This window comes from Schistocerca cancellata, chromosome 9, assembly GCF_023864275.1.
Source record: "Schistocerca cancellata isolate TAMUIC-IGC-003103 chromosome 9, iqSchCanc2.1, whole genome shotgun sequence".
Classification (NCBI taxonomy): Eukaryota; Metazoa; Arthropoda; class Insecta; order Orthoptera; family Acrididae; genus Schistocerca; species Schistocerca cancellata.
This window is the reverse complement of record NC_064634.1, coordinates 100895808-100967896: the sequence shown is the minus strand read 5'-3', so window position 1 is coordinate 100967896 and position 72089 is coordinate 100895808. Positions and strand designations below refer to the sequence as shown.

The window sequence follows — 72089 nt, the reverse complement described above, 5'->3', positions numbered from 1 at the left end:
TCATCATTGACGACGGTCATTCATCAACTGACGATGATTTTTTATCAACTGAGGAGGGCTGAAAACCTAACCTAGCCACGTCAGTCAGTACTCTATGGCATTCTGTAACCTACGACGTAGCATTCATATTTGCACCAGAAGATACAACTTAAACCAGTTATGTGTGTTTTTAAGTGACCTGAATAAACACAGCTACAGCGGACCATTGGACATTTCATTCAGATTGATTTTAGTAGTTAACACCTCTATTTCAAAAGAAAAATGTTCGCTGTATGGATTGCTAAGGAATCATGTATCCTTCCACTCCATTGACGAATTTCCACATAAAATCTGGCAGCCAGCAAATACAAAAGAAAAAAATAAGTTGCATGACTAAGACTAAAAATAGTAATGTGTTTTTTAATGTTAACACTAACACACATATCTTGTTAACTGACTCGTTCCTCATCATTTCGACAAAATACTCGTTTAAACGATCTATGGAACATATAAGTAACTAGCTCGTTCGGATTCTGCTGGTTGACGATACTTTAGTCTGTAATGTTTGGCCAGTAAGGGATATGATAGTCTTAACGTAAAGTTCCTGCATCCCCGTACACGGGTTCATATGTCCACCGTTGAGTAGCCAACTCCTGCGGTACGTCATGGAGCGAAGATACGTGTCGCTGTTGACATAATCATGCTGTCAGACGAAGATGATAATAAAATATCCTCCGTAGTACTTCACATGCGTTCCTCAACCAGAGATCTTGCAAAACGCAGCTCTCTCTGTTCCTCCAGAAACCCAAGGCGCCATAGACAGACGATCCCCGTTTGATGCCGTGTTACTGCATTTGTGGGAGGCATCCGATACCATTTCGTACTGTTGTTTTAGTGAACGATATACGAGCCTACTGAATATCGGACCAGACATGTGACTGGAACCAGGACTTCCTTGCGGGCAGAACTCAACACGTCGCTCTTAAATGGTAACACCACCGTAGTGGCCTGCAAGGAGCGTTTTCTTGACTTGACAATTTCTTTTTGGGTGGAAAGAACGGCAATAGCGAAATAATACTTGAGGTATGTACACTCCTGGAAATTGAAATAAGAACACCGTGAATTCATTGTCCCAGGAAGGGGAAACTTTATTGACACATTCCTGGGGTCAGATACATTACATGATCACACTGACAGAACCACAGGCACATAGACACAGGCAACAGAGCATGCACAATGTCGGCACTAGTACAGTGTATATCCACCTTTCGCAGCAATGCAGGCTGCTATTCTCCCATGGAGACGATCGTAGAGATGCTGGATGTAGTCCTGTGGAACGGCTTGCCATGCCATTTCCTCCTGGCGCCTCAGTTGGACCAGCGTTCGTGCTGGACGTGCAGACCGCGTGAGACGACGCTTCATCCAGTCCCAAACATGCTCAATGGGGGACAGATCCGGAGATCTTGCTGGCCAGGGTAGTTGACTTACACCTTCTAGAGCACGTTGGGTGGCACGGGATACATGCAGACGTGCATTGTCCTGTTGGAACAGCAAGTTCCCTTGCCGGTCTAGGAATGGTAGAACGATGGGTTCGATGACGGTTTGGATGTACCGTGCACTATTCAGTGTCCCCTCGACGATCACCAGTGGTGTACGGGCAGTGTAGGAGGTCGCTCCCCACACCATGATGCCGGGTGTTGGCCCTGTGTGCCTCGGTCGTATGCAGTCCTGATTGTGGCGCTCACCTGCACGGCGCCAAACACGCATACGACCATCATTGGCACCAAGGCAGAAGCGACTCTCATCGCTGAAGACGACACGTCTCCATTCGTCCCTCCATTCACGCCTGTCGCGACACCACTGGAGGCGGGCTGCACGATGTTGGGGCGTGAGCGGAAGACGGTCTAACGGTGTGCGGGACCGTAGCCCAGCTTCATGGAGACGGTTGCGAATGGTCCTCGCCGATACCCCAGGAGCAACAGTGTCCCTAATTTGCTGGGAAGTGGCGGTGCGGCCCCCTACGGCACTGCGTAGGATCCTACGGTCTTGGCGTGCATCTGTGCGTCGCTGCGGTCCGGTCCCAGGTCGACGGGCACGTGCACCTTCCGCCGACCACTGGCGACAACATCGATGTACTGTGGAGACCTCACGCCCCACGTGTTGAGCAATTCGGCGGTATGTCCACCCGGCCTCCCGCATGCCCACTATACGCCCTCGCTCAAAGTCCGTCAACTGCACATACGGTTCACGTCCACGCTGTCGCGGCATGCTACCAGTGTTAAAGACTGCGATGGAGCTCCGTATGCCACGGCAAACTGGCTGACACTGACGGCGGCGGTGCACAAATGCTGCGCAGCTAGCGCCATTCGACGGCCAACACCGCGGTTCCTGGTGTGTCTGCTGTGCCGTGCGTGTGATCATTGCTTGTACAGCCCTCTCACAGTGTCCGGAGCAAGTATGGTGGGTCTAACACACCGGTGTCAATGTGTTCTTTTTTCCATTTCCAGGAGTGTATATGAGTGTAACCAAACAAGTAGATGGTTTTAGAAACACTGATTTTTGTGTTTGAATAAAGTCGTTAAATTTTCGCCAAAAAAGAATAATAATCTGTTATTAAATATTGTTTACATTAACTAATCGAAAATCCCCTATACGGTTCACTTTTCAAATAAAAGATTGAAAATTGTTGGAGTTATATTGCGTGACATTTTGAAAAATCGTATTCCGAGAAAAAAACAAGTTTGTAGTTTGTTATGTCCACATTATATTTGTTTCTGTATGAAATTTAGCCCAACTTTACATCCCACTGTATAAAAATCTACGTATTACCAAAATTATGTACACACAAACTGTTATCCAACATAAACTCGTATGCTAACCTTTGACTGAGCAGAATCAAATTTGAACTGAGCTGTAACTGGGTTCAACACAACTTCTCTTAAATCAAATGCGCAACTGAAGTAAAACAATTATCTGGCCCTAATCAAAATTTCCACTTACCTCGCGTCTTGAAAACATTGTTGCAAATTTCTCTAAAGCACAACAGCAAACAGCAAGCAGGCAGGGGCCAAGCTAGATTTCTATTTCTAAATAAAATTTCCAAACTCTATTCAAACTGTTACGTACCAGATGGTGCAATGTGGTAATGTGTAATGATAAACAATGGGATGGGGAGACAACTGTTCCTATAAAATGATATTCTAAGACAACGATTTTAGAATGAAGTATTTATTCAAAAGGTGAGAGTATAGGATCGCGTGATCTTCACGCATAAAAAGGTCTGAACAATACCATGCTTAACAAATTGAACAATGATTGAAAAAGGGTACAGCGTTAACAGAGAATTTCTTTAAAAATCAAACATCTTAATCAGTTGATATCTTAATGCATGATTCAGTGAAGCGGGGTGCTCTTTCTCTCATCTCTGAACAAGTGAACGAAATTAACTATCTACCAATTATCATTCCTATAAATTAGGTACGCCGTGCTGCAGTCTTGCATCAAACTCCTTCTCTTCAAAAAAAGAAGAAAAAGACTATTCAAAATTTATATTCCTTTCGACTTTCAATATATACATTATATTAATCCTTGATGTCGTTTACAATACTTCTATCTTCATCTAACAGATCTGAATCAACGTAGCACTACTGAATATGTCCATCGTTATTACACTTCAAATAAGAATGTTTCAGACTGCGCATAGGCAAAGACTGTGGCATAACAAGGTTTTTTAGCAGTAGCATAATTGGCTTTCTCTCTGACATGCACCTCGATAACATACAGAAATCAAAATGACATGACCACATTACAAATTTTGAAATGTGTTACAGACATGAACAAATAAAAAAATTCTACTTTTAGAAAACTCTTACCATTAATCTGCTATCCCAGGACTGGCCTGTCGTACTGTTACCGTTGCGATAGAAATCATACCCAGAACGATTGAAATGTCGGTCATGGCAATTCCATGAACGCACAACACTTCACTCTAAATAGGCGCATTGATAGGACGATTCGACGGTTTATTTCATATGCGTTCCCTATAAACTTGTTACTTGATATAACAAGTTCTGGGCAGTTTGGACAAGCAATAATTATTGTGAAGCCTAAGCTTCGAGGACTTCGTTCTTGCAACATGATGGTAGCACTGTGCGTTTTACATTTCACTTGTTGGGATATAACAAAGAAAACGGCAGAACATTTATAATACTATAGCTCAATCCGTAATTAACATCAAAATTCTGGCCGCTGCGTTTCAATTTGTTAGCAGAGGCACCGACTCCTTCCGGTCTGCTCTCAGCCTCTTATCTATTTCTTGTACGCCTTGGTGTCGCACTGCTTGGACACTGCGTTGAATACAGTGTTTTCGCACCTTCTCTGCCCGAATATACTTTCTTGCCATTCATTCTTACTTGGAAGACAGAACTATACACTATAAGATCACAAACTATCAAAAGACAATACTGCACACAGAAATCAAGATTTGAAGCGATAAAATTGTCTTTTTCGTGTACGTAGTGATGGTTTCTCAAGCCAAGCTAATGTGTTATTGTTCTCAGATGTCACTAACTAGACCCAGGCACCACAGGGGGTATCGAGTTAGCGCAGGTAGGCCGTTTCGGGTCATTCGAAGCGCTAGGGGAGGAGCTCGGAATTCCATAGAATATTTTTTAGGGAGTTAGACTTTTTGCCTCATGTTTTCAATGGTTCAGAGCATCTTTTTAAGCCAATGACAAAAAAAAGATATTTTGAAAATTCTACATTGGTGTTACCCCTTGATGGAACGAAATCGACAGGTATAAAAGTATAAGGGGCGTTCAAAAAGAAACGAGCCGGAGTCATAACTATAGAAACCAGTACCTGTATGTTACAAGTATTGACCCTGGCTGTTGAGACACTTGTCCCCCTGTGGCACAAGGTGATGAATGGCTATCTCATAAAATTCCCAGGGCTGCGATGTCAACCAGTTCCGCACGTACAGCTGGACGTCGTCGTCCGAGGTGAATCGTTTGCCCCTCAGAGCCTTTTTAAGGGGACCTAAAATAGCGTAATCACAGGGACAGAGGTCTGGACTGTATGGAGGGTGGTCGACAACCTCCCATTTAATTTCTGCAGGAGTGCTGCGACTGTGTTGGCCTTATGAATCTTTGCACTGTCGTGGAGCAGAATGACCCCCATGGGTGAGATTGCTTGGCGAAGGGTGGTCAAGGTTTGCGAATAACGCTGGGCATTCACTGTTGTCCGGTGCTGCAGGACCGTGAATCAGAAGGGGGCCGTCTTAGTCAAAGAAGAACGTCAGCATAACCTTTCCTGCACTCGTGTGGATGGCCTTGGCTTTTTTTGGTGGTGGTGACCATGGATGCTTCCACTGGCGACTTTGTCGTTCTGATTCTGGTTCGAAGTGATGACTACCATGACTAATTTCCAGCCACCACTCATGCCAGGAACGCATTCCCTTCCCGAGCATAGCGCTGCAGATGTGCAAGACAGTGGACCTTTCAGCATAATTCCTGGTGTGGTTGAGGACTGCGGAGCACCCATTGGGCACACACTTCGCGCATGTGCAGTCGTTCCTTCATGATGGTGTAAACACTTCCGACGCTCAATCCGACCATGGCGGCTATGGGTTTCACTGTCACTCGGCGGTCCTGGGTAATGAGTGCATCCTCCAGCTGGACCATGTTATCGGTAATGCAGCGTGGTGCTCCAGACCGTGCGTCATCGGCTAACGACACCCGTCCTTCCCTGAAGCGCTTGTGCCACGCCTTGACCCTTGCAAGGGACATGCAGCGTTCGCCGTACACTTGTCGTTCGTCAATGAATATTCGTTCCTCCTACTCCTTCCGCTGTCAGAAAACGAACAACACCTCTTTGCTCTTCTGTTGACGCGTCCATTTCACTGTTTGCAATGCTGCTAGCTCTGTATAGTCATGTGACGTAGCCGTGTGCCCCCTAACAACGGGCTGTGAACTTCCACGCTCTGGTCGGAACAACACCTCGCTACACACGCCACGATATTACCCTCCTGTCACTGGTTTGAGCATTCCGGACTCCGGCTCGTTTCTTATTGAAGGCGAGAGCTATTACTTTTATCACTGATACTTTTAAAAGTTGTTTCATACCACGAAGTGCAGTGCCTGTAATTCTGCTGGGACAATATGTTCTTAAAAAACTGATTCATAGTTTCTTTTACAAAATGAACTGTGTAAAAGTGATCTCTATTTATCTCCAAATAGTTTTGCTTGGTTTGCAGTTTGTAAACCGTGCGCTGAGATGCAGTCATCTGTTCCGTGGTCTATTGTTTTATTTTCAGATGTTTTGCTAGCGGGGTCCGTAGCGGTGGAGCACTTTACTGCAGTCGTGTGCTAAACGTGAGACCTTTTACACTGGTATCTTAGTTTTCCCAAGTGACTTTATTTATATTCCATACTGCGGACCGCTACGGTCGCAGGTTCGAATCCTGCCTCAGGCATGGATGTGTGTGATGTCCTTAGGTTAGTTAGCTTTAAGTAGTTCTAAGTTCTTGGGGACTGATGACCTCCGATGTTAAGTCCCATAGTGCTCAGAGCCATTTGAACCATACTGCGGGGGTTCACCAGAGCCCAATTATAAAACGAACATATGATTAGACTGAGCTGTAGCGCTCCATATTTGAGGTTGTCAAATAAGTTTTAAATAAAATCGTCCACACTGTTAAGAAAGGGCACCGCCACAAGATTCGGTAATACGTTGTTCCTTGCCGCCGAATGATCCATCCATACCTGCTACTTGAACCTCATTGGTCACAACATCTTGCCATGTCACATACAGGGTCAGACAAGATAATGCGGAAAAACTGCGGGAGACGTATGTTAGAACATAAATGCAATTGCTAGCTGTGGTGTGCGTACTGTAAGACCTTTGGTACACACACCATAAGATTATTTGACTTGTCGCTCTAGCGAAGTAGGCGAGTGTCAGCAATATGTCTCGCGGTCTTATCGTGGCGTGTTTATCTTCTGCCGTTAGGTCAGACGATAGAAATGACACTTACACGCTTAGAGTAGCAGATTGACGGTGACCAACTTTAAACAGAATTTGATTAATTTTCACACACATTTATTAAAATAATAAAAACATAGAAATTACGTAACTTGATTGTGGATGCTGTTTACAATTGACAATCTGAAGTTCCTTTGGTCTTGGTACGTCAATTTTATTCTCACATATCTCTGATACATGACAAAGTGTCTATACATTTCTCTCCATGGCTATGTACAGGAATATGATAATCTTATTAGGCGCAGACTGAAACTTGAATATGGACTGATGCAGACTGACTAATCGGAGGTCGGTACACTCGTTATAATACCTCGAGCGTTCAGGTATCATTGCGCGAGTGTGATCCGCGAGGAGAAAAGGTTCTACGTTAGCAGCAATCTCATTGGCTGCGTTACAAATTAATACGCGGATCGGCGGAAGCAGAATTTGGTCCGTCTTTATGGCAGCGCCATCTCGTAGAGCGGAGACGGACGAGCGCTGCGCCTGCGCTGTTGTGCTTAGTGGGGCGCGCCCTGGTGGCAAAGTTGTGTACGCGCTGACTACGCGGAACTATGTACACAACACTAGCCAACCCTGCAGATTGTCCTTTAGTATTTGACCACGAACGGCATCTGTGCAACCGCCTCTATACGTTGCAAGTGGCGGCTGTGGTCAGAACAGAGTTCTGTGTATTTGTGAGTGTATTATGTCGCAGCTAAGTGGTTTCGAACGTAGAAAAATTGGTGTGCTTCGTATGGTGCATGCTTCCGTAACTAAGGTAGCTGACGTATCGATGTTGCAGAGGTTGTGGAAACCCATCAAGCGCGAAGTCGCAATGCGGACATAACACGTATCACGAGTGACGTGGCAGGCGGTCGTTGAAGAGAACAGCGACGAAAAATAAGAGAACGACAGTTGCAAAAGTCACCCCAGAACTGAATTTCGCACTTATGAACCCTCTCAGCACCAAACAACAGGAAGGGAGCTGCATGAGCAGGGAACTGCACGACGAGCTGGAACTGGAAAACCACTCGTCAGTGATGCAAATGCCCGTAAGAGGAAAACGTCGTGCCGAAACCATAAAAAATAGTCTATGGAAGAACGTCATTTGGTCGGATGAATCTTGATTCACACTGTTTCCAACTTCTGACGCAGGTTACAACCCAAGAGTTTAACATGGCATAGGTTCGGTGATCATTTGGACAGCCATATCGTCGTATTCCATGGGCCCCCTGATTACTCTACAAGGCTGAATTACTGCCAAGGACTGTGTGACCATTTTTACCGATCAGGTCCATTCCATGATACAATGCTTGTTGCCCAGTGGTGATGCTGTGTTCCGACACTATAGAGTCCCTGTTCACACACCGCGGATCGTCGAGAATTCTTTTTGGGAACACGAGGATGAACGGTCGCAGCTCACCTGGCTACTGCAGCAACCAGATCTCAGTATTATTCAGACTTTCTACATCTACATCTACATTTACACTCCGCAAGCCACCCAACGGTGTGTGGCCGAGGGCACTTAACGTGCCACTTTCATTACCTCCCTTTCTTGTTCCAGTCGCGTATGGCTCGTGGGAAGAACGACTGCCGGAAAGCCTCCGTGCGCGCTCGAATCTCTCTAATTTTACGTTCGTGATCTCCTCGTGAGATACAAGTAGGGGGAAGCAATATATTCGATACCTCATCCAAAAACGCACCCTCTCGAAACTTCGACAGCAAGCTACACCGCGATGCAGAGCGCCTCTCTTGCAGAGCTTGCCACTTGAGTTTGCTAAACATCTCCGTAACGCTATCACGCTTACCAAATAACCCTGTGACGAAACGCGCCGCTCTTCTTTGGATCTTCTCTATCTCCTCCGTCAACCCGACCTGGTACGGATCCCACACTGATGAGCAATAGTCAAGTATAGGTCGAACGAGTGTTTTATAAGCCACCTCCTTTGTTGATGGACTACATTTACTAAGGACTCTCCCAATGAATCTCAACCCGGTACCCGCCTTACCAACAATTAATTTTATATGATCATTCCACTTCAAATCGTTCCGCGTGCATACTCCCAGATATTTTACAGAAGTAACTGCTACCACTGTTTGTTCCGCTATCATATAATCATACAATAAAGGATCCTTCTTTCTATGTATTCGCAATACATTACATTTGTCTATGTTAAGGGTCAGTTGCCACTCCCTGCACCAAGTGCCTATCCGCTGCAGATCTTCCTGCATTTCGCTACAATTTTCTAATGCTGCAACTTCTCTGTACACTACAGCATCATCCGCGAAAAGCCGCATGGAACTTCCGACACTATCTACTAGGCCATTTATATATATTGTGAAAAGCAATGGTCCCATAACACTCCCCAGTGGTACGCCAGAGGTTGCTTTAACGTCTGTAGACGTCTCTCCATTCAGAACAACATGCTGTGTTCTGTTTGCTAAAAACTCTTCAATCCAGCCACACAGCTGGTCCGATATTCCGTAGGCTCTTACTTCGTTTATCAGGCGACAGTGCGGAACTGTATCGAACGCCTTCCGGAAGTCAGGGAAAATAGCATCTACCTGGGAGCCTGTCTAATATTTTCTGGGTCTCATGAACAAATAAAGCGAGTTGGGTCTCACACGATCGCTGTTTCCGGAATCCATGTTGATTCCTACAGAGTAGATTATGGGTTTCCAGAAACGACATGATACGCGAGCAAAAAACATATTCTAAAATTCTACAACAGATCGACGTCAGAGATATAGGTCTATAGTTTTGCGAATCTGTTCTACGACCCTTCTTGAAGACTGGGACTACCTGTGCTCTTATCCAATCATTCCTCTAGAGACTTGTGGTACACCGCTGTTAGAAGGGGGGCTAGTTCTTTCGCGTACTCTGTGTAGAATCGAATTGGTATCCCATCAGGTCCAGTGGTCAACTTTGGGGAATGGGGGGGGGGGGGGGGGGAGCGTGTGTGATCGCTATTCACCTATATCACCGTGACCTGGACTTGCCACTGTTTTGCAGCAACAATGGTATAAGATTCCCTCGAAAACCGTACAGCAGCTGTATTTATGCATACCGAGAGGACTTGGAAACTGTTTTGAATGACAAAGATTTTCGTACGCCGTATTGGGCTTGTTAATGTGTTGCATTTCCGGTGTTTCCATTTTTTTTTCGACCCCCTGTACTTTCTACGGACATGATATTAAATGTAATATGCCTCTCTGTAATACGCAGACTGTCGTGTGTTGTGTTCGTGTTTAAGTTGTCAGACGCATGATAGCAGCATTTCTTGGTTGTACTGAAACGTGACTCCGTCATTTTGTTGGAAATATTTTCTGTAGCGGTCTACCACAGTGCGATGCCTGAATGGAAACTGGAAATGGCGGAAATTTGAGCAGTATTGTATTTAATCTGAAACACATAACACGTTTGAGGTCTTAATATTTGCAGATACACTCCTGGAAATTGAAATAAGAACACCGTGAATTCATTGTCCCAGGAAGGGGAAACTTTATTGACACATTCCTGGGGTCAGATACATCACATGATCACACTGACAGAACCACAGGCACATAGACACAGGCAACAGAGCATGCACAATGTCGGCACTAGTACAGTGTATATCCACCTTTCGCAGCAATGCAGGCTGCTATTCTCTCATGGAGACGATCGTAGAGATGCTGGATGTAGTCCTGTGGAACGGCTTGCCATGCCATTTCCACCTGGCGCCTCAGTTGGACCAGCGTTCGTGCTGGACGTGCAGACCGCGTGAGACGACGCTTCATCCAGTCCCAAACATGCTCAATGGGGGACAGATCCGGAGATCTTGCTGGCCAGGGTAGTTGACTTACACCTTCTAGAGCACGTTGGGTGGCACGGGATACATGCGGACATGCATTGTCCTGTTGGAACAGCAAGTTCCCTTGCCGGTCTAGGAATGGTAGAACGATGGGTTCGATGACGGTTTGGATGTACCGTGCACTATTCAGTGTCCCCTCGACGATCACCAGTGGTGTACGGCCAGTGTAGGAGATCGCTCCCCACACCATGATGCCGGGTGTTGGCCCTGTGTGCCTCGGTCGTATGCAGTCCTGATTGTGGCGCTCACCTGCACGGCGCCAAACACGCATACGACCATCATTGGCACCAAGGCAGAAGCGACTCTCATCGCTGAAGACGAAACGTCTCCATTCGTCCCTCCATTCACGCCTGTCGCAACACCACTGGAGGCAGGCTGCACGATGTTGGGCCGTGAGCGGAAGACGGCCTAACGGTGTGCGGGACCGTAGCCCAGCTTCATTGAGACGGTTGCGAATGGTCCTCGCCGATACCTCAGGAGCAACAGTGTCCCTAATTTGCTGGGAAGTGGCGGTGCGGTCCCCTACGGCACTGCGTAGGATCCTACGGTCTTGGCGTGCATCCGTGCGTCGCTGCGGTCCGGTCCCAGGTCGACGGGCACGTGCACCTTCCGCCGACCACTGGCGACAACATCGATGTACTGTGGAGACCTCACGCCCCACGTGTTGAGCAATTCGGCGGCACGTCCACCCGGCCTCCCGCATGCCCACTATACGCCCTCGCTCAAAGTCCGTCAACTGCACATACGGTTCACGTCCACGCTGTCGCGGCATGCTACCAGTGTTAAAGACTGCGATGGAGCTCCCTATGCCACGGCAAACTGGCTGACACTGACGGCGGCGGTGCACAAATGCTGCGCAGCTAGCGCCATTCGACGGCCAACACCGCGGTTCCTGGTGTGTCCGCTGTGCCGTGCGTGTGATCACTGCTTGTACAGCCCTCTCGCAGTGTCCGGAGCAAGTATGGTGGGTCTGACACACCGGTGTCAATGTGTTCTTTTTTCCATTTCCAGGAGTGTATTACTTTTAAGTTATGATAACTGCAAAACATGTCTATCACTTTTACTTTCCATTAGCTTGAGATTTAATCTCATACAGACAACATAGTTATCTGTACATTTCATCAGAGTACGATTTTATCGCGATTAAGTTAAATTCACGAGTTATTTATCTCCTAGCCTCCTTACAGCATACGTAACAAATCGATCGCTGCAAAATCAGTAATTAACGGCTGCATTCACTTTAGTACAGGAATGAAATATCACAAGATCCGAATGATAAGATATCTGTATGCAGCCCACCTCTTCGTTATCTTATAATTACAGCGATCGTCTCTAAAGAATCCACAAGTGCAGATAAGTTTTCACTATATATACGACTGCTGCCGCGTCTGTGCAGCAGACGTTTTCCTACATTTGATGAGAGGAATAACTAAAATGGTTCCAGGTGAGCTGTTTGGATTTCTTCATCATTCCCGAACTTTTTGCTTCTTAGAATTAGTTAATTTTCCAAAGAAAGTCTGATGGATTTATCGTGAAGTTCGTTCGCCCCCGGTGGCTGAGTAGTCAGCCCGACAGACTGTCAATCCTAAGGGCCCGGATTCGTTTCCCGGCTGGGTCGGAGATTTTCTCCGCTCAGGGACTGGGTGTTGTGTTGCCCTGATCATCATCATTTCATCCCCATCGACGCGCAGGTCACCGAAGTGGCGTCAAATCGAAAGACTTGCACCGGGCGAACGGTCTACCCGAGGGGAGGCCCTAGTCACTCGACATTATTATTATATCGTGAAGTTTGTATGGGGCAAAGCTTTTGTTATTTGATACCATTGTTATACAATACCATTGATACAATTGACATACGATGCCGGAAAATGTCGTTAACATGAAAATGCAAATTCTAGGTATAGGAGAATGGAATTTCTTGAAGTAGGGAGTAAAACGTGGAGACATTAGCTAGAGATAACTAGCTCGTTTGGACAGGTGTTTGTAAGGAACAACCCTGGCGTTTACCCTCTAGCAGGCGGTTAATTGTGAATTGCGGAGTAATCATGTAGATGTAGATGAAGTGATTGAAGTATCATCGGAAAACCTGAATTTAAGTTTCTATCCTTTTTCTGCTGAATACAATTTTTCAAAATTGTACCACCATACTCTCCGGTATTGTGTGGTACCGTTCGATGCTGTCACACGCAAATTCTTTCAGTTCCTGGCAAAGATATCTTTTTAGGTCATCATTGTGTATGGTATCTATCTACACCGTTCAGGCTGATTATACCACGATTTAACATAGCGACTGAGCGAAATACACTCCTGGAAATTGAAATAAGAACACCGTGAATTCATTGTCCCAGGAAGGGGAAACTTTATTGACACATTCCTGGGGTCAGATACATCACATGATCACACTGACAGAACCACAGGCACATAGACACAGGCAACAGAGCATGCACAATGTCGGCACTAGTACAGTGTATATCCACCTTTCGCAGCAATGCAGGCTGCTATTCTCCCATGGAGACGATCGTAGAGATGCTGGATGTAGTCCTGTGGAACGGCTTGCCATGCCATTTCCACCTGGCGCCTCAGTTGGACCAGCGTTCGTGCTGGACGTGCAGACCGCGTGAGACGACGCTTCATCCAGTCCCAAACATGCTCAATGGGGGACAGATCCGGAGATCTTGCTGGCCAGGGTAGTTGACTTACACCTTCTAGAGCACGTTGGGTGGCACGGGATACATGCGGACGTGCATTGTCCTGTTGGAACAGCAAGTTCCCTTGCCGGTCTAGGAATGGTAGAACGATGGGTTCGATGACGGTTTGGATGTACCGTGCACTATTCAGTGTCCCCTCGACGATCACCAGTGGTGTACGGCCAGTGTAGGAGATCGCTCCCCACACCATGATGCCGGGTGTTGGCCCTGTGTGCCTCGGTCGTATGCAGTCCTGATTGTGGCGCCCACCTGCACGGCGCCAAACACGCATACGACCATCATTGGCACCAAGGCAGAAGCGACTCTCATCGCTGAAGACGACACGTCTCCATTCGTCCCTCCATTCACGCCTGTCGCGACACCACTGGAGGCGGGCTGCACGATGTTGGGGCGTGAGCGGAAGACGGCCTAACGGTGTGCGGGACCGTAGCCCAGCTTCATGGAGACGGTTGCGAATGGTCCTCGCCGATACCCCAGGAGCAACAGTGTCCCTAATTTGCTGGGAAGTGGCGGTGCGGTCCCCTACGGCACTGCGTAGGATCCTACGGTCTTGGCGTGCATCCGTGCGTCGCTGCGGTCCGGTCCCAGGTCGACGGGCACGTGCACCTTCCGCCGACCACTGGCGACAACATCGATGTACTGTGGAGACCTCACGCCCCACGTGTTGAGCAATTCGGCGGTACGTCCACCCGGCCTCCCGCATGCCCACTGTACGCCCTCGCTCAAAGTCCGTCAACTGCACATACGGTTCTCGTCCACGCTGTCGCGGCATGCTACCAGTGTTAAAGACTGCGATGGAGCTCCGTATGCCACGGCAAACTGGCTGACACTGACGGCGGCGGTGCACAAATGCTGCGCAGCTAGCGCCATTCGACGGCCAACACCGCGGTTCCTGGTGTGTCCGCTGTGCCGTGCGTGTGATCATTGCTTGTACAGCCCTCTCGCAGTGTCCGGAGCAAGTATGGTGGGTCTGACACACCGGTGTCAATGTGTTCTTTTTTCCATTTCCAGGAGTGTAGTTTACTATATCTCGGTGATTTCTGATTTACGGTGGCAATTAGCAGGGCCGGTTTAAGACCTAAGTGGCAGAAGCCGCCTCTTGGAGCGTAAAGCAGAGAGGGGCGCCTGGGGCCCCCCCAGGTGCGAGATTTGTATGCGGTGCGTATCACATCTAGTATAGAAAACTGACGCGGGTCAAAGCGAAGGAGTGAAAAACAGGGTAGGAGAGTCGCCAAATGAAGGGCAGCTTGTGTGGGGAAATGTGCTCGAAACGGTCCTGAGAATTAGTTCACAACGCCCTATCAGTCCTACGCTACTCTCCACGGCAACTGCGTGACGTATAGTGCTAAAAGTATAAACGACAGGCACCTTGTAACAGTCAGCTCACTGGAGCGATGGTGAGTTACAACTGGAGCGCTTCTCTGCCACAGGTGTACGTTCCCGCCAGCTGCTCCTGCTGTTGCTACTGGGTGTTCTGGCCACGTCACCGGCAGGATCAGCACCAACGTCAGCAGGTGGTCTCACCACTCGCTACGACGAGGACAGCGGCCGCATCCAGCTGTTAACCAAACGAGGTGAGTGTGTGAGCATTGCTACAGTGACACGTCTTCATTGTGGCTGTTGTCAACTGAGTGACTTACCGTTTAGTAGGTCTGGGGTCACAGATCTGGACGATCTACCTGGCCAGTTCCCCGATACCACCTGCTGCTTCTAAAAGGACCACATTCTCTTTTGATTTCATTCGCCCTGTTCCTGAAGTGAGTGCTGGAAAACAATGGTCTGACGTATTTTTATCGTCGTCGCCATCTTCTAAAGGCTAGGCCTCGTCATTGTAACCATATTTGTCTCCCCATCATGAGCGTTTCAGTTCAGCGTACTCACTGAGTTTATGTCCATCCATCACAGAATTAAGATTGATTCTGCCCCGGTCTTCAACTTCTTTTGTTCCCTAAAGCCTTTCCTTTCAGTATGCCGATCAAGAATTCGTTGTGGCGTACCGTGTGGCCTACGAATTTTATTTTACTGTTTTGTGCAGTAGTGATTAGTTCCCAGTTTCGTTTACTTCCTTGAGGACCCACTTGCTTGACTTTTCTCTCTCCAATCTTTTTTTTCTTAGTACCCCTCTCCACATCCACTTTCCCATTGCTTCCAGGTCTTGCATATCCTGTTGGGTGGAACTTTAGTTTTTATAGAAACATTTGCCAAAATAGTGGATAATGTACAAATTTTGAAATTTGTCAATAGTTCTTGGTGGCCAGTTTACAAAAGGGGGATAATGTCTCCTCTCCTCTTTTTCTGTAGAATGATGCCAATCAGGCCAGTGCTGTAGCCGATTGTAAAGGGTGGTGCGTGCGTGTGTGTGTGTGTGTGTGGGAGGGGGGGGGCGGTCGCAAAACTTAGCTCTACCCATCAGCAGTAAAGCCATGAACTTTTAAGCTACGCAGTAAGTACGAATATTGAACCGCAGAGTATTATTCGGAAACGCACTCGGACATTTAAAAGAATAAACAAAGAAAAATACACACTTACGTAATCTAGGCTCGACGAAAATGTATCTTTCATAGCTTCTGTTCAAACATTAAACAATAAATGATTCATCAAGAAACTGACCAAGTACTAAATAACGTGTTTGCTTTCGGCCTGTAGCCCCCAGCAGTGCAGATGAAGATGTCACATCAGACATGTAATCATTGATTCTAAATGTGAAGGAATAACTGAACTATTGAGATCAGCACACAAGTTTTGAATACTATTTGCAACTAACATCTCAGTAAAGTCCCAGACCAATCCTTGGCACAGTGAGAAACTGGACCTCGTCCGAAACAGCCGTCGTCGAGTTACCTTCCTGCACCCGAAAACTAATTTCGTGCAAACAGAGATTACTTATTAATAATGTTTTGCAATTGCAGACTTAATTTAGTGAGCTGCCTCTGAAACATCGCAATACCGACTTGACCGTGATTGGGTTCAACAACTTTTGCAATATGACAGCAGGGAAGCGTGTTGCTGCGTCACCCACATATAACAAAGAAATGACTTGGCTTGAAGGGAAATAATTCAGGAAAGAATCTCATTACTATACAGATATGTTGTTACCCAAAAAATGCATTTGATTTAAAAGACCATGTGTGAATCTCATAGAGCTTAATCGGAAGAATATGTTCTGAATACACAACTTTGAGCAAAGCAATGACTCTTTTACAATCAAGAGAGACTCCTAACTTTAGAATTACGCCACGACCGACTGAGGAAATAACATTTGTTCCCACAATTAGCTCCCATTCAATAAGAAATGAGCGATCTCTGAGGTTCCATTCCGCCATGCGGAAGAATATTGCAGCAAGCTTGAGTACGGAGTAATAGCGAATTCATGTGCGCAAAAATTTGGAATGCAATCGCGAAGAAATCTAACCAGTCGCTAAAGATTTACCAATCGATATGATCTCAACCGACTTCTTCATCACTGAAGAAATTTCGAAACATCTCGCACCAACCAAACAAAACCAGACCTCCTTCTAACCCAAAAGGAACTAACTCCACGAAAAATGCCACCATAATGGCAAATGCGCATTCAAACAAGGAACAAATCGTGAGTTCTAAACCGCGAAAGCTTCCTATTGGCTGATGGACTAACCGACTTTCCAAAGATGCGAAAATGCTTCTTGACGAAATGTCACCGTGGCAAACCTGAGTTGGGGCTACGTTCGTGGAGTTCGGAATTTCTATTTCGAATGTTTCTACCAACAGTGTCATCCAAAGAGATGCATCAATTCTTCTTGATGAATAAACATAAGAAAAAAATAAACATAAGAGTGAAATATAAGAACATTGTAGCCCTTGGAAATACCACACATACATGCATAATACATGTATGACACTTATTGTGAAAACCAATTGAAATTTTACGATAATAATGTAACGTCCTTGTACCCCCTAACTTGACAAGAAATATTCGCGTAATAACGTTCTTCGGTTATGAGCAGATAAACGGAAATAAAATAAAATAAAAAAAGGAAAAACAAGCAATAGTGAGACACAGCAGCACTATCCTCTGTACCAGCATTTCGTCTGAGATTATAGTGCGCTAGGCGGCATATACATGGCGACAGTTATTGAATTATATAAAAAAAACGCAAATTAGTTACAAACTACGGTATGCAAACTCTTTATTAAACATGTAAACGACACTACACATATTCGGATTTAGGTTATGTCTTGTTCGTTATGCCTGCCATCATTGGCGATCATGTGGGCGAGCTAACATCCCATAGATGTTCGGTCTCACATGCGGATCCTCATCGTCGAAATGTCTTGGCTGAAACTCGTCTAGGGGGTGAACCGCACGTGTCGCATTACTCGCCCTAAATTAGACACTTGTGACCCTTTGGTTAAATTGCCTGGCTGACGGCAAGTTTGCGAAATACGAAGTTAATAAAACATACAGTAACAGTAATAATAATATCCGGAACTAAATTAACGACCCATAAATAATGTAGACGGCACAGTTGCGATTTGGTTAAAATAATATTTATACAGAAAGAAAACTAATAGCGAAAGTGGTCGTATTTAGAGTTACTGTTACACTCGAGCGCATATCTATTTGAAACACTTCGATCATTCACAATCTCATCGCGAAACACAAGTCCAATATTCCACGTCGATTCTATCTATCTATCGCTTGCGCCGTTGTCCCGCAATGTGCACGGGGTTGGCGTGGTAAAATCGCATTTGGCCGGATGCCCTTCCTACCGCCCCCCCTCGCTCGTGTGCCGACTGTAACGCGACGTGCAAACTCACTTAAATCTTGATAACCCGCCATTGTAGCATCTCGCAACTCCGCCAGACACATGTTGTCTTATATAGGCGTTGCCAACCGCAGCGCCATATCCTGCCTGTTTACATATCTCTGTGTTTGGATACACATGGTTCAAACGGCTCTGAGCACTATGGGATTGAAACGTCCCCTTAGAAAAATTAACGAATTACTGTGCTGATTAAACCTCTTACATTATTTGCTTTTCAAACAGCTGAGCAAAACTGAACGTACTCAGACATTACTCTCTTTACTTATTCTGATCAACACTAAACTGACTCACTATATTTTTAGCGCAACGCAGTCTGACTTTTAATAATCCCTACAAAAGAATGGCCCTGACTAACAATAACCTATACCTTTCATGAATCACTTACCTCACAAAAATCTTCGTTACTCAAACTACTGCAATACAGCGAGCGCCAATACTGCCAGCTAAATAAAAGATTCTAACTACTGAAGTCACTAACTACTGATAGGCATAGTTAGCAAATGAAAGATTTTGATAAAGAACAAACAATGTATTTGCCGTAATAGTGTTCAAAAGTCATAATATATACATCAGTTCATGACATCCAGTCTTACAAATTTACTGTCTCTGATGGACACACGTCCAGATCATCCGCTCTCAAAGCTCCGTCATCTCTCTCTCCCCACATCTACCACTGCTGGCGGCTCACCTCCAACTGCGCAACGCTACGCGCTGTTAACAGCCAACTGCCCAACACTACAATAGCGAATATTACAACAATGCTAACCAGCCACAGACTGCACACAGCACAGCCAGTGATTTTCATACAGAGCGCTACGTGGCGTTACCAATATAAAAACCTAAACAGCCTACTAACGTATACTCGTACATATCTCTGTGTTTGTATACACATGGTTCAAATGGCTCTGGGCACTATGGGATTTAACTACTGAGGTCATCAGTCCCCTAGAACTTAGAACTACTTAAACCTAACTAACCTAAGGACATCACACACATCCATGCCCGAGGCAGGATTCGAACCTGCGACCGTAGTGGTCGCGCGGTTCCAGACTGTAGCACTTAGAACCGCTCGGCCACACCGGCCGGCGGATAGGCATGTCTATACTTGTTAGTTTGGCGCTTCAGTGTATAAATGCTAAGTGAACACCGTTTCGCTGTTTTTTGGATAGCATAATTTCGGTGTAGTGTTGTACAGGTGAACGTACAGTGTGTTAACTGTAAGACGTCAGAGTTGTGAGGGGAGTGCGGGGGGAGGAGGAAGCAAGCATTGGCTGGCGAGGGGGAGGAGCCGTTGGGGGGGGGGGACAAGGCACGCCTACCAGTTGCAGTGCTGGCATTACAAATTGCGCGTCATGCTTACACGAAAGCAGACGAAAGGTTTGGAAGTAAAACTCGCTTTAAATGTTGTTCGTAAGCGAAACTGAAATCGTCATGTACATTAAAATCTATATATATAAATATGTTTGTCTACTAGGCGCTCCCCCATGTAGTGACACCAACGACACTCTCTTCACTAAGTCGCCCTTCCTCTGCCAACATTTATTAAACGTTGTTATTATCGATCCACGATTCATCGAGATAAAATATTTCTCTGCCTGCTTCCCTGAAGATCTCCATGTCAACAATGAAACTAAATCGCCAGTGCACAATGTCTGGACGTTATAACAACACATTCCACTTGTTTTCCACCTTACGCCATATGAACCCCATAGACAAAAGTACTTTTCTCAGCGAGACAGTACTCCACTTCCAGCCTATGTTGTCGTGCAAAACTGGAAGCAGTGTTCGCAGGCTCGGCACAATCTTCCGCACTGAATAAAATTCCGCTATCGTATCGCGAATGACTCGCTGGTTGAAATCATCGATCATTACTTCGATTTCTCCACTTCTTTTCCTAAGTTAAAAGAGAGAGAAAGATTTATAAGAAAATGCCTTCTGCACTGCATGTATTTTTTTGAATTTGGAAATGGACTGTAATATGAATGTGTTTCAATATAATACAGTAACCAGTGATGTTTCCATACAAAGCAATACAGTAGCAAGGAAAAATGAAATATAAGGTAATTTGGACGAAATAGGGGGCTCCTTCAAAGTGAACGCGAACAAAATATCTGAAACGGAAACTCACCTTTTCTTGCCAGGCGTTTGTGGTGATACGCCAGGATGATTCTTGGAAAACTGTTTGAATCTTCCAATGCTACGCATGCTTTGTCCTGTGTATGTAGCAGCTCTCACTGAAGATTTGTAAATGGGGTGAAGCAATTTTTTCTGCTCCCTTTCCCTTTCGCAACACTCAATCACACGCAATATAATTTTGCGAGCATCGCTACGTAATACTGGTTTCCTTCTATCCGTAGGCCTACCGGTAGGGGTCGTTGACGACTCCCGAGATGGGCCAGCAACTGCCTCTTCACTCATTCTGATAATGTTTAGCACAAATGCACAATAAAAACACGCAGAACAGTACAGCGCGAAACAATAACGAAGCAGACGACAATGGCTACTTTGTACAACACAGTCAGCTACGTAATGTTGGCAGCAGTCGAAACTGCGTGCCTACCGAAGCCTCCCGACGTTTACCGACTTCTGCCGATTCAGGATCTGGTGAGCACGATGTATGAGACAGGCGAAATACCCTCAGACTTTAAGAAGAATATAATAATTCCAATCAAAAAGAAAGCAGGTGTTGACAGATGTGAAAGTTACCGAACTATCAGTTTAATAAGTCACAGCTGCAAAATACTAACGCGAATTCTTTACAGACGAATGGAAAAACTGGTAGAAGCCGACCTCGGGGAAGATCAGTTTGGATTCCGTAGAAATGTTGGAACACGTGAGGCAATACTGACCTTACGACTTATCTTGGATGAAAGATTAAGAAAAGGCAAACCTACATTTCTAGCATTTGTAGACTTAGAGAAAGCTTTTGACAATGTTGACTGGAATACTCTCTTTCAAATTCTGAAGGTGGCAGGGGTAAAATACAGGGAGCGAAAGGCTATTTACAATTTGTACAGAAACCAGATGGCAGTTATAAGAGTCGAGGGGCATGAAAGGGAAGCAGTGGTTGGGAAAGGAGTGAGACAGGGTTGTAGCCTCTCCCCAATGTTATTCAATCTGTATATTGAGCAAGCAGTAAAGGAAACAAAAGAAAAATTCGGAGTAGGTATTAAAATTCATGGAGAAGAAGTAAAAACTTTGAGGTTCGCCGATGACATTGTAATTTTGTCAGAGACAGCAAAGGACTTGGAAGAGCAGTTGAACGGAATGGACAGTGTCTTGAAAGGAGGATATAAGATGAACATCAACAAAAGCAAAACGAGGATAATGGAATGTAGTCAAATTAAGTCGGGTGATGCTGAGGGAATTAGATTAGGAAATGAGACGCTTAAAGTAGTAAAGGAGTTTTGCTATTTAGGGAGTAAAATAACCGAAGATGGTCGAAGTAGAGAGGATATAAAATGTAGACTGGCAATGGCAAGGAAAGCGTTTCTCAAGAAGAGAAATTTGTTAACATCGAATATAGATTTAGGTGTCAGGAAGTCGTTTCTGAAAGTATTTGTATGGAGTGTAGCCATGTATGGAAGTGAAACATGGACGATAACTAGTTTGGACAAGAAGAGAATAGAAGCTTTCGAAATGTGGTGCTACAGAAGAATGCTGAAGATAAGGTGGGTAGATCACGTAACTAATGAAGAGGTATTGAATAGGATTGGGGAGAAGAGAAGTTTGTGGCACAACTTGACTAGAAGAAGGGATCGGTTGGTAGGACATGTTCTGAGGCATCGAGGGATCACAAATGTAGCATTGGAGGGCAGCGTGGAGGGTAAAAATAGTAGAGGGAGACCAAGAGATCAATAAACTAAGCAGATTCAGAAGGATGTAGGTTGCAGTAGGTACTGGGAGATGAAGAAGCTTGCACAGGATAGAGTAGCATGGAGAGCTGCATCAAACCAGTCTCAGGACTGAAGACCACAACAACAACAAGAACCGATTCAGGACTAGGGAGAGGTCTGCCATCTCAAAGTTTACACACTGTAGTAATTATCTGCAAATCAACCTGGTTACCTGTGCGTTCCAGCCGGTCGTGAGGTCGAGGTGGCCTACATCACAGCCCACGGCGGCAGCGAGCGCCCGCTCAGGCTAGTTCACGAGCGCCGTGGCGATGAGGAGCGCTTTGACTTCGGCGACTCCACAGTGGTGGTCCGGCCCAGAGACACGGCTGCCCGGTGCTTCGCGTTCCAACAGTGGGTGAACGCTTCGACCACGGTGCTCCGCAGCTGCCAGCACCACCTAGCCAGCCACATCTACGGCGGAATCGAGGCGACCAACCAGGTGTGGCCCATAGAGGGCAACGTGTACGACCACTACCCGTACGTCACCGACCAGGACAACCACGCCGGCATCGCTCCGCGGTACTGGCTCTTCTCTGACGGAAGATTCGTCTTCGTACACTCCAACGTCCCCCTTTTCATCGACCAGCATACCGATCAGTCACTGAACAGGCTGTGCTTCATTGCCGAGAACACGGCTCCGTACCCGGAGAGCCGGCAGGACAACGTTATGGAGTGGAACATGTGTCTTTTCGACAGTCCGAGGGACGCCCACCTGTACGCCGTCCAGAACTACCTGGGGAAGCCGACTGCCGTCCCGGACACGCGCATGGCCACGGAACCCGTCTGGTCGACAGGAAACCGGTACAACACCGCTATCAACGAGCAGAAGGTGCGCTCCTTCGCCAACGAAATCGTCACCAACGGATTCAACTTCAGCCAGATCGAAATCGACGACTTTTGGGAGTCGTGCTACGGCAGCCTGACTTTCGATACGAGCAAGTTTCCCGACGTGCGGACCCTCACAGACGACCTCCACGCGCTGGGATTCCGAGTGACGCTGTGGGTGCATCCGTTCGTGGTACAGGGTTGCGAGCCGTACTACTCAGACGCGCTGGCCGCCGGTTACTTTGTGACCAACACAGAGGGCAGCACCGACACGCGCTGGTACAAGGGGGTCGCCGGCGTCGTCGACTTCACCAACCCTGAGGCAGCCGCCTGGTGGACGGATCGACTCTGGGTGAGTGTAATCGAGAAAAAAATCCAGTTAATGTTCCAAAAAGATCCACTCTAAGCACCATTTAAAAGCTTGCCTGTTTTCATTTATCTTGGACGCCCATGTGGGATGCTACCATGAAGACTTTTGTTTCATATGTTGCTAATTATCTCACGGTTCAATCGGAAATGGATGTTACCTTCCATCTGAGGTGCGAGACCGTTCTGCAGAAAACGTGTTAAAGAGATAAATCCATGACTCCAAAAGATCAACATCTCCACGAACAGTACTCAGAAACGTACTTAAGGAATAAATACGGTAGGCCTATTATTATAGCTAAGTTTTGCGTTAGGTTTTGTCTGCTTTCTGGGCCTGTTAGTGTACAGTAATGACATGCTACAGACAGGGAACACATTCAGCTGAGATTACATAGTAACAACTCGTGCTTGTGTGCAGTGTGTGCAGTCTCATGAATTGTACAGTCAACCTGTTGCAAGAAGTACCACGTAGTCAGGCGTTAATCAGTTATATCTCTCTATCTTCATGATCCATTAGTGACAGTGCAACAAATAACCCCCTGCAGTCGCTCGTTGACGTAATTCACACTGCAGTTGTACATTTAAGGTAATGCGAGTTAATGTCTCACAGACATCGTCCAAGGCGTCATGTAGCAACGTGCGTCGAGTATATATATGTGTGTCTGTGTGAAATTTCATCTTTTTTTCACTTACTATTGGCTGCATTTGTTGCTATAGGTACACGTTTCTTCATAAGTAAGAGAGATTCTTCGATGAATTTTGCACAGCATACAAACCAGGTGTATGAAACTCTAGAGTTTACTTAATTTATGAAAAAATGAATGAGCTGTTACATTTTAAACTTCATGTTTATAAAAAATTGAAATTTTATAGCTATTTATCCTAATTTTTACCACAGGCTCTGAGCACTATGGGACTTAACAGCTATGGTCATCAGTCCCCTAGAACTTAGAACTACTTAAACCTAACTAACCTAAGGACATCACACAACACCCAGTCATCACGAGGCAGAGAAAATCCCTGACCCGCCGGGAATCGAACCCGGGAACCCGGGCGTGTTTTACCACAGTTTTTAATACATTTGGAAAGTTCTAGAGTTTCATACATCTGTAAGTATGGTTTGTATGCTGTGTGAAATTCATCGAAGAATCTCTCTTACTTATGGAGAAACGTGTACGTATAGCAACAAATGCAGCCAGTAGTAAGTGAAAAAATAGTAAGTGAATTTCGGATATAAAAAAAATATTTTGTTATGTTTTTGAGCTTCCACTGCTATTAGAGTGAATCCTGAATCCTTCCTGGTCATGCTGACAAAGTTTTATGAATTCATTTGTAAAAGTACAGACAGTGTAAATTAAAATGTCCTGTGGTGCCTCTTCTGATCAAAATCGGCCCGTTTGACGTCCTATCTCCCTTAAAACGAGAAAACTATTTTCATGCCGTACTCCATCCAACGGCATTAGCCCCTGTTAGCGGTGCAAATGTTTCTGGCTGCCTCCGCTGCTGTCATTGCTGTAATGAAAACAAACAGGAGAGAATGTCAAAGCCGCGCGGGATTAGCCGAGCGGTTTGGGGCGGTGCAGTCATGGACTGTGCGGCTGGTCCCGGCGGAGGTTCGAGTCCTCCCTCGGGCATGGGTGTGTGTGTTTGTCCTTGGGATAATTTAGGTTAAGCAGTGTGTAAGCTTAGCAGTTAAGTCCCATAAGATTTCACACACATTTGAACATTTTTGAGTATGTCGAAAATGTTCCGATTTGTCCACTTGAAACTCAATTTCCTAGCGTCCGCAGCTCCGTTCGCTATCTCCAAATGATAGAATGACACTATGTAAATTGTAACAGCAACAGTGCACTACAAATGAAAAATGATGATCGATAAATGAAGCGTTACCAACCGGAATACCAGCATTCAAAACCAAAACGTTGCTGACTTATACACCAACCTTTAACAGTACTAATGGTAATACTTTAAAGCTACTTATTTGTCACACTTAACCTCTCTAATCTGAAACTTACTGGCAGATTAAAAGTCTGCGCCAGACCGAGGCTCGGGACCTTTGCCTTTCACGGGCAAGTGCTCTACGGACTTCTTTCTTTTGTTGATCGCATTTTGTTCTACATTGTTCGTTGCATTTGTTCTGACCGGACGTTCTATGACACTCGTTCAGGTTCATCGTTGGTCCGTTCACTCAGTTTTTTTTATTACAGTGGGCAGCTAACCCTCCGAACACGCTGAGCTACCGTGCCGGCAACCGACTGAGCTACCGAAGCACGACTCACGCCCGGTCCTCACACCTTTACTTCTGCCAGTATCTCGTCTCCTACCTTCCAAACTTTACAGAAGCTCTCCTGCGAAACTTGCAGAACTAGCACTCCTGGAAGAACGGATATTGCGGAGACTTGGCTTAGCCACAGCCTGGGGGATGTTTCCAGAATGAGATTTTCACTCTGCAGCGGAGTGTGCGCTGATATGAGACTTCCTGGCATATTAAAACTGTGTGCCAGACCGAGATTCGAACTCGGGACCTTTGCGTTTCTCGGGAAAGTGCTGTACCGACTGACTCTATACATACATATACAGACTGATTCTATACATCAGTTCATTCAGTGCCATAACGAACTTGTTCTAAAGCTTGTTAATGAGCTCTGAAAAGAACTTTTTCTGCTATTTACTTGATATGTTATTGCCAGGAGATCCTATGGATAGTCAGACTGCAGAACAATGGCTCGACTGATTAACGGCTTGCTAAGTGATCGGAAGTTCCAGGTAATCAGTGGAAGCAACATAAGTAAGGAGAGGAAGCTGAACAACGGATTGCCTCAAGGATCAGTTCTCTCACCCTTACTGTTCAACCTATATCTATCTGATCTACCTGACACTTCGTCCAGAAAATACTGCTATGCCGATGATCTGGCTCTATCAGTAAAACACCAGGAAATGGAGACAACAGAAGAGATTCTAGCCAATGACCTGTCTGCATTAGGTAATCACTTCAAAATCTGGAGACTCCAACCCAGTTTGAGTAAAACAGAAGTGTGTTGCTTCCATCTAAATAACCGATTGGCGAACGTAAAACTGGAAGTAAGTTCCAGAGGCAGAATTCTTCGTCATAATTGGAACCCAAAATATCTTGGTGTCATCCTGGATCGTACACTATGCTTCAAACAACACCTTCTTAACTTAGCTGCCGGCCGGAGTGGCCGATCGGTTCTAGGCGCTCCAGTCTGGAACCATGCGACCACTACGGTCGCAGGTTCGAATCCTGCCTCGGGCATGGATGTGTGTGATGTCCTTAGGTTAGTTAGGCTTAAGTAGTTCTAAGTTCTAGGGGACTAATGATCACAGCAGTTAAGTCCCATAGTGCTCAGAGCCATTTAACTTAGCTCAAAAGCTGAGGACTCGAAACAACATCCTCCATAAGCTATGCGGAACTACCTGAGGATCTTCAGCAACCACCCTGCGATCTTCAGCTGTGGGCTTGGTGTACTCAAGCGCTGAGTATTGTGCACCTGTTTGGATGAACAGTTATCATACAAGGCTTGTTGATACCCAGCTGAATACGACAATGCGCATAATATCTGGCGCTATCAGATCTACTCCAGTTTATTGGCTCCCACTGTTAACCTGTATAAAGCCTCCTGATCTACGCAGATGTGCTGCCCTTATGAGTTATTTCCACAACATCTCCAGGAATTCTAACCTACCCGTGCATAGCGATCTGCCACTTTTAAATCGCAAGAGACTGAAATCACGCCATCCAACTCTGTGCGATGCTGCTGACATGGTTGCTAAGAATTTCAAACCTCTTGAAGAATGGAAAGGTCGGTGGGAAGCAGTGACAGATGTGCAACTGCATAACATCTTCTCAGGTGCTAAACTTCCAAGTGGATTTGACTTACCGCGCAAGACCTGGACTACTCTCAACAGAATCCGTACCAGCCATGGCCGATGCAGGGATGCTCTCCTTTAAGTGGAAGAAGCTGCCTGATCCAGCTTGTGACTGCGGGGCTCCATACCAGACTGTTCACCACATTGTCAGTGAATGCAGGATTCGAGCCTATCACGGCGCCCAAGAGGACTTCCTGTTAGCAACTCCAAATGCAGTGCGCTGGATTGAAGGACTGGATATTCAGTTGTAAAAGCAAACTTAAGTTTCTTGTGTGTCAATATGTACATACACTCCTGGAAATGGAAAAAAGAACACATTGACACCGGTGTGTCAGACCCACCATACTTGCTCCGGACACTGCGAGAGGGCTGTACAAGCAATGATCACACGCACGGCACAGCGGACACACCAGGAACCGCCGTATTGGCCGTCGAATGGCGCTAGCTGCGCAGCATTTGTGCACCGCCGCCGTCAGTGTCAGCCAGTTTGCCGTGGCATTCGGAGCTCCATCGCAGTCTTTAACACTGGTAGCATGCCGCGACAGCGTGGACGTGAACCGTATGTGCAGTTGACGGACTTTGAGCGAGGGCGTATAGTGGGCATGCGGGAGGCCGGGTGGACGTACCGCCGAATTGCTCAACACGTGGGGCGTGAGGTCTCCACAGTACATCGATGTTGTCGCCAGTGGTCGGCGGAAGGTGCACGTGCCCGTCGACCTGGGACCGGACCGCAGCGACGCACGGATGCACGCCAAGACCGTAGGATCCTACGCAGTGCCGTAGGGGACCGCACCGCCACTTCCCAGCAAATTAGGGACACTGTTGCTCCTGGGGTATCGGCGAGGACCATTCGCAACCGTCTCCATGAAGCTGGGCTATGGTCCCGCACACCGTTAGGCCGTCTTCCGCTCACGCCCCAACATCGTGCAGCCCGCCTCCAGTAGTGTCGCGACAGGCGTGAATGGAGGGACGAATGGAGACGTGTCGTCTTCAGCGATGAGAGTCGCTTCTGCCTTGGTGCCAATGATGGTCGCATGCGTGTTTGGCGCCGTGCAGGTGAGCGCCACAATCAGGACTGCATACGACCGAGGCACACAGGGCCAACACCCGGCATCATGGTGTGGGGAGCGATCTCCTAGACTGGCCGTACACCACTGGTGATCGTCGAGGGGACACTGAATAGTGCACGGTACATCCAAACCGTCATCGAACCCATCGTTCTACCATTCGTAGACCGGCAAGGGAACTTGCTGTTCCAACAGGACAATGCACGTCCGCATGTATCCCGTGCCACCCAACGTGCTCTAGAAGGTGTAAGTCAACTACCCTGGCCAGCAAGATCTCCGGATCTGTCCCCCATTGAGCATGTTTGGGACTGGATGAAGCGTCGTCTCACGCGGTCTGCACGTCCAGCACGAACGCTGGTCCAACTGAGGCGCCAGGTGGAAATGGCATGGCAAGCCGTTCCACAGGACTACATCCAGCATCTCTACGATCGTCTCCATGGGAGAACAGCAGCCTGCATTGCTGCGAAAGGTGGATATACACTGTACTAGTGCCGACATTGTGCATGCTCTGTTGCCTGTGTCTATGTGCCTGTGGTTCTGTCAGTGTGATCATGTGATGTATCTGACCCCCAATAAAGTTTCCCCTTCCTGGGACAATGAATTCACGGTGTTCTTATTTCAATTTCCAGAGTTTATGTATAGGTAATTTAATTTCCTGATATGTCTGTATTAGCCATACGCTAAATAAATGTTCTAAAGCTGTTTCATCTCACCATTTCTTTCACGTACACTCACTGTTTATTTCTCAACTACTTTCAGGCCCTCCGCAATGAGACCGGCATCGACTCGTTCGAATTCGATGCGGGCCAGACGAGCTGGCTGCCGCAGCTGCCCGTCATAGAGCCAGTGGAGCGGAACCCCGTCCGCTTCACCGACGAGTACGCGGCGACCGCCTCGCAGTTCGGGCCCCTGGTCGAGATACAGGCCGCCGTGGAGAGCCAGCGGCTGCCGCACTTCTTCCTGATGGACATCGTGTCCAGCAGCTGGGGCGCCTCGGGCGGTCTGCGGACGCTGCTGCCCAAGCTGCTCGAGATCAGCATGGTGGGCCACCCATTCGTGATGCCCGAGATGGTGGGCGGCGCGACGCACGCCCTCCCCTCCCAGGAGCTGTACACACGCTGGCTGCAGGCTACCGTATTCATGCCCGCCGTCAAGTTCTCCTTCACGCCGTGGGACTTCGACGACGAGGTGCGTCCGTTTCTGACACGTCATCTATTGAGCTGTCTTGTGAGGCGGTGGCTGCGTCAGGGCTTTCTCCTTACATTTTGTCCTATTGTTGTTGTTGTTGTTGTGGTCTTCAGTCCTGAGACTGGTTTAATGCAGCTTTCCATGCTACTCTATCCTGTGCGAGGTTCTTCATCTCCCAGTACCTACTGCAACCTACATCCTACTGAAACTGTTTAGTGTATTCATCTCTTGGTCGCCCTCTACTATTTTTACCCTCCACGCCGCCCTCCACTACTAAATTGGTGATCCCTTGATGCCTCAGAATATGCCCTACCAACCGATCCCTTCTTCTAGTCAAGTTGTGCCACAGATTTCTCTTCTCTCCAGTTCTATTCAATACCTCCTCATTAGTTATGTGATCTACGAATCTAATCTTCAGCATTCTTCTGTAGCACCACATTTCGAAAGCTTCTTTTCTTTTCTTGTCTAAACTATTTATCGTCCACGTTTCACTTCCATACATGCCTACACTTGGTTCAAATGGTTCAAATGGCTCTGAGCACTATGGGACTTAACTTCTGAGGTCATCAGTCCCCTAGCACTTAGAACAACTTAAACCTAACATAAGGACATCACACACTCCCATGCCCGAGACAGGATTCGAACCTGCGACCGTAGCGGTCGCGCGGTCGTGCCTAGAACCGCTCGGCCACCCTGGCCGGTATGGCTACACTCCCCCCCCATGAACCATGGACCTTGCCGTTGGTGGGGAGGCTTGCGTGCCTCAGCGATACAGATGGCCGTACCGTAGGTGCAACCACAACGGAGGGGTATCTGTTGAGAGGCCAGACAAACATGTGGTTCCTGAAGAGGGGCAGCAGCCTTTTCAGTAGTTGCAGGGGCAACAGTCTGGATGATTGACTGATCTGGCCTTGTAACATTAACCAAAACGGCCTTGCTGTGCTGGTACTGCGAACGGCTGAAAGCAAAGGGAAACTACGGCCGTAATTTTTTTCCGAGGACATGCAGCTCTACTGTATGATTAAATGATGATGGCGTCCTCTTGGGTAAAATATTCCGGAGGTAAAATAGTCCCCCATTCGGATCTCCGGGCAGGGACTACTCAGGAGGACGTCGTTATCAGGAGAAAGAAAACTGGCATTCTACGGATCGGAGCGTGGAATGTCAGATCCCTTAATCGGGCAGGTAGGTTAGAAAATTTAAAAAGGGAAATGGATAGGTTAAAGTTAGGTATAGTGGGAATTAGTGAAGTTCGGTGGCAGGAGGAACAAGACTTTTGGTCAGGTGATTACAGGGTTATAAATACAAAATCAAATAGGGGTAATGCAGGAGTAGGTTTAATAATGAATAAAAAAATAGGAGTGCGGGTTAGCTACTACAAACAGCATAGTGAACGCATTATTGTGGCCAAGATAGACACAAAGCCCATGCCTACTACAGTAGTACAAGTTTATATGCGAACCACCTCTGCAGATGATGAAGAAATAGATGAAATGTATGACGAGATAAAAGAAATTATTCAGGTAGTGAAGGGAGACGAAAATTTAATAGTCATGGGTGACTGGAATTCGTCAGTAGGAAAGGGGAGAGAAGGAAACATAGTAGGTGAATATGGATTGGGGGGAAGGAATGAAAGAGGAAGCCGCCTTGTAGAATTTTGCACAGAGCATAACTTAATCATAGCCAACACTTGGTTCAAGAATCATAAAATAAGGTTGTATACCTGGAAGAATCCTGGAGATACTAAAAGGTATCAGATAGATTATATAATGGTAAGACAGAGATTTAGGAACCAGGTTTTAAATTGTAAGACATTTCCTGGGGCAGATGTGGATTCTGACCACAATCTATTGGTTATGAACTGCAGATTGAAACTGAAGAAACTGCAAAAAGGTGGGAATTTAAGGAGATGGGACCTGGATAAACTGAAAGAACCAGAGGTTGTACAGAGTTTCAGGGAGAGCATAAGGGAACAATTGACAGGAATGGGGGAAAGAAATACAGTAGAAGAAGAATGGGTAGCTCTGAGGGATGAAGTAGTGAAGGCAGCAGAGGATCAAGTAGGTAAAAAGACGAGGGCTAATAGAAATCCTTGGGTAACAGAAGAAATATTGAATTTAATTGATGAAAGCAGAAAATATAAAAGTGCAGTAAATGAAGCAGGCAAAAAGGAATACAAACGTCTCAAAAATGAGATCGACAGGAAGTGCAAAATGGCTAAGCAGGGATGGCTAGAGGACAAATGTAAGGATGTAGAGGCTTGTCTCACTAGGGGTAAGATAGATGCTGCCTACAGGAAAATTAAAGAGACCTTTGGAGAGAAGAGAACCACTTGTATGAATATCAAGAGCTCAGATGGCAACCCAGTTCTAAGCAAAGAAGGGAAGGCAGAAAGGTGGAAGGAGTATATAGAGGGTTTATACAAGGGCGATGTACTTGAGGACAATATTATGGAAATGGAAGAGGATGTAGATGAAGACGAAATGGGAGATAAGATACTGCGTGAAGAGTTTGATAGAGCACTGAAAGACCTGAGTCGAAACAAGGCCCCGGGAGTAGACAACATTCCATTTGAACTACTGATGGCCTCGGGAGAGCCAGTCCTGACAAAACTCTACCATCTGGTGAGCAAGATGTATGAAACAGGCGAAATACCCTCAGACTTCAAGAAGAATATAATAATTCCAATCCCAAAGAAAGCAGGTGTTGACAGATGTGAAAATTACCGAACTATCAGTTTAATAAGTCACAGCTGCAAAATACTAACACGAATTCTTTACAGACGCATGGAAAAACTGGTAGAAGCCGACCTCGGGGAAGATCAGTTTGGATTCCGTAGAAATGTTGGAACACGTGAGGCAAACCTGACCTTACGACTTATCTTAGAAGAAGGATTAAGAAAAGGCAAACCTACGTTTCTAGCATTTGTAGACTTAGAGAAAGCTTTTGACAATGTTAACTGGAATACTCTCTTTCAAATTCTGAAGGTGGCAGGGGTAAAATACAGGGAGCGAAAGGCTATTTACAGTTTGTACAGAAACCAGATGGCAGTTATAAGAGTCGAGGGGCATGAAAGGGAAGCAGTGGTTGGGAAAGGAGTAAGACAGGGTTGTAGCCTCTCCCCGATGTTATTCAATCTGTATATTGAGCAAGCAGTAAAGGAAACAAAAGAAAAATTCGGAGTAGGTATTAAAATTCATGGAGAAGAAGTAAAATCTTTGAGGTTCGCCGATGACATTGTAATTCTGTCAGAGACAGCAAAGGACTTGGAAGAGCAGTTGAACGGAATGGACAGTGTCTTGAAAGGAGGATATACGATGAACATCAACAAAAGCAAAACGAGGATAATGGAATGTAGTCAAATTAAGTCGGGTGATGCTGAGGGAATTAGATTAGGAAATGAGACACTTAAAGTAGTAAAGGAGTTTTGCTATTTAGGGAGTAAAATAACCGATGATGGTCGAAGTAGAGAGGATATAAAATGTAGACTGGCAGTGGCAAGGAAAGCGTTTCTCAAGAAGAGGAATTTGTTAACATCGAGTATAGATTTAGGTGTCAGGAAGTCGTTTCTGAAAGTATTTGTATGGAGTGTAGCCATGTATGGAAGTGAAACATGGACGATAACTAGTTTGGACAAGAAGAGAATAGAAGCTTTCGAAATGTGGTGCTACAGAAGAATGCTGAAGATAAGGTGGGTAGATCACGTAACTAATGAGGAGGTATTGAATAGGATTGGGGAGAAGAGAAGTTTGTGGCACAACTTGACTAGAAGAAGGGATCGGTTGGTAGGACATGTTTTGAGGCATCAAGGGATCACAAATTTAGCATTGGAGGGTAGTGTGGAGGGTAAAAATCGTAGAGGGAGACCAAGAGATGAATACACTAAGCAGATTCAGAAGGATGTAGGTTGCAGTAGATACTGGGAGATGCAGAAGCTTGCACAGGATAGAGTAGCATGGAGAGCTGCATCAAAGCAGTCTCAGGACTGAAGACCACAACAACAACAACCATACAAATACTTTCGGAAACGACTTCCTGACATTTAAATCTATACTCGATGTTAACTAAGTTCTCTTCTTCAGAAACGCTTTCCTTGCCATTGTCAGTCTACATTTTATGTCTACATCTGCTGTCTCTGACAGAATTACAATGTCATTGGCGAACCTCAAAGTTTTTATTTCTTCTCCGTGGATTTTAATTCAAACTCCGAATTTTTCTTTTGTTTCCTTTACTGCTTGCTCAATATACAGATTGAATAACATCAGGAATAGGCTACAACCCTGTCTCATTCCCCTTCCAATCACTGCTTCCCTTTCATGCCCCTCGACTCTTATAACTGCCATGTGGTTTCTGTACAATTTGTAAATAACCTTTCGCTCCCTGCATTTTACCCCTGCCACCTTCAGAATTTGAAAGAATTTTATCCTACTAGCGTACATAATTTCTCTGAGACTCTCTTTTCTCATATCTACTTCTCGTTTCGAATGGGCCTACTTTTGACCACGCTTGTTCAACTGTTGGGCTTTGATCTTTGCCATGTACTTGCCAATATGATGATGCAACCTCTTTGGTCATACTGGCACTCGGACAGAGAGGACGTCCGAACTGGTTCCTCATGTGTTCTACCAGAGACGGAGGGGAATTTCGCCGACCGTGGGAGTACCTCAAAGCCACGCGGATGGTTCTTGTGCGGACGAGCATTCTCAAATTGGGAAGTGGCACAACCATACTGTCGCATGAGGGTTACACACAGTGACGCTGGATGTTCGCGACATACAGTTGTGCTGCCAGAGTTCCCTGTGTCACCACCAGCTGTATCTACATCTACATCTACATGTACATCCATACTCCGCAAGCCACCTGACGCTGTGTGGCGGAGGGTACTTTGAGTACCTCTATCGGTTATCCCTTCCATTCGAGTCTCGTATTGTACGTGGAAAGAAATACTGTCGGTATGCCTCTGTGTGGGTTCCAATATCTCTCATTTTATGCACATGGTCTCTACGCGACATATACGTAGGAGGGAGCAATATACTGCTTGACTCCTCGGTGAAGGTATGTTCTCGAAACTTCAACAAAAGCCCGTACCGAGCTACTGAGCGTCTCTCTTGCAGAGGCTTCTACTGGAGTTTATCTATCATCTCCGTAACGCTTTCGCGATTACTAAATGATCCTGTAACGAAGCGCACTGCTCTCCGTTGGATCTTCTCTATCTCTTCTATGAACCCTATCTGGTACGGATCCCACACCGGTGAGCAGTATTCAAGCAGTGGGTGAAAAAGTGTATTGCAACCTACTTCCTTTGTTTTCGGATTGCATTTCCTTAGGATTCTTCCAATGAATCTCAGTCTGGCATCTGCTTTACCGACGATTAATTTTGTATGGTCGTTCCATTTGAAATCACTCCTAATGCCTACTCCCAGATAATTTATAGAATTAACTGCTTCCAGTTGCTGACCTGCTATATTGTGGCTAAATGATAAAGGATCTTTCTTTCTGTGTATTCGGAGCACATTACACTTGTCTACATTGAGATTCAATTGCCATTCCCTGCGCCAGGCGTCAATTCGTTGCGATCCTCCAGCATTTCAGTACAATTTTACATTGTTACAACCTCTTGATATACTACAGCATCATCCGCAAAAAGCCTCAGTGAACTTCCGATGTTATCCACAAGGTCATTTATGTACTGGGTGATCAAAATGTCAGTATAAATTTGAAAACTGAATAAATCACGGAATAATGTAGATAGAGAGGTACAAATTGACAGAAATGCTTGGAATGACAAGGGGTTTTATTAGAACCAAAAAAATACAAACTTTCAAAAAATGTCCGACAGATGGCGCTTCATCTGATCAGAATAGCAATAATTAGCATAACAAAGTAAGACAAAGCAAAGATGATGTTCTTTACAGGAAATGCTCAATATGTCCACCATCATTCCTCAACAATAGCTGTAGTCGAGGACTAATGTTGTGAACAGCACTGTAAAGCATGTCGGGAGTTATGGTAAGGCATTGGCGTCGGATGTTGTCTTTCAGCATCCCTAGAGATGTAGGTCGATCACGATACATTTGCGACTTCAGCCAAAAATAGCACGGACTGAGGGCTGGGGACCTGGGAGGCCAAGCATGACGAAAGTGGCGGCTGAGCACACGATCATCACCAAACAACGCGTGCAAGAGATCTTTCACGCATCTAGCAATATGGGGTGGAGCGCCATCCTGCATAAAGATCGTACGTTCCAGCAGGTGTTTATCAGTCAGGCTGGGGATTCTGTAACATATCGGCGTACCTCTCACCCATCACGGTAGCAGTTTTGCAGTCCGGCGCCATCTGTCGGACATTTTGTGAACTTTGTTTTTTTGGTTCTAATAAAACCCCATGTCATTCCAAGCATGTGTGTCAATTTTTACCTCTCTGTCTACATAATTCTGTGGTTTATTAAGTTTTCGAGTTTGTACTGACCTTTTGATAACCCTGTATATTGTGAATAGCAATGGTCCTACGACACTCCCCTGTGACGCACCAGAAATGACTCTTACTTCGGAAGACTTCTCTCCATTGAGAATGACATGCTGCGTTCTGTTATCTTGGAACTCTTCAATCCAATCACACAATTGGTCTGATAGTCCATATGCTCTTACTTTGTTCATTAAACGACTGTGGGGAACTGTATCGAACACCTTGCGGAAGTCAAGAAACATGGCATCTACCTGGGAACCCGTGTCTAAGCCGACGGTTCCCACAGCGTGACTCCAGAGCTAACACTGCTGTGCCTCTCCAAAACACCGGAAGGATAGTACCTCTCCTCGCATCTCCTATTTACCCTTCCTCGCTTATTTTATGATTTCTGTGGGTCTGGGTCGAAACTGTGTGAAACTTACTCGTCGAGGAATAGGGCTCCAGATTCAGTGATTGAAACCGCAGTTGAGAGGGAATAGTTACGCTGCACTCAGATTGTTTTCCGCAAAAAGAGAGTTGTTAACATTTTCCACCGTCGATTTTGCTGCCGAGTTCCTCCAGGCGAGGTGCCTATTCTGTATCTTTCCGCCATTGTGCCGATCGTTTCGGTACTCAAGAGCACCGAACGGTCTAGTACTCGAATCAGAGTCCCTGCATTATTCAGTATGCATTTCGGTAGTGATACCGTTCGGGTCTAGAGAACCGAAGCACTGTTGTCAGTTTGTGTCGCGCAAGCCAATCAGAAGCAAGTGGTCGCAGATCCGCGCGTGCGCACTGCAGCGCTCACAGCGCCACGAACACAAAGCGGTTAGCAGACGACACAGGCGCGCCATTCTTCCAAGTTGCGGTAATTTGCCATAACGTATGACGCCGCATTCCATCGAGCTGACGTGCCCGCCTTCATCGCCCTTGCCTCCAACTTAACATTATCAGGCGCCGTATATCCATTTCCATGATTCTCAGCTGAAATGGATAAAAATTTTTACAGTTTCTCTGGCCACATGTTTCCATGCATGCATAATAACGATAGCGTATTTGACTGTATTCTGCAGATCGTCGTAAATGCCGTATTATGTCGTCTTATTCTCATTCACACTGATATCGTGTTTTGGATTTTACGTTTCGGAAAATGAGTTAGGAATAGTGTGTAATACCACATTGTACTAATACATCTGTAAAAACACCCGAAAAATTGATTCTGAGAGTTCCAAAGAATAAGAAGATAAACAGAATGTGGTTATAACTCGCTCATAGAGATCCAAATGATTAAGTAGCCCACTTCCCTATATGATGTCAACGATTTGGGTCTTAAAAACAAAACTGAAAAGAAACCGCATTTTCGAGAGCTCGTGCAGTTCGTCGAAGTTTATAACATGCATATCATGAATGAAAATGTTTCGTATATGGTGCTACAGTCTAAAAATATTACGGCAGTGATCTTTCATCTCTGTCTACTGTGGTTGAGGATTCGTTCGTAGATAAATACTTGTGACAAGCAAGATTATGAAGATGACTGCTGCTAGTTACATTCTCAGTAATTTAAGTTGTGCTCTTAGATTCCTGTCTAACCGCATACTCGGAAATCGATATATATTCGGAAAAAATTGTGTATTATTTCCGACAAGAAAAAATATAAAGGTCACTGTTGGTTGTTTCACTAACAGCAATTTCATCTCCAACAATATTTGGTATTTTAAACACACGGAAAACACGAAATAATTACTGAGGAAGTGCGCTCTTTGTATCGCATTCCCGCGTGCTAAGCACTTTTCTTTTTTTTTTTTTTCTTTCTTTTTTTTTGACTATCGTCCTGCTTTGAGAACGGTGTCCCAGACAAAAATTACAATGTTCTGTATGTGTGAGGCGTATGTAAATGTTGCGTGCATGCGTTTCTGAAGAGAGTGAGGTGTTTGGCCGCGCCAAACGACAGATACTCAATTTTTGTAGTACTGTGTAGACTGTAGAGGAACGTAGGCTGACTTCGTTGCCAAACGGTGATGCGCAAGTCATAAATGCGTGATAGTTTGGAAGGTTTCCAAAATCAGGTTTCACATAATTGCTTTCCATTGTTACTTGAAAGTTGCAAAGACGTTTCGATATTTACTAACTAACCCATTTGTGGGAAAAAGTACACAAAGGCACTAGTAACGTCAGTTCACACACATGTAATATACAGGGTGTTTCAAAAATGACCGGTATATTTGAAACGGTAATAAAAATAAAAACTAAACGAGCAGCGATAGAAATACACCGTTTGTTGCAATATGCTTGGGACAACAGTACATTTTCAGGCAGACAAACTTTCGAAATTACAGTAGTTACAATTGTCAACAACAGATGGCGCTGCGCTCTGGGAAACTCTATAGTACGATATTTTCCACATATCCACCATGCATAGCAATAATATGGCGTAGTCTGAATGAAATTACCCGAAACCTTTGACAACGTGTCTGGCGGAATGGCTTCACATGCAGATGAGATGTACTGCTTCAGCTGTTCAATTGTTTCTGGATTCTGGAGGTACACCTGGTCTTTCAAGTGTCCCCACAGAAAGAAGTCACATGGGTTCATGTCTGGCGAATAGGGAGGCCAATCCACGCCGCCTCCTGTATGTTTCGGATAGCCCAAAGCAATCACACGATCATCGAAATATTCATTCAGGAAATTAAAGACGTCGGCCGTGCGATGTGGCCGGGCACCATCTTGCATAAACCACGAGGTGTTCGCAGTGTCGTCTAAGGCAGTTTGTACCGCCACAAATTCACGAAGAATGTCCAGATAGCGTGATGCAGTAATCGTTTCGGATCTGAAAAATGGGCCAATGATTCCTTTGGAAGAAATGGCGGCCCAGACCAGTACTTTTTGAGGATGCAGGGACGATGGGACTGCAACATGGGGCTTTTCGGTTCCCCATATGCGCCAGTTCTGTTTATTGACGAAGCCGTCCAGGTAAAAATAAGCTTCGTCAGTAAACCAAATGCTGCCCACATGCATATCGCCGTCATCAATCCTGTGCACTATATCGTTAGCGAATGTCTCTCGTGCAGCAATGGTAGCGGCGCTGAGGGGTTGCCGCGTTTTATTTTGTATGGATAGAGGTGTAAACTCTGGCGCATGAGACGATACGTGGACGTTAGCGTCATTTGGACCGCAGCTGCAACACGGCGAACGGAAACCCGAGGCCGCTGTTGGATCACCTGCTGCACTAGCTGCGCGTTGCCCTCTGTGGTTGCCGTACGCGGTCGCCCTACCTTTCCAGCACGTTCATCCGTCACGTTCCCAGTCCATTGAAATTTTTCAAACAGATCCTTTATTGTATCGCTTTTCGGTCCTTTGGTTACATTAAACCTCCGTTGAAAACTTCGTCTTGTTGCAACAACACTGTGTTCTAGGCGGTGGAACTCCAACACCAGAAAAATCCTTTGTTCTAAGGAATAAACCATGTTGTCCACAGCACATTTGCACGTTGTGAAAAGCACACGCTTGCAGCAGAAAGACGACGTACAGAATGGCGCACCCACAGACTGCGTTGTCTTCTATATCTTTCACATCACTTGCAGCGCCTTCTGTTGTTGAAAATTGTAACTACTGTAATTTCGAAAGTTTGTCCGCCTGAAAATGTAATGTTGTCCCAAGCATATTGCAACTAACGGTGTATTTCTATCGCTGCTCGTTTAGTTTTTATTGCCGTTTCAAATATACCGGTCATTTTTGAAACACCCTGTACGTTAGCAGAGCCGATGTCTTGATATTTAATGATCTTTAAACTCTTATTTGCATAAAAATAACAGGTATTTTGAGAAAATATTGACCGAAAACGTTTTTTTTTTGGATGTAATCAATCACAGTAACAACCTAGCCTAACCATATTTATAACAAAGGAAAATAGTCAATTACGTACTCACTTTATAACTGGATGCGTCCTCTGGAGATTCTTTAGTAACACAATCACTAAATCCAAAGCTAAAACCGCTAAATATGTTCAAAATAACAAATTATAGGTGTACATAAATCACAGCTCACCGATCGACAGGGCCAGATTGAAATCCAAAATATCTCGGTACAATTGTCGTAAAGTCTCAGAAGCTTACTGAATAGCATATTTCGATAAAGAACCGAAAATGACGTCACTACCGAGACTAACCTACTGCACCGATCGGTACGAACGATACAGAATAGGGCCCCTGCCCCCTGACCGCCGGCCGTGTTCCAGACGCTGGAGACCTGCCGCAGCCTGATGGAGCTGCGCGCCCAGTACGCCCCGGCCATCGAGCAGCTCCTGCAGAAGGCGGCGGCCGACGGCACGCCGGTCAACCTGCCCGTCTGGTGGGTCGACCCGAGCGACTCCGTAGCGCACACCATAGACTCAGGTATCGCCTGCTGCTTTCTTCTAACCTAGTTTTTCTGTCTCCACTCCAGTGGTCTTTCCTATGCATCGTATGTTCATTAACCACCACCGACAAATGGTGACTACATATAGAAGTTTGGGCCTGGCTGTGGATCGTGCCTGGATAGCTCAATGGTAAGGCGACTGCTCGCCTGATAAGCGGGAAATCCAGGTTCGAGTCTCGGTGCGGCACAAATTTTCACTGTCGTCATTCTACTCTACAGCTGACGGTTGTCCTTATTCACAACTGCGAATAGATTTAACGTACCGACGAACGTATTTTGCTCCCTAAATTAACACGTCCCCGTAAGCTCGTGACTTTATTTCGTTTATGTAATACATCTGTCCAACACAAAGGTAGCAGGAAGAAAAACCCAGCTACAGATTTGCACGGCTGTAAGATAGTACCCTGCTTCCTCAGTCTCCACAAGGGCGAACATATGTGAAACTGAACCACTGCAGCAACAAATGAGAAACAAGAACAATAAGCTATTAAAATAATGTATATCAAAATGTGCTGAGCTTTTGTTTTGCGAGGAGGTATAGCACTACAGCACTGAAGTAAATTTACAAATGTAATCTAGGCTGACACAGTAAATGATTACTAATTAATGTAACTAAGGTTCAGTATAGACTACAGTTAGAGAGTTTATAAATTCAGTCTCTTAGTAGCTAAACTCTTCGATTAGTGTTCGGCACACGGATTTTTTTCTTTGTTTTTATTTCCTCCCTCCACCCACTCACCCAGCCACATGAGAAGAAATGTTATTAACACATGATTTCAAGAACAATAAATAGGATGGCTTTCTGTTTTTTTGCCTCAACATAAAAATGTTAAGACGGTGTTCTTTTTTAAATTAAAAATTAAACAACTAACAGCTAAAAAATGAAAAGATGAACATTTTAAAGACACAGCAGAAATTGATGAAATTATTCTAAGAAGAAACACTCCACTTTCACTTAAAATCTGAAGGACCTGCACGGCGAAGGAGCATTTCGAGACGAGAGAAGAAGTTCCATAGGGTTGAGGTGTGTGGTTAGAAAAAGATAGAGGTCTGTTGGGAAGGAAACTATGGAAGTGGGTGTTGTGGTGGATAGTGTGACTACAGAAGATGGGCGAGTTTGCTGCGTGTTTAGGGTAGTGGTTTAAAGAGGAAAGCGACGGGGATGGGTGGAGAGGGAAAAGGAGAGGGGAGCCATGGTGTGGAATGTGATTGGAAGGGAAGAGTTACAGTTCATAGGAGGGATAAATATAGGGGCGGATCTCATTGTCTAGGAGAGGGAGTAGGTTGAAATTGCGTTTGGATAGGGTAAGTAGTGTGTGTAGTTTTGTAGAGGTGTGGCAGTGTACTGGGATTGGTGACCAAAGGGGAGACAACGAGGCTATTGGGATCTAGTTTACAGGTAGCAGAGGAGTTAAGAAGGTGTTGGATGTGGTTGAGGAAGAGAGAGAATTTGATGAGACGGTAGAGGATACACATGAGGGAAGCTAAACGGATATGGAAAGCGAGAAGGAGAGTATGGCGTTCGACGATGTGGAGGAATTTATAGAACTTTGGTGGGGACGGATATCCATGCAACATTTGCATAGTAGAGGATGGGTCGAATCAGGGTTTTCTAGGATGGTGAATAGTTAAGAGGTGTAATCTTCAGGTTCGGCCAGATGGTAGTCTCTAGTTTATTGTGGACTTTCTGTTGGATGGTTAGTAACACTGGTTTCCGCAATGGTTGCCAGTCAAGGGTCAGTCCAAGATGTTTTACTGTATAAGTTAACTGGACAGGATGGTAACTAAATGATAAGGTAAAGGTCTATGAGAGGGAAGATGCGGGTGGTTCTTCCTATAATTATCGCCTGGCTTCTGCAGGGGTGATCTTGAGGAGCCACTGGTAACATCAGGAGGTAAACCGATCACGGTGGATTTGGAGGGACCGTTGGTAGTTCTGGAGTGTAGGTTAGAAGGCGGGAGATGTGATGTCATCAGCATACTGAACTTCAGGTGGGAGTGGTTTGTGCGCTGCCCGCGATGACCGAGCGGTTCTAGGCGCTTCAGTCCGGAACCGCGTGACTGCTACGGTCGCAGGTTCGAATCCTGCCTGGGGCATGGATGTGTGTGATGTCCTTAGGTTAGTTAGGTTTAAGTAGTTCTAAGTTCTAGGGGACTGATGACCTCAGATGTTAAATCCCATATTGCTCAGAGCCATTTGAATCATTTTGTGGTTTGTGCAAATCAGCAGTGTAGAGGAGATAAAGGAGAAAAGACAGAACGAAGCCTTGGAGCACGCCAGCAGTGCGATGGCACCCGGTGTTAACTGTCTGATGACTGTAACTCGTCGGCAACTGATGATTTCAGATTGGAACTGAATAGTCATTGTAGGCAGCTGTAAGAGAATGGAAATAGGACTGGAGGCAACTGAATCATACCTGGAACTGTCCGAGTGACCGTGTGGCTGCTGAAATCCTACACTCGGCCTTTGAATCTGGACTGCGGTCCATCTGGCGATGCATCAAATACACTCCTGGAAATGGAAACAAGAACACATTGACACCGGTGTGTCAGACCCACCATACTTGCTCCGGACACTGCGAGAGGGCTGTACAAGCAATGATCACACGCACGGCACAGCGGACACACCAGGAACCGCGGTGTTGGCCGTCGAATGGCGCTAGCTGCGCAGCATTTGTGCACCGCCGCCGTCAGTGTCAGCCAGTTTGCCGTGGCATACGGAGCTCCATCGCAGTCTTTAACACTGGTAGCATGCCGCGACAGCGTGGACGTGAACCGTATGTGCAGTTGACGGACTTTGAGCGAGGGCGTATAGTGGGCATGCGGGAGGCCGGGTGGACGTACCGCCGAATTGCTCAACACGTGGGGCGTGAGGTCTCCACAGTACATCGATGTTGTCGCCAGTGGTCGGCGGAAGGTGCACGTGCCCGTCGACCTGGGACCGGACCGCAGCGACGCACGGATGCACGCCAAGACCGTAGGATCCTACGCAGTGCCGTAGGGGACCGCACCGCCACTTCCCAGCAAATTAGGGACACTGTTGCTCCTGGGGTATCGGCGAGGACCATTCGCAACCGTCTCCATGAAGCTGGGCTACGGTCCCGCACACCGTTAGGCCGTCTTCCGCTCACGCCCCAACATCGTGCAGCCCGCCTCCAGTGGTGTCGCGACAGGCGTGAATGGAGGGACGAATGGAGACGTGTCGTCTTCAGCGATGAGAGTCGCTTCTGCCTTGGTGCCAATGATGGTCGTATGCGTGTTTGGCGCCGTGCAGGTGAGCGCCACAATCAGGACTGCATACGACCAAGGCACACAGGGCCAACACCCGGCATCATGGTGTGGGGAGCGATCTCCTACACTGGCCGTACACCACTGGTGATCGTCGAGGGGACACTGAATAGTGCACGGTACATCCAAACCGTCATCGAACCCATCGTTCTACCATTCCTAGACCGGCAAGGGAACTTGCTGTTCCAACAGGACAATGCACGTCCGCATGTATCCCGTGCCACCCAACGTGCTCTAGAAGGTGTAAGTCAACTACCCTGGCCAGCAAGATCTCCGGATCTGTCCCCAATTGAGCATGTTTGGGACTGGATGAAGCGTCGTCTCACGCGGTCTGCACGTCCAGCACGAACGCTGGTCCAACTGAGGCGCCAGGTGGAAATGGCATGGCAAGCCGTTCCACAGGACTACATCCAGCATCTCTACGATCGTCTCCATGGGAGAATAGCAGCCTGCATTGCTGCGAAAGGTGGATATACACTGTACTAGTGCCGACATTGTGCATGCTCTGTTGCCTGTGTCTATGTGCCTGTGGTTCTGTCAGTGTGATCATGTGATGTATCTGACCCCAGGAATGTGTCAATAAAGTTTCCCCATCCTGGGACAATGAATTCACGGTGTTCTTATTTCAATTTCCAGGAGTGTAGTTCCGGGACCCAGCGCTCTCTGTGGTGCCAGATGTAACTATTGGCGGATGAATGACCTATTTGAATGTCTTGTAGCGGAAGTGTAAAGTATAGTTATGGTACGCTCGTCATATGGGATGCGGCTGACCACACTGTGTGTGTGGCGCCACGCTGAGACTGCCTGGTGCGTGGGTGTGACACGCTCTGAAGTCCGACGGTGATTATCATGCATGTCGGAAGCACACCAGTTCGCAACGGGCAGACATGCATTCTGCGGTAAAAACTTTTTTATCAGATTTGTACAGTAATTATTCATAACGGCGAAGTATTGTAGTGTAAAGATAATGTACGAGAATTCTACCAAAATCTGTTTTCACCGAGGCGACTTTCTCATTAAAGGTACATACATGGAACATCTGATTTTTCCCTTATATAGTCATTAACTGACTAGGATAAAGCAAAAAATAATCTTGCAATCACATGCTCACCCGTGAACTAATCCGCAGTCTGTCAAAATGTCATTTCATTTTCAGCGACCACGGCCAAATATTGCAGAAGATCGCACTGATGGACTTTCACTTGCGGCTTCTGTACCATAATTTTGTGGAACAAGTGAATGTTACCTAACGTATCTCGTACGAGGAAAGGAAAGATCCAAAATATGAAAATCGTCTCTTTATTTGCACTTTCATTTTTTGCTTACAATATTATTGCTTTTGCTAAAACTCGTGATTACCTTTGTAAGATTTGCTTGTTTATACTACGATGAGCTATGCTTAGCAGAAAGGAGCTCCTTGGCATGTCTCTTTGAGCCGCCTCCGCAGTATGCTTGTATCTTTGCTGGGCTGCGAAGGCCATCAACCAGTGGGAAAAGATCGCGGATGTCTACCGGTGTTTTGTCTTTCGGCAGCCAAGAAAAGAATAACAGCACGTTCATCCTGTTTGGACGCATTTGGTAATGACGTCGCTATAGTTCACGTTTCCTCATTTATCGCACACACGCCGGAAAGACAAGAATGCCACTCTAATTCCCTGTCTACATGTCGGGCCAATTACAGGGTAAACATTAATAAAACCGAAAAACTGCAGGAACGGATTCCTGTGTGGCAGTGGGGAAAAAATTTCTAATGAACATGTGTCCGGAAATGCAACGTTTTCACGGTAGATATCGCTGACTAATAACGCTTTCTTTGACCACGAGGCGCGCGGGGTAGCCACGAGGTCTGTGGCGCCTTGTCACAGTTCGCGCGGCTACTCCCGTCTGAGGTTCGAGTCCTGCCTCGGGCTTGGGTGTGTGTGCTGTCCTCAGCGTAAGTTAGTTTAAGTTAGATTAAGTAGTGTGTACGCGTAGGGGCCCATGACCTCAGCAGTTTGGTCCCATAGGAACTCACCACAAATTTCCAGTTTCTGATCACATTCCGTGTGTTTCCTCTGTGCTACAGTCTGCATGATTGATGCAGCGTACTGCAAGCAGCAGAATGGCCTGGTATTCATGTAGGGAACAAGCAGAGATGGTAGAGCACTTGCCCGCGAAAGGCAAAGGTCCCGAGTTCGTGTCTCGGTCGGGCACACAGTTTTAATCTGCCAGGAAGTTTCATATCAGCGCACACTCCGCTGCAGAGTGCTCATTCTGGAAACATCCCCCAGGCTTGGCTAAGCCATGTCTCCGCAATATCCTTTCTTTCAGGAGTGCTAGTTCTGCAAGGTTCGCAGGAGAGCTTCTGTAAAGTTTGGAAGGTAGGAGACGAGGTACTAGCAGAAGTAAAGCTGTGAGTACCGGGCGTGAGTCGTGCTTCGGTAGCTCAGATGGTAGAGCACTTGCCCGCGAAAGGCAAAGGTCCCGAGTTCGAGTCTCGGTCGGGCACACAGTTTCAGAGATGGTGTTTGTTTGCGGCCTAGCAGATGAAAAAGAGTCGAGAGGCAGCACGGCTATGCCAAAACAAGTAGCCTCACAGACACCACCCACATCAAGCAACATTTCAAGGCCCTTTTTGGGCGTTCGTGTGATCAAGGATCCTTTCAGACAGACGAACGTGCAGGGAGGCGGCGGACTCTGCGTACACCAGATTTTGAGGTCCAAGTTCTATGGGATACTGAAACAAACCATAGTACAAGCTCTAGGGAAGTGGCCCGCCAAGATAGTGTATACCAAAGCACGATTGTGAGTCCCCAGCATGACAGCCGCTACTATGCGTATAACCTGCCGCGACTGCAAGGTTTAACAGCAGCGGATTTCACCCGAAGGGAACGATTTTGTCGATGATTTTTGCGCCAGACCATCACAATTATTGGATTTCTATCATCAATCCTCTTTACCGACGAAGGTCGTTTACCAGAATTGGCATCGTTAATCTGCATAATGGTCATCTGTGGACTACAAACAATCCTCAGGGAATGGATTGGCCCCCATTTTATTCATGGCAATCTAAATGGTGCAATGTATGCTGATTTCCTACGTAAGGTTCTACCGCTGATACTACAAGATATTTCACTGCATGACAGAATGGCGATGTACTTCCAACATGATGGATGTACGGCACATAGCCCGCGTGCGGTTGAAGCGGTATTGAATAGCATATTGCATGACAGGTGGATTGGTCGTCGAAGCACCATACCGTGGCACGCACGTTCACCGGATCTGACGTCCCCGGATTTCTTTCTGTGGGGAAAGTTGAAGGATATTTGCCATCGTGATACACCGACAACGCCTGACAACATGCGCCAGCGCATTGTCAATGCATGTGCGAACATTACGGAAGGCGAACTACTCACTGTTGAGAAGAATGTCGTTACACGTATTGCCAAATGCATTGAGGTTGACGGACATCATTTTGAGCATTTATTGCATTAATGTGGTATTTACAGGTAATCGCGCTGTAACAGCATGCGTTCTCAGAAATGATAAGTTCACAAAGGTACGTGCATCACATTGGAACAACCGAAATAATGTTCAAACGTACCTACGTTCTGTATTTAAAAAAAAAAAAAACTACCTGTTACCAACTGTTCGTCTAAAATTGTGAGCCACATGTTTGTGACTATTACAGCGCCATCTATCACAAAGCGAAAAAAGTTGTCCAACTGAAACATTCATATTTCTTTACTTACTACACGAATGTGTAATAAAAAATGGGGGTTCCTATTTAAAAAAAAACGCAGTTGATATGCGTTTGACCTATGGCAGCGCCATCTAGCGGGCCAACCATGGCGCCATTTGGTTTCCACCTTCAAGATAGACAAGTTTCGTTCTTTGTAGTTTTTTCGTTTGACGCTTATTTCGTGAGTATTTGGCCCGGTCACGATCAATGGACCACCCTGTATAAATAATTTGGTATTGATAGCTATGCGATTAAAAGTGAACGGAACCATTTGCGTAATAGAGATGTCAGAAGTGAATGTATGGTAGATTGTAGAAGAATAGTGACCAAATTTTACGCCACGCATTTCAAAGGTTTTACAAATTTCGACATTGTGTGCGGCAATTGCTGTGTGGATCTAGATCCACCAACGGTCACGGTGCTCGAAACAACGCTTTCATCTTCCTGGAAAAATACTGACTAGTTTTTTGAGTGACGCACAGAGGATATCAGGATGTCTTGTTCGTTAACATTAAGGTTTTCTCGGCGAAGGGAATGCAGATAGCTTCGGAGAAGAAGCATGGAGCTAGTCTGCTTCTGGTGTCTTCTTATTTCGTCCTAATACGATTTGTATACAAATTTAGTTTCTGAGGAAAGGGTTTAACTGAATAAGTTATCGCTATCGTATATGCTTATTTCGTATACTTTCCAAAATCACGAATTATGGAAGAAATATAACAACGCAAGTGGATAGTGACGCGCGTTAAAACGCCGCTTCTGGGACGGGGAGATGGGCGGGCCCTGGACCGAATCTGGCCGGCGCAATAACCACAAGGATCAGTGTGCCGGCCAGCCTAGATATGGTTTTTAGGAGGTTTCCCACACACCACTAGGCAAATACCAGGCCGTCATCGAAGTCCCATTTCAGTTACATGATTCGCAAACGTTTTGAAAACTTTCGCTCAGTTTCACATGAAAGACCCTAAGTTAACCATGCCAAATCCGTTGATAACCATGCTAACAGTGAGCGGGACAAAGACACAAGAAAAAGAAGAAGAAGGGAAGAAATATAACCGTCAAACACCTGATAAAGTGCACTGACCTTAAAGATACTACATCGAAACGTAATAGCCTTTCTGACAGGAAAATTATTTCAGCGCTAGCCAAACTATTTTCAGATTTTCCTCCGTAGCTACATGAATATGAAAATTTGATTGTGAATACCTTCATGATCAACCTAGTGCGCACTAATCATTTTTAGTTCTCAATTATCGGTTCTGATAATGTGATGATGCTATTTTCTGTTCTGCTATGTACGACACGAATTAACAGAGAATGCTGTAATGGGAGCTGTATCATAGACTATCCTGCGCTTCAAGGTAATCAGATTCGAGATTTGCTCCAGAGGCGCTAAGCGCTAAATTCACCAATACTCGAAGAAGAGAGAAGGCGCTGGCGAGGACTGAATGAGACGGACTAAATTGCGCATTAATTATTTACGTGACTGCGCTTCCGGTCACCGCTGGCGCCTCACCTCGCCTCGCCCCGGCTCGCTGCACTGCACTGTGCTGTGCAGAACCAACGCCTCTCTCTCTCTCTCTCTCTCTCTCTCTCTCTCTCTCACACACACACACACACACACACACACACACACACACGATGTATTTATCTCTGTCCTCCTCTCTTTTAATACTTAATACAAAAGTAACGTTTCCAAGAACGGGTACGTGACACAACTAAATTCATAAAGCAGTTGGAAAGTAAAATAATATTTCAATACCATCGCGGATAGAAGACGAGTCTCATTTCCTACCAGAAGATATATTTTTCCTTTCATTAATGGGAAACATGAAATAAGTGCTATCCCTGTAATCTAATAATTCATAAAGAAAGCATACAAAGAACATTAAACATTTAGAAACGTAACTTGTCATACTTTTCACTTGTTTGCAACATAAACAAAATTATGGTTATTGTTTATCAGCAGTAAATCACTAACTCGTTCCGGATGAAATTGGCTGCGGCGATTTGTCAGTAAAATGGTTCAAATGGCTCTGAGCACTTTGGGACTTAACTTCTATCATCAGTCCCCTGGAAGTACCTAAACCTAACTAACCTAAGGACACCACACACATCAATGACCGAGGCACGATTCGAACCTGCGACCGTAGCGGTCGCGCGGTTCTAGACTGAAGCGCCTAGAACCGCTCGGCCACTCCGGCCGGCCGTGTGGGCAGGGATTCGACTATTTTGGCTTGATCCCGCCATGAATACCGGACCAACCACACAGCCTTCAACACACAAAGAACACATGGCCTCTGATCAGAAGAACTTTCATTCGTTATCGCTTTCTACTGTGGCAGCGATACATTTCAGGACACATGTTCGTAGGACCTCTATACTCCATTTCCAGTCAGGATACCGACCCTGCGGTTTGTCGGTTTGATTAATGTTCACCCCGTATACCCACATCGGGGACCCGTTACGTTGCGGCAACTCCCCCAGAAGGAAATTTTTTGATCGCCCGCTGTACATTAAGCAAATATATTCGCATGTCATTATTTCTAAAAACACTTGTGATCAGACCACCTTCCCAATTCGATGACAGTTCAGGTCTTTATTTAACAGCTCAAGGGAGTTGTTTAGTCTTTACCCGACAACACACCACTTGCAAGTTCCCCGCCGGCCGGAGTGAGCCGAGCGGTTCAAGGCGCTACAGTCTGGAACCGCGCGACCGCTACGGTCGCAGGTTCGAATCCTGCCTCGGGCATGGATGTGTGTGATCTCCTTAGGTAGGTTAGGTTTAAGTAGTTCTATGTTCTAGGGGACTGATGACCTCAGAAGTTAAGTTCCGTAGTGCTCAGAGCCATTTGAACCATTTGCAAGTTCCCCTCTTCACCGCTTAATTTTTTCGGTAGGGTCACCGGGTACAATGTCAGCAGCTTAGCGATGCTGTACCGTCGACAGGTACTGATTTGTCACTTGGTCACTTGTAGACAGGCGATAGTAGTTGTTGTTGTTGAGGTCTTCAGACCTGAGACTGGTTTGATGCAGCTCTCCATGCTACTCTATCCTGTGCAAGTTTCTTCATCTCCCAGTACCTACTGCAGCCTACATCCTTCTGAATCTGCTTAGTGTATTCATCTATTGGTCTCCCTCCACGCTGCCCTCCAGTGCTAAATCGGTGATCCCTTGATGCCTCAGAATATGCCCTACCAACCGATCCCTTCTTCTAGTCACGTTGTGCCACAAACTCCTCTACTCCCCAATTCTATTCAATACCTCCTCATTAGTTATGTAATCTACCCATCTAATCTTCAGCATTCTTCTGTAGCACCACATTTCGAAAGCTTCTATTCTCTTCTTGTCTCAACTAGTTATCGTCCATGTTTCTTTTCCGTACATGGCCACACTCCATACAAATACTTTCAGAAACGACCTCCTGACACTTAAATCAATACTCTATGTTAACAAATTTCTCTTCTCTTGCCATTGCCAGTCTACATTTTATATCCTCTCTACTTCGACGATCATCAGTTATTTTGCTCCACAAATAGCAAAACTCCTTTACTACTTTAAGTGTCTCATTTCCTAATCTGATTCCCTCAGCATCACCCGCCTTAATTCGACTACATTCCATCATCCTCGTTTTGCTTTTGTTGATGTTCATCTTATACCCTCCTTTCAAGATACTGTCCATTTCGTTCAACTGCTCTTCCAAGTACTTTGCTGTCTCTGACAGAATTACAATGTCATCGGCGAATTTCAAAGTTATTATTTCTTCTCCATGGATTTTAATGCCTACTCCGAACTTTTTTCTTTTGTTTCCTTTACTGCTTGCTCAATATACAGATTGAATAACATCGGGGAGAGGCTACAACCCTGCCTCACTCCCTTCCCAACCACTGCTTCCCTTTCATGTCCCTCGACTCTTATAACTGCCATCTGCTTTCTACACAAATTGTAAATAGCCTTTCGCTCCCTGTATTTTACCCCTGCCACCTTCAGAATTTGAAAGACAGCATTCCAGTCAACATTGTCAAAAGCTTTCTCTGAGTCTACAATTGCTAGAAACGTAGGTTTGCCTTTCCTTAATCTCTCTTCTAAGATAAGTCGTAGGATCAGTATTGCCTCACGTGTTCCAACATTTCTACGGAATCCAAACTGATTTTCCCCGAGGTCGGCTTCTACCAGTTTTTCCAGTCGTCTGTAAAGAATTCGCGTTAGTATTCTGGTACATGTTACGACACCTGCCTCTGTCACTCACCGCTCTGTGTGTCCTTGCGTGCAGAGTTCCTGCTGGGCGAGGACCTCCTGGTGGCGCCGGTGCTGGACGAGGGCGCCGTCGCGCGCGACATCTACCTGCCGGCGGGCACCTGGAGGGACGAGGCCGACCCCGAGCACCCCACAGTGCGCGGCCCGCGCTGGCTCTACGACTACTCGGCGCCGCTCAGCACTCTGCCCTACTTCACCAGGATCGTCGACTCGTAGACGTCACGGCCTGAACGGGCCCTGTGCGCACGAGCAGCGAAACAGAGTACTTCGCACAACACCAGCAAACGGATTTGTCCCTGCAGTGTTGAAAATGTATTCGTGCCAAATAATATGTTTTGTGATACACGTTAATGCAAGCGTTTATTATCATTTCTTCCGCACATTCAACTGAATTCCTTTGCTTCCACTTGGAACAAACCTGCTTCTTTGTGCATAAGCCTCTTCTCTTCTTCTCGGTAGCTGTGCTGGCTCCAAAACTGGCTGAAGGGTAGTTCTACAAATAGTCTACAGCACTAATGTGGTCGACAGATAGACATAATACACTACTGGCCATTTAGATTGCTACACCACGAAGATGACGTGCTACAGAGGCGAATTTTAAACCGACAGGAAGAAGATGCTGTGATATGCAAATGAATAGCTTTTCAGACCATTCACACACGGTTGGCGCCGGTGGCGACACCTACAACGCGCTGACGTGAGGAAACTTTCCAACCGCATTCTCGTACACAAACAGCAGTTGACCGGCGTTGACTGGTGAATTGCGTACCATCACGTTTCCGACTTTGATAAAGGTCGGATTCTAGCCTATCGCGATTGCGGTTTATCGTATCGCGACATTGCTGATCGCGTTGGTCGGGATCCAATGACTGTTAGCAGAATATGGAATCGATGGGTTCAGGAGGGTAATACGTAACGCCGTGCCGGATCCCAACGGCCTCGTATCACTAGCAGTCGAGACGACAGGCATCTTAACTGCATGGCTCTAACGGATCGTGCAGCCACGTCTCGATCCCTGAATCAACAGATGGGAACGTTTGCAAGACAACAACCATCTGCACGAACAGTTCGACGACGTTTGCAGCAATATGTACTATCAGCTCGGAGACCATGGCTGCGGTTACCCTTGACGCTGCGTCACAGACAGGAGCACCTGCGATGGTGTACTCAACGACGATCCTGGGTGCACGAATGGCAAAACGTCATTTTTTCGGATGAATCCAGGTTCTGTTTACGGCATCATGGTAGTCGCATCCGTGTTTGGCGACATCGCGGTGAACGCACATTGGAAGCTTGTATTCGTCATCGCCACACTGGCGTATCACCCGGCGTGATGGTATGGGTTACACGTCTCGGTCATCTCCTGTTCGCACTGACGGCACTTTGAACAATGGACGTTACAATTCAGATGTCTTACGACCCGTGGCTCTACCCTTCATTCGATCCCTGCGAAACCCTACATTTCAGCAGGATAATGCACGACCGCATGTTGCAGGTCCTGCACCGGCCTTTCTGGATACGGAAAACGTTCGACTGCTGCCCTGGGCAGCATATTCTCCAGATCTCTGACCAATTGAAAACGTCTGGTCAATGGTGGCTGAGCAACTGGCTCGTCACAATACGCCAGTCACTACTCTTGATGAACTGTGGTATCGTGTTGAAGCTGCATGAGCAGCTGTACCTGTGCACGCCATCCAAGCTTTGTTTGACTCAATTCCCAGGCGTAATAAGGCCGTTATTACGGCCAGAGTGGTTGTTCTGGGTAGTGCTCAGGATCTATGCACCTAAATTGCGTGAAAATGTAATCACATGTCAGTTCTAGTATATTATATGTGTCCAATGAATACCCGTTTATTAACTGCATTTCTTCTTGGTGTAGCAATTTTTTGGTCAGTAGTCTACTTTCTTGGTGTATAGCATCCACTGATGTGGTCAGTTTTGGATCTCACATATACACTGAACAACCATAGAAACTGATACACCTGCCTAATATCATGTAGAGCCGTCTCGAGCATGCAGAAGTGCCGCAGCATGACGTGGCATGGACTCGATTAATGTCTGAAGTAGTGCCGGAGGGAACTGACACCATGAATCCGTAAGAGTATGAAGGGGTGGAGATCTCTTCTGAGCACCACGTTCAAGGCATCCCAGATATGCTCCATAATGTTCATGTGTAGGATGTTTGGTGGCCAGCCGAAGTGTTTAATGTCAGAAAAGTGTTCCTGGAGCCACTCTGTACTAATTCTGAATTGTCGTCCTGGAATTGCCCAAGTCCGTCCCAATGGACAAAGGACATGAATGGATGCAGGTATCAGACAGGATGCTTACATATGCGTCACTTGTCAGAGTCATATCTAGATGTATCAGGGATCCCACAGCACTCCAACTGCACACACCCCACACCATCACAGAGCCTCCATGAGCTTCAACAGTCCCCTCCTGACTTGTGGGCACCATCGATTCATGAGGATGCCTCCTTACCAGTACACGTCCACCCGCTCGATTAAATTTGAAACGAGACTCGTCCGACCAGGCAAGAGGTTTCCAGTCATCAACACTACAATGTCGGTTTTGACGGGCCCAGGCGAGGCGTAAAGCTTTGTGTCATCCAGTTATCAAGGGTACTTCGCCTCCCAAAGCTCATATCGATGATGTTTCGTTGAATGGTTCCCACGCTGACACTTGTTGATGGCCCAGCATAAATCTGCAGCAATTTGCGGAAGGGTTGAACTTCTGTCACCTTGAACGATTCTCTTCAGTCGTCGTTGGTACCGTTCCTGCAGGATCTTTTGCCGTTCGCAGTGATATCAGAGATTTGATGTTTTACCGGATTCCTGCTATTCATGGTACACTCGTAAAATGGTCGTATGGGAAAACCCCACTTCATCGCTACCTCCGGGATGCTGTGTCCCATCGCTCGTGCGTCGACTATAACATCACGTTCAAACTCACTTAAATCTTGATAACCTGCCATTGTAGCAGCAGTAACCGATCTAACAACTGCGTCAGACACTTGTTCACTTCTATAGGTGTTGCTAACCGCAGCGCCGTATCCTGCCTGTTTACATATCTCTCTATATGAATACAGTTTCTTTGGCGCTTGAGTGTAGTTCGAATTAAAGTTCATAGATTGTTCAATTGTCCTAGTCCAGTGCTCTGCTAATAATACTAAAACAATTTGGAATATTGCTAAAAGGAAACAGGGCAACCGAAAGCACAGGAAGACAATACTTCTATCAACCTCGATGAAAAGTTTGTTAACAAAAACTCAGAAGTAGAAAATATTTTTAATAATAATTTTTAGTGTTGTAGAGAATACAGGATCCAGATATTCATCAAAAAATGCAACGCTGTATGTTGAAGAGGTACTACCTATGCAAGTAGATAAAATTGAAATTCAACTCATCTCTCCTATGGAAATTAGGAAAATAATAAATTCACTCAAAAGTAAAAGCTCATATGGAATTGATGGCATTTCCAATAGAGCACTAAAGCTTATTCCCAAAAGATAAGTAGGATTCTCAGCCATATATGTAGTAGCTCATTGAAACAGGGCATTCTTCCTGATATACTGAAATATGCTTTTATTAAACCATTGCATAAAAAGGGGATAGGTCTGATGCTAATAACTACCGCCCAGTCTCACTTCTCACAGATTTATTCAAAACCATTGAAGAAGTAATGTATTCAAGAGTATGTTCACAGATTTGTAAAAATGAAGTACTAACAAAATTTCAGTTTGGTTTTCAGAAAGTCTTTTCAATAGAAAATGCTGTATATGCTGTCACTGTTCAAATATTAAATACTCGGAATAAGTGAACATCACACACTGGGATATTTTTTGATCTCTGAAAGGCTTTTGATTGTATGAATCATGAAGTTCTTTTAGATAAGCTTAAGTATTGTGGTATGAGTAGGACAGTACACAAATGGTTTAATTCATATTTAACTGGAAGAATGCAGAAGGTTGAAATTAACAGTACAGATAGTCTGCAAAAATCAGCAGAGTGCTCTAACTGGGAAGGTATCAAGGATGGTGTACTGCAGGGTTCAGCCTTGGATCCTTTATTGTTCTTAATATATTTAATATATATTAATGACTTGCCACTCTGTATTCATGAAGAAGCAAAGCTTGTTCTTTTTCCTGGTGATACAAGTATATTAATCACACCCAAAAAACAATAATTAGCTGAGAAAACTGTAAATAATGTCTTTCAGAAAATTAAGTGATTCTCTGCAAATGGATTCTCACTAAATTTTGAGAAAACACAATACAAGCAATTCTGTACAGTAAATTGCACAACACCATTGATAAAGATAGACTATGAACAGGAGTCTGTTGCTCAGGCAGAATATGAAAAATTTCTGGGTATGTGCAATGATGAAAAATTGAATTGGAAGAAACACATTGATGTTTTGCTGAAACGGCTATGTTCAGCTACTTATGCTATTAGGATTACTGCAAATGTTTGTGATAAACATATCAATAAATTAGCTTACTACGCCAATTTCCATTCACTGCTTCTATATGGCAACGTATTTTGGGGTAATTCATCATTAAGAGAAAAAGTATTCATTGCACAAAAGTGTGTTATCAGAATAATAGTTGGCGCCCACCCAAGATCACCTTGCAGACATTTATTTAAGGAACTCGGGATATTCACAGTACCTTCGCAATACATATATTCACTTATGAAATTTGTTATTAATAAACCATCCCAATTCAAAAATAGCAGCGAAGTGCATAGCTACAACTCTGGAAGAAAGGATTACCTTCATCATTATGGGTTAGATCTAACTTCGTCACAGCCACCAAAATTTTTGGTCTTTTGCCCAATAATCAGTCTGACAGATAACCAACCAACATTTAAAAACAAATTAAAAGAATTTCTGAATGACAACTCCTATTCAACACCGAACTAACATGAAAAGAAATTACAGTTCTCATGGAAGACATCAAAAAGTTATTCATACCGATTATGATATGTAATTGAGAAAAATTTTTTCAATGAACGTTAGAGAAATCCTTCAACGATTTCCATACGTGAGATTTTCCTAGCAATACGATAGAAATGGCCGAAGCGACGTTTCACAAACACTTTGAGAAATAGCTCTCCGTGCTTACTCTGCAGGGGGTAGACGAAAATGTGGAAACACCAGAAACACAACACATTACCATGCCTGTTACGTGTAACAAAACCATTGGCATTTAAAACAGCTTCCAATCGTCTCGGATTGTATAAATACAGGGTCTGTATGGTTTCCAAGGTAGTCTTATACCATTCTTCCTGCAAAACAGTGCCAAGTTTACGTAATGACGATGGGAGTGGATAGGGATCATACACCCTTCTGTCGAAAGGAGACCACAAAGGCTCAATAATATTTAAGATGTGGTGATTGTGGTGGCCAAAATTCATCATCGTGCTCACAAAACCACTTCTGGACGATGCAAGCTGTGTGAACCGAGGTGCCGGCCTTTGTGGCCGAGCGGTTCTAGGCGCTAGAGTCTGGAACCGCGCAACCACTACGGTCGCAGGTTCGAATCGTGCCTCGGGCATGGATGTGTGTGGTGTCCTTAGGTTAGTTAGGTTTAAGTAGTTCTAAGTTCTAGGGGACTGCTAACCTCAGACGTTAAATCCTGTTAGGGTTAAAATCAAGTTTGTTTTAAATATACGCTGTTACCGTCGTGAGGGTTAGTTACCTTTGACGTGGTGAGCTGATGTATGTCAATAATGCCTTTAGGGCGACAAAGACGTCATCATTGACACCTCAGTGAATCTGAACGAGGTCGTGTAATAGAGGTAGAGGTGGATGTTTCTACTGCCACACTGCAGAAAGATTTGGCATTAATGTAGCCACTATATATAATTCCTGGCAGCTGTGGTTACGAGAATTACGGTCGCAAGAAGACTGGACTCCGTATGGAGAAGGAAGACCATCATGTTAAAGGCATCTGCAGTAACAATCTGAGCAGCTTTTGGCACCACAGCGACACAACGAACTCTTACAAATCAGTTACTTCGAGGACAGCTCCGTGGCGGACGTCCGGGTAGCCTGCATTCCACTAACCCCAAACCATCGCCATTTGCGACTTCAGTGGCGTTAAGCAAGAGCTAATTGGAGGGCAGGATGGAGGTCTGTTGTGTTTTCTGATGAACGCTGGTTCTGGTTCGGTGGCAGTGATGACCCTGTGGCGGTTAGAAGGAGCGAACTTAAGGGTCTGCAACCATCTTGACACACTGAACATACGCCAGAAGATATCGTCTGGGGTGTAATTTCAAACGCCAGCAATGGCGCTCTCGTGATCCCACGCACACCGACTGCACATTCGTAGGTCAATGTGGTGATTAAACCTGTTGTGCTGCCGTTCATGAACAGCATTCCAGGAAGTGTTTTCCAAGAGGATAACGCAACACCGCATACCGGTGTTGTAACCTAACTTGCTCTACAGAGTGTCGAGATGTTGCCTTGGCCTGCACGCTCACCAGATATGTATCTAATCGAGCTCGGATAGGACACCATCAGATGACAATTCCAGCGTCATCAACAAACAGTATTGACCGTCCCTGTGCGACCGATCAAGTGGAACAGGTGAGGAACTCCATGACACAAACTGACATGTGGCACCTGTACAACACAATGCATGCACGTTTGCATGCTTGCATTCAACAATCTGGCGGTTATGCAGCTTTTCACATTTGCAGTGGCTAATCTCGCGTTTGGCTGAACCTGTTATGTTGCAGTGTTAAGCTCTTAAATATGTTACCTAGATGAAATTATTCTCAAAATTTCATTACTCTACATCAATTAGTTTTTGATGTCGTGATTTTTTTTCGTCAGTGTACAATGATGACCTAATAGCACACCTTTCCGAGATTCAGAGAATGTGCGACTAGTTTTGGAAGCATGACAGCAATGAAAGTTACTACACAATACCGAACAATATGGTGATACACTTGCCCAAAATTCTGTTCAGGAGAAAAAGAACAAAAACCAAAAAATTAGATTTTTCGACGTTACTCTAATCACTTGAAGTGAATGCCAGGATGGTTCCTACACATACTTCTCGAAATCGATCTAATATCTATGCGTTTTACTCTCCCCTCAAGAAGTTCCATTCCACTATGATCAGAATTTTATTGTCATGTTTACTGCACAACGGAAGTCGATATTATCCTCGAACAATTCCCCACATCGTATATAAAAAAATGGTGTCAAAGACTGTCCCTGATCTCTCCCCTTAAAAACTTCTCAGATTAAATCACCAGAGTTTCTTAGGGACATCAACTAACTCTAAGAAGCAAAAAGTTCGCGAATGATAAAAAATCTCAACAGCTCACCTGGAACCATTGTTGTTATCTCCCTCATCAAATATAGTAAAACGTCCGTTGCATAGACGCGGCAGCATTCGGGTGTATAGTGACCACTTATCTGCACTTGCAGGCTGTTTAGAGGTTATTGGTGTAATTATTATAAGATAACGAGTACTTGGGCCTTGTAGTGATAGCTTATAATTCGGGTCTCGTGTTATTTGATTCCTGTACTAAACTGAACGCATCCGTTAATATCTAATTTTTCAGTGATTGATATCTTAGGTACGCTGTAAAAACATCAGAGGGTAAATAACTCTTCAATTCATCTTAATCGAGATGAAATTGTACTTTGACGGAATATAGTACAGATAACTGTGTTGTCTGTGTGAGATAAAATCTTAAGCTAGCTGAAAGTAAATGCCATAGAGATGATCTGTAGTTACCAGAGCATTAAAACAGTATCTGCGAAAGTTAAGACCTCGAACGCGTTATTTGGTTAGTATTAGAATGAATCCAATACAGTGTTCAAATATCCGCCATTTTTTCTCACTTCCTTCTATACAGGCCTCGCAATGTGATGGACCGCTACGGAAAATACTTCCTACTTCCTACCGAACGAAATTGCAGTACAACCAAGAAGTTTGGCTATCATGCGTTTGACAACTATAACACATACACACAGCAGTCTGTGTACCACATAAAGCCACACTGAATTTAACATCATTTTCATAGAAAATATACCGAGTGGACGAAAGTATGAAAACGCCAAAAACACCTCACCTTACCGTGCCTAATTCCAGACCAACATCGGTATGCTACAGAACACACAAGGACCACGAGGATAAGATCCGAGAAATTAGGGCTCACATAGCGGTATATAGACAGTCGTTTTCCCCTCGTTTTATTTGCCAGTGGAACAGGAAAAAAATTAACTAGCAGTGGTACGAGGTACTATCCGCTACGTATTGTAAGTTGGATTGCGGGGTATCGATGTAGATGTGGATGCAGATGCCTCTTTAAGCGAGATAGCCGCCTAGACCGGTCTGTTAGGTGCTGTACTTCTGCATGCACAACGCGCCGGCTAAACTCTATTCCCGCGAAAGTTTCCCCGCGTTGGAGGCGGGTCAGTTGCTGTTCAATCCCATATCCTGCTGGGCGGTCAACATTGTGATCGTAATAATTCTGCGCCGCGATCCCTGTCACACGTGTACGTCAACTAATAGCTAATTTTATGCTCGGTTATTAAAACAAGTGCCATGCGTTACGGATCGGGCGAGAGGAAAGTTTCAGGGCAGCCCTCCTTTCCACTTTCTCCTTATCAAATTGCGTAATTCCGTATTTTGAATACCTCGTGTTTTGTTTACGGAAGAAGGAAGTCTCCACCGGTATGCCTAACGATGCTGATTAGCAACTCAGAAACTTTATGAAAATTCAGGAACAGGCTGCCAAGACATGACTGCAACGTTAACGTATTTCTCAGTGGTTTCTCTTGGCGCTGTTTATTCGAAGCGTTTGCCAGTTAATTTTATTTAGTGAGCCATGTACGTATGATCATCAAAACACAGAATTGCTACTGTTGCTCAAGGTTCAAATGGCTCTGAGCACTATGGGTGCTGTGGTCAGCAGTATCCTAGAACTTAGAACTACTTAAACCTAACTAACCTAAGGACGTCACACACATCCATGCCCGAGGCAGGATTTGAAACTGCGACCGTAGCGGTCACGCGGTTCCAGACTGTAGCGCCTAGAACCGCTCGGCCACTTCGGCCGGCTGTTGCTCAAGGAACGGCCTTCACATATTAATGGTTAAGCATGGTAGCATGTAACCGGTGTCAAATTTACAGAAAGTATTTCGTTTATGATGAGCAGTAATATTATACGTGACAGCTTACCCTTCTAATATTTCAAGGAATTTGTTTACTGGGATATGAATATTACGACGGACACGTTCATTATAAAAAAAGCCAACGATGAAGAAACGTTTTTAATCACCCTGGTGTATTCTTGTGGTGCTTATTGTGTTGAATCTTAATACAATAAAAAAGCCGTATGACTCAGCGTTTTTACACTCAACACTCAATGTTTTGAAACAGTCGTTTTTAGGAAAAGCGAAAATGTGGAAGGAATATATAGAAGGGCAATACAAGAAAAACGAACTTCGAGACAATATTAGAGATTTTTTTTCCTTGAACTTTTAATTCTCCATTTCAAATAGCTAAGCGGGCTGGCTTAGATCCGGACGATTATAGAATCGCCGTTCTTTACAACCAATGGAAGCAGAGGAGAAAAAAATGGAGATAGGACTTCGACAGAATCTCAAAGACTCAGGTCGAACACGTCCATTGGAGTAGATGGGATTCAGAATCGTTGAGATCCTTGGGAGAGAGAAAGAGAGAGAGAGAGAGAGAGAGAGAGAGAGAGAGAGAGAGAGATGAGAGAACTGTGTCAGGCGACATATCCTCAGACTTAAGAAGGTAATAACGCCTATTCCAGAGAAGGGAGGTGCTGACAGGTGTACTACTGAACCGTCATGCGTGTAAAATACCGGGTTGGTGCATAATTTCGTAGCGTTTTTCCATAATAAAAACAACTATTAAACATAACAGAGGCTTTAGTCATCAATGATATATTTTCCTTCACTATTTACAATGGTCTGCCAACGCTGGGGTAACTTTTCGATTCCGCGACTGAAGGAATGACGTGGTCTTGGGGCGAACTCCTCGAGCCATGTTCGGAGCCCATTTTCTTCTGGGAAAGGTAGATCCTTAAAGGCTGTTCAACACAGACCGGAAAAGGTGAAAGTCTAAGGACGCAAGTCTAAGGACGCAAGGCGGATGCGGAATGACTTCTCAATACAGCTCCGGACCCGGGTCGAGGTGACCGAGCGGTTCTGGGCGCTACAGTCTGGAACCGCGCGACCGCTACGGTCGCAGGTTCGAATCCTGCCTCGGGCATGGATGTGTGTGATGTCCTTGGGTTAGTTAGGTTTAAGTAGTTCTAAGCTTCAAGGTTCTAGGGGGCTGATGACCTCAGAAGTTAAGTCACATAGTGCTCAGAGCCATTTGAACCATTTTTGAACAGCTCCGGTATAGTGTTTTTTGTTAGTCTAGCATAATCGGCCGGTCGTTATCGTGGAGTAGCAACGCTTCACGTAGTCTTCCTGATCGTTGTTCTTGGATTGTGTGTGCAAGACGTCTCAGTTGTTAACAACAAATGTCAGCAGTTATGGTTACACCTCGGGTAGCAATTATTAGTACAACCCACCGTCGCTGTTCCACCAGATGCATAGCATTAACTTTTGAGGATGCGCGCAGGTCTTTTTACATGAAAATAAAAACGCTACGAACTTATGCACCAAACTAATACTGACACGAGTCATATACAGAAGGATGGAAATATTGGTAGAAACCAACATCAGAGAAGATCAGTTTGGGTTGTTGAATAATGTAGGAACTCCATAGCCAATATTTACCCTACATTTAACCTTAGAAGAAAGGCAAACGTAGTTTCATAGCACTCGTAGATTTAGAGAAAGCTGCTGGTAACGATCCCCTTCCTTACCCCAAAATAACATTGTGGTAAAGGCGTCTGCATTTTTAAGGAGAGCCGGAGGTGATCAAATCCAAAAAATTACGATTTCTTTTCTTTGCTACCGAAAATTAATTGGAACATTCCTCTTTAATGTAAACTTTGAATTATTGTACTACTCGCCATAGAAGTGGAGTTATTACCATTTTCCCCCATGCCTGCAGAGGAAATGGGCGGCCGCTGAATGCATCTAACACCCTCTCGTGACTTCCTGGCGAACTGCTTGGGATTTTCTCGGCCTGTTACGCATACAGCGCCTTATGTTACGCATACAGCGAGTGTGCAAGGGTTGGCTACATTGTTTTCTGTGACAAATATTACCGGTATTTCCTTACAGCTTACTCCTATTTTCCTCAGAATTTCGAACATCCTGCTCCATTTAATATTGTCGTAGACTTTTGTTCTGGTTAAGATGCCACGTTTTAGTAACCGTGTATATAAGAAGAGGAAGAACGTAGGGAAAAGAAAATTAACACTAATACCAAGTTGCGATACTACAATGAATAAGAGCGCGGAACATCGTCTCTTTGCTGTTTACCGTTTCGAATTAGTTCAGTGTTGCGCCTGTTGTTGGTAGTATTATACTTCTTGTGTAAAGCGGGTAATATGCAGTATGTACAAGAATCAGGAGGGAACAATAAAACCAATTTTTCATGACTTAGCACAGCCAGAATTGTTACACAAATGTCTACACGGAAAAACGCAGAATCCTAATGAGAGCGTAAACAATTTGATTTGGAAAGTGATTCCTAAAAGGATGTTTATAAGCATAAAAACACTGGACTTTGGCATTTATGATGCAATAGCAACCTACAACCAAGGGAACAGTGTGAAGTGTGAAGTTCCGAAGGCATTAGGATTTACAGCTGGGGTGAACACTGTACGAGCACTAAGAAATATTGACAGAGAAAGGATAAGAGGAGCAGAAAGAAGAGAAAGGCATATGAAGAATGATGGAACAACAGGCCAGAAAAGAAGACAGAAGAGGAAGCTTTTTGAGGATGAAGAAGAAGACCCTGATAATGCATCCTATAGTGCAGGAATGTATTGAGAAACTTTGATAGCTATTTCCCGTAAATTAGAATTTTTCGAATATAAGGAGCATTTTCTCAAAATCCACTGAAGCTAGAGAGATGAAATTTTTATACAGCACTCCTAGTGGTCAAACTTACATTGTAACACAGCCACTTGGCAATATGTTCAGTAGTTTCATTTCAGTTTAATTAAAAAGCAATTATTTGTAAAAAAAATTGGGTCATTAATAAAAAAATAATTGGAAGGAAATTAGAAAAGATACTCCAAAATCCCTCTGTCATAATTCAAATTTTTCTATTTGGTAGTTTATTCATAAATGTTCCTCAAACTTAGTGATTTTAACATGGGCAGCATAGGCACCTCCGGCTCTCCTTAAACATACACCAGTGAGCCGAAGAATTGTGACCACCACCCAGTGCGGCCACTTGACACAGTAAGAAAAGTAGAGAGGGTGACTCAAGTGCCCCTACCGATGTCGTTTTATGCAACCCGCGGTATATCGGTACCAGGAACGGTATCCAGAAAGGCAACAGCCACGTAATGTACTCTACGTACCCTGTCAGAACTTTGGGTGACTGTTAGCAATCGGAATCGTACTGTAAAGATAGATACTGCCTACAGGAAAATTAAATAGACCTTTGGATGAAAGAGAAGCAGCTGTATGAATACAACGAGGTCAGGTGGAAAACCAGTCCCAAGCAAAGAAGGGAAAGCTGAAAAATGGAAGGAGTATAGAGAGGGTCTGTACAAGGGAGATGAACTTGCGGGCAAGAAGAGATGAGAGACGAGACTGTGAGGAGAATGTTACAGAGCACTGGAAGACTTCACTCAAAACAAGGCCCTGGGAGTAGACGACATTCTTCCAGACTTATTTACGGCCTGGAGAGCCAGCCATGACAAAACTCTTCCATCTAGTGTGCAAGATATATGACACAGGCAAAATACTCTCCGAGTTCGAGAAGTACATAGTAATCCCAACTCCAAAGAAAGCAAATGCTAGTGGGTGTGAATATTGACTAACTATCAGTTTTATAAAACAAATACTAACTCGAATTCTTAATACAAGGATGGAAAAACTGGTAGAAGTAGACCTTGGGGAAGATCAGTTTAAATTTCGGAGAAATGTAGGATCACGAGAGGCAATACTGACTCCACGACTTCTCATAGAAGATAGGTTAAGGAAAGGCAGACCTGCGTTTATAGCATTTGTGGACTTAGAGAAAGCTTTTGACGATGTCGACAGGAATACTCTCTTTCAAATTCTAAAGGTGCCAGGGGTAAAATACAGGGAGTGAAAGGCTATTTACAGTTTGTACAGAAACCAGACGACAGTTACAAGAGTCGAGGGCACGGAGGGAATGAGACAGGATTCTAGTCTATCCCCGATGTTATTCAATCTATATACTCAGCAAGCAGTAAAGGATACCACAGAAAAATTTGGAGAAGAAATAAATACTTTAAGGTCTGCCAATGGTGCTGTAATTCTATCAAAGACAGAAAAAGACGTAGAAGAGCACTGGACGGAATGGACAATGTCTTCAAAAGAGGATATAGGACGAACATCAACAAAAGCAAAACGAGGATAATGGAATGCAGTAGAAATAAATCAGGTAATGCTGAGGGAATTAGATTCGGAATAGAGACATTAAAACAGTTGTTTTGCTATTTACTCAGTAAAATGACGCATGATGGCCAAAGTAGAGAGGTCATAAAATGCAGAGTGGCAATGGCAAGATAGGCGTTTCTGAAAAAGAGAAATTCGTTGACATCGAATTCGAATTAAAGTGTTAGGAAGTCTTTTTGAAAGTATTTATATGGCTTATAAGTATGGTAGTGGAACATGGCCGATATGCAGTTTAGACAAAAAGATAATAGAAGCTCTTCAAATGTGGAGCTACAGAAGAATGCTGTAGATTAAATGGGTAGATCACATAACTCATGAGGTCTGGGGCGAAAAGAAAATTGTGGCACAGCCTGACTACAAAGAAGCGAGCGACTGATAGAATACATTCTGGGACATAAAGGGATCACCAATTTAGTATTGAAGGGTAATGTGTGGGGTAAATATGGAAGAGAGAGGCCAAGAGAGAAATACAGGAAGCAGATTCAGAAGGATGTAGGTTGCAATAGTTACTCGGAGATGAAGGGGCTTGCACAGGATAGAGTAGCATGGAGAGCTGCATCAAACCAGTCTCAGGACTGATGTCCACAACAACAACAAAACCAAAACTGTAACAAATAGAAGTGAGGATTGGCCCTAAGTTACACAGTATTTTTGGGCCAAAATATACCTTATTCTTGCCACAATTTGTGTCTGCAGTCTTTCTTTGTGTAATTGACGGCGTAGTCATAGAAGTGAGCTACCTTACTTCTGTCATACTTATCCAAGGATCCCCAGTCTTCCTTTGCGGAATGAGCAGTGAAGTCATACAGGTTTTTGGTACCTCTGAAAGTTTATCCTGTTTATAGTAGGTTTAATTTTTCGTCAATGCTTCAGAAACGTTGCCTAATAAAGTGTGTTTCATCAACAGAAACATCGAAATTAACAGGAGACATCGAAATAGAAAGTGTACAAGTAACGGCTTTTCGGTGTATAACCCAATGAAAAGATCAATATTTGACTCGCCACATTAATGTGCTAAAGCAGCTTCATAAACAAAATTTGTGCAACAGGTCGAAGACATCTTCGTATCTGCGACATTTTGACAGACTGTTTCACGTGTAGAGAGAGAACTGGCCAACAAGGTTGTTCTGTCATGAGTGATTGCATAAAGCGACATGAGTAGGGGAGTCTAAATCACCCTGTGTAAGCAGAGCAGAAACGAATGACGCATCATACTACAGGACTGCGCAAAATACACTGAAGTGCCAAAGAAACTCGCATAGGCATGCGTATTCAAATACAAAGATATCTAAACAGGCAGAATACGGCGCTGCCATCGGCAGCACCTTTATTAGACAACGCGTGTCTGACGCAGTTGTTAGATCGGTTACTGGGCTCACGGGCGATGGGACACAGGATCTCCGAGGTAGCGATGAAGTGGGGGTTTTCCCATACGACCATTTCACGAGTGTGCCGAGAATATCAGGAATCCGGTAAAACATCAAATCTCCGACATCGCTGCGGCCGGGAAAAGACCCTGCAATAGCGGGACCAACGACGAATCAAGAGAATCGTTCAACGTGACATAAGTGCAACCCTTCCGCAGATTGCTGCAGATTTCAATGCTGGGCCTTCAACAAGTGTCAGCGTCCGAACCATTCAACGAGACATCATCGATATGAACTTTCAGAGTCGAAAGCCCACTTGTGTATCATTGATGGCTACACGACACAAGGCTTTACGCCTCGCCTGGGTCCGTCAGCAGCGACATTAGACTGGAAACTTGTTGCCTGGTCGGACGAGTCTCGTTTCAAATTGTATCGAGATGATGGACATGTAAGGTATAGAGACAACCTCACGAATCCATGGATGTAGCATGTCGGCAAGGGACTGTTCAAGCTGGTGGAGGCTCTGTGATGATGTGGGGCGTGTGTAGATGGAGCGATATGGGACCCCTGATACGTCTATATACGACTCTGACAGGTGACACGTACGTAAGCATCCTGTCTGACCATCAGGATCCATTGTGCATTCCGACGGACTTGGGCAATTCCAGCAGGACAGTGAAACGCCGCACACGTCCAGAATTGCTACAGAGTGGCTCCACGAACATTCTTCTGAGTTTAAACACTTCCACTGGCCACCAAACTCTCCAGGCATGAACATTATGAGGCATATCCGGGATGCCTTGCGACGTGCTGTTCAGAAGAAATCTGCACGATTCGTACTCTTACGGATTTATGGACAGCCCTGCAGGATTCATGGTGTCAATTCCCTCCAGCACTACTTCAGACAATAGTCGAGTTCATGCCACGTTGTGTTGCGGCACTTATGCCTGCTCAAGAGGGCCCTACACGATACTAGCAGGCGTACCAGTTTGTTTGGGTCTTCAATGTAGATGTTAGAAAGCTTTTGTCTACCACGGTGTAACACTGGGTGATATATTCTTCTCTTCATATGTATGCTATAGAAGCATCCTGAAATTTAATGCATGTTTTCAAAATAGTTTTCTTCTGCAGCAATGAGTGTGTAGAGCCCTGAACTGAATTCGGTGATGATTCTCTGAAGAAGTTCGTTATCGGCTACACAAATCTGTCTAGAAAATGCAGTACAAGGACCCAAGAGTGTTGCAGGTACATCTCTGAAGACTCTATTCTTTAGATAACCCCATAAGAAATATTCGCAAGGGTTGTGCTCGTGCCGGCCAGAGTGGCCGAGCGGTTCTAGGCTCTACAGTCTGGAACCGCGCGACTGCTACGGTCGCAGGTTCGAATCCTGCTCGGGCATGGATGTGTGTGATGTCCTTAGGTTAGTTAGGTTTAAGTAGTTCTAAGTTCTACGGGACTGATGGCCACAGCAGTTAAGTCCCATAGTGCTCAGAGCCATTTGAACCATTTGAACCATTTGGTTATGCTCGTGACTGTATGGGGGCAATTCTACACCATGTCCAGTGACTGCTAGGGTGTCCAGGACAACTGTCGCCTGAAGAAAATGGAAGATGTCCGCAATATAGTGTGGACGTGTTCCATCCTACATGAACCAGTGGTTTCACAGCTTTCGGCGGCGTCCTCACAAACGATACAAATTCAAGCTCCAGGACTCGTTTGTGTTTTGTCTGCTGTGACAGTTTACTCAAAGAAAAAAAAAAGGCCCAATAATGCATTCCGTACTGACTGAGCACTAAATATTGACTTTTTATGGATGAAGCGGAGCAGTAGCTCGAACGTGTGGACTCACAGTACCACTGTTCAAATGTCAGTGCTTCCATTCTGAAATGTGAACTGAAACGTCATTGAGTGAGCTACGGAATTTTCAAAACTACAATACAACAGTATCACAGCTAGAATCGTTTACAGCATAAGATTAAACCACAGTAGAGAGACACTTTCTAACACGTATTTTGCGCCACCCTGAAATACGACATCGTCCGCAAATATGGAAATGCACTGACATAAAGGACTTTGACAGAGGTCGGATTGCTATGGCTCGATTGCCCGGGAACGAGTACCTGCGAATCTGCGAAACTCAATAGGCTGCTCGCGTGCTGTTGTCGTGAGCGTCTGTGGCAAGTATTAGAAGGACTATGAAGCCACGGGTGGACGACATTGTCTTGGACGTTCACGAATCATGGCAGAACATGGAGGTCGGAGGCTTGACAGCTCAGTAAAGGAGCATAAGTGGCGATGTGTGCCACGTCTGATGACAGATCACGGTGCTGGTGCTGGTGCGAGTGTTACGGAGCACGTCGCTCAGCGCACGTCACTCCACATGGGGTTCCCCAACAGACGACCCCACGTGTTCCCATGTTGCCCCAACGACATCGTCAAGTAGTGGGCATGCGATCATCGAGATTGGACTGAGAATCGATGAAAACGTTGAAAACTAGCTACTACCTGTCAGACTTTAGCATGAATGCATAGCAGTTACGATTCCAGTACTAATGTCCTGAAAATATTCCGCTTCGTGTACAAAATTTTGACCCATTAATGACCAACAATGCGATATGACTACTGTTAATGAAACAGTAGGTAGCAGTGCTCTTTAATAGCTCCACATAACTTGTGAAGAGGTCTTTAACAAGCGTTAAAGTAAAGCAAAACAATAATCAAGACGTCCAAGCCATAGGTGATCATTCCGGCAGAAGCGCTCGCTATTCGCCAGAGTCCCCGCCGTCACGGTGAGGCTACCGAGCCCCACGAGCAAGACAGTCAGTGGCGTGTACGTCACAGCACGTGACACTACAGGTCTTAAGAGTGCCGTCAGCATCCATCTCCGGCGTGGAGTTTAATAATTCCTGACTGCGTGTTTAAATCTATGTAAGTCCTCGATAGCACGCGACAAAATTAAGACCTTTGGTGGGTAGCTTTCCAATTAAATATTGCACGGAGCTGAGCGTTCGCAAAGTGTGGCGGACAAGCCCACTAGTGTGACGTCACAAGTTCGTTGCAGGGCCCCTGTATCTCGTTGGCCTCGGAGGCTACGTAGCGCAGTGCAGCTGTGTGATTGCATCGGAAATGCGCCCCACCACAGATTCTGTGCCGCGCTGTTTGCTCATCTTACTTTCGGTTTTGTAAAGTGCACACTTAGACAAATTAAATCATTAGGCATGGGAGACATGTTACAGATTAGAACCAAATAAACGATAATTTAGGTGAAAAATAACTCACTCGTTTGATGAAGAAGCAGTTTTAATGTAGCCTGTTGCAGATTTCTATTGATGTATACCAGGTGAAGATGCAATCCATAGCTGCTTCCTCCTTTGGCCCATTTCTTCGTGCCTTCCATCTTTACTTTTTGATTCAGATATCTAATGCTTATAAATGTTCTCGTTCTTACATGAAAAGCAAACGACTGTGTCATGAGCCTCAGGAAACTTTTCTTTTAAAATAGAGAACAAAGACTTTAAGCTGGCCGGAGTGGCCGTGCGGTTCTAGGCGCTACAGTCTGGAACCGCGTGACCGCTACGGTCGCAGGTTCGAATCCTGCCTCGGGCATGGATGTGTGTGATGTCCTTAGGTTAGTTAGGTTTAAGTAGTTCTAAGTTCTAGGGAACTGATGACCTCAGAAGTTGAGTCGAATAGTGCTCAGAGCCATTTGAGCCAAAGACTTTAAATTTTTTGTTTGCACAGTATATTTGTATGAAAAGCAGCAAATTCTTTTTCAAATACTTCGGCTTTTGCTGCTGGAAGATCTAGGGGTTTTTCAGTGTTTCGGCACTTAAATGCAATATAACTTGCAGTGTATTTCGCCGAATCTGGAAGAACATCCGAGATTACAAAGAAGTCGCACACTGTTACCACATCTGTTAATAAATTTTCTGCGACATTCGCATCTTCTTAGATCTCTCACACTCACGATTCAGCAATAACACAGAGCTCACTGGTAATGAAACTAAGGAGTGCAGAATCTGAGTCGATGTCACACTGAGAAGATTCTATGTTTAATTCTACAGTATGGATCGAGCGAGGTGGCGCAGTGGTTAGACACTGGACTCGCATTCGGGAGGAAGACGGTTCAATCCCGCGTCCGGCCATCCTGATTTAGGTTTTCCGTGATTTCCCTAAATCGCTCCAGGCAAATGCCGGGATGGTTCCTTTCAAAGGGCACGGCCGACTTCCTTCCCCGTCCTTCCCTAATCCGATGAGACCGATGACCTCGCTGTCTGGTCTCCTTCCCCAAAACAACCCAACCCAACCCTACAGTCTGGCTTGTTTCTAGAGAAAAAAATATCACTTGCTTTACCCGTCAGTGTTTGGAGACCCAGCCTGTTCCTTACTTCAAATTGCGTAGCGTTATTATAAAATGTACTTCATCCTTGTACCGTAGAAAAAATATTTCCAAGCAATCTGGATTTGGTCTGGAAGTTAATATGTAGTTGACTGTCATACTCTCTGGGCTTTCGGAAACATCAAAGAGATATTTTATTACTCGCAAAGGCAACAATCTATCACCAAATCGCATTGCCGAACAAATGTGTAGGAACCTCTTTAGTGTTTTCTCCTGAATTGTGAGATTCATTTCAAATCCACAACACAGAGGCGAACATTCATCTTTTAGAACTCTAGATTTCAAGACATCAAACACGTCGTTAACGAGTTCAATAAAACTGCCTTTGTGAAGAACACGTTTCACGACCTAAGCTGTTCGTCGTGAAAATAGGTACTCGTACAGTTACATTTCAGTGCGATTCGGTAATGCGGTGTGATATAATTAGGCCGATTTTTTATGCTTAAAAAGTTCTTGTGTGGCTACCTTAGTCATTTTTGACACACTGAGTAGCATAATGAAATCGTTCCTCAATAACTTTAACAGATCTGCTACATCTAAGACAACCCATGCATTCCTGGTATCATCTGCTGGATTTACGAAATACGTTTTTTGTGTATCGGCACACAGTTTGTCCCAAACTTTTGTATTTCTTCCACACCTACAGCGTTTATTCCCGATTGCTCAATTGCTTTAACGATACTCTTTAGCAAAATACTAGTCATAATTTCGTTGAAGTCCTAATAAACTGGTTGTTTCCATTACTTACAGAACCCACGGGTCATACAAACTTGAACGTTGGAATCTGGACCGACTACCAGATCCTCTGACGAATCATAACATATACGAACTTCAACATTCATTTCTCCAAATGTCAAAACTGCTACTCTCTCTTCGGTAGCGAAATTGTTTGAGTTAGCCTGCAATAAACATAGGATATCTTCGAGAGTACCTGCTTTCGTTCAACAGACAACGCATTTTCGGAAGTTTGAAGCATTTTGACAACACGTTGTTCACAATTCTGTGTAATTTTTTTGCGTCAATGATCTCTTTGTCTGTTTTAACGAAAGA

The 72089-nt window shown here is 45.2% G+C and overlaps 1 protein-coding gene across 1 annotated transcript; it reads left to right on the top strand.

Annotated features, from left to right (window-relative positions):
• Nucleotides 1-12263: 12263 nt before the first annotated feature.
• On the top strand, nucleotides 12264-51976 carry LOC126100928 (myogenesis-regulating glycosidase-like). The gene is made up of 6 exons (XM_049911593.1): nucleotides 12264-12294; nucleotides 14989-15132; nucleotides 22445-23436; nucleotides 29165-29593; nucleotides 40272-40428; nucleotides 51730-51976. Exons 1-6 carry the CDS (start codon nucleotides 12267-12269, stop codon nucleotides 51927-51929), a joined length of 1950 nt encoding a protein of 649 aa, XP_049767550.1. The 5' UTR covers nucleotides 12264-12266; the 3' UTR covers nucleotides 51930-51976.
• Nucleotides 51977-72089: the final 20113 nt, after the last annotated feature.

Excerpts from the sequence above, each read along its gene's own strand:
- LOC126100928 (XM_049911593.1), top strand. The coding sequence starts at position 12,267 with ATGAGAGGAATAACTAAAATGGTTCCAG. Across the intron at positions 15,133-22,444 it reads CCAGCTGTTAACCAAACGAG|CCGGTCGTGAGGTCGAGGTG; the intron begins GTGAGTGTGTGA and ends TGTGCGTTCCAG. Across the intron at positions 23,437-29,164 it reads GGTGGACGGATCGACTCTGG|GCCCTCCGCAATGAGACCGG; the intron begins GTGAGTGTAATC and ends AACTACTTTCAG.